The following is a 72,089-nucleotide window of genomic DNA, read 5'->3' as shown; positions in this document are numbered from 1 at the left end:
CAATCTTTTCTTTTAGGTCTATTCCTGCTTACAACATTCCATTTTTCCCCACTCCCACTCCCACCCCCATCCCATTCACCTTCCATAGGCATGGGCTGTGGTGATTTATCACCAACAATGCTGAATTTCAACTAGTTTTACAAGATTCAATATCTACGCTGATTTTCTTACCACTCAACTTTTTCCTTCTGTACATCAAACAAACACTTCCCTGCTGCGTCTCTGCTCCAGATAATAGCGTGAGAGAACACTACCTATACATGCCATCTCAGCTCCTCACCCAATCCACCGATTACAAAGTCCAACAGTCTGTAACCAAAATCAAACTCAATGAATCTGTACCCAAATCGATTCAAACCAGTGTAACGATAAACAGCAAACAAATTCAAATCTTTGTACAAACTCCCACTTCTTCCAATTCAATCATTTCACACTTCCATTTTTTCTTGTTCTTTAAAGTTTTGGCAAGTAAAGGGTGATAAAGCTGACAATGCTTAACAAAGTGATTGCACTTCCACTCTAAAACAGAAATAAGATTACAAAAAGACACAATGCAAAAGCACGCTAGTTCAGGCAAAGAATAAGGTGAATATGGATTGGCGGCACTACAGTCTGTAATAAACTAACCAAAGACACTAAGCTAACTAAGCTAACCGCAACCCTTCGATTCAGGGTGAAGACCCACTGGACAACTGAAAAAAATGACGCATCGCCTCTGCCATTCCTCGCTTGTTGTGATGGGCATGTCGACACTGGAAGCGGAAATATTTACATCACAATGTCAACGAGGAAGGGCCACTGTGTGCTTCCTGGTAATATTCAAGCTATGTTTTTAGCCCATTAGCATTTCTCAGCAAGCATTGTGTGAATATAACATAAAACTGCTCTCTCCAATAATTTGCACCACTTTGTGCTTAACTACATTTCTTTTGTCATTGTCCTTGTAATCTGGTATGGAAGGGTTGTATGAGTGGAATTCCCAAAACGGCAACAATTATTTTCTCTTCCCGTAGCTCCCTGGTCAACCATTAAGCCACTTTATCAGTTTCACTGCATCATGTCCACCCTTATTTGCATAAAGTTGGAATTTTTAGACTTTCGACCCCTCCTTAAACTTTGTAGTTGTGATCTCCGCTGTCTAAAAATGACAGCGTTCAGTCCTCTCTGTCCTGCTGTTATAGATGTCTCAACTAACCAAAGACACTTGTCTAGCTGCGGCCCCTTGACTCAGGATAAAGGGCTCACCCTGACTCATAGACTCGCTTCTTCTGCTGAGCTGTAACATTTAACCCACAAATATCTAGGGTTTATAGGAAACTGAAAAAAATTCTGTCATCCTCTAAACATATGAAGCGAGCCTTATGACATACTGTTGAGAAGGGGTCTGTTGCAAAGCTGAATTTTTTTATTACTAACATAGTTAATAACTAAAAATTAACTACAGTATTAACTATTGGATTTTAAATGAGGTTTTCTTACTCTCTTACCATCTTTGGAACCAAACCCAGAAGTTCCAGTCTCACTCCAATGGTGTCATGCAGTAGAGTTTTGATTCCTGGCTCCTCCAGTCTGCATGTCAAAGTGTCCTTGGGCAAGAAACTGAACCCCAGATTGCTCCTGATGGCTGTGCGATCAGTGTATGAATGTGTGTGAATGATCAGATTCCCTCTGATGGTTGGGACCTTGCATGGTAGCCCCTGCCATCAGTGTATGAATCTGTGTAAATGGGTGAAGGTGACTCGTATTGTAAAAAGCGCTTTGAGTGGTCGGAAGACTAGAAAGGCGCTATACAAGTACAGTTCATTTACCATTAATTTACTTCAGCTCTCTATAGAGCCACGTCAGAGCTCCAAGTCCCACATCACTCCTAACCAAAGAATCACATGAGCTCATCTGATCAATCAAAACACAGTCCAGTGCAGGCTTAGTTTCTCACCATAAACTACCACAAGGTGGTGCAAACACAACAACCTTAAAAGCTACAAGAGTAATGTCATAACAAATGAGATGTATGAATTTGTTGTTTTTTGCTTTGTAGTGAGGTTTGAACCACAGCAGATGGCGGGTAGCTTTGATTTCCCTCACAGCTACATATATCAAACACTCTATAAAAGCTGAATGGAATTATGAGACAGCATTCCAGTTGAGATTGTGGAGTCGTATGGCGTCGGGCGGGTCTGTGTGAAGTCATACCAATGTATATTTCATGAGAAGCTCTTGTTTTCAGGGTGATATCCGGGGCCCATTTGTGGTTTTCTATCCCTTTCACCATTGCTGAACTGAGAACTCACCACTCTCTCTCTCTCTCTCTCTCTCTCTCTTTCTCTCTCACTCACACACGCACACACACACACACACACACACACACACACACACTCCAGGTCAGAGTCATGAAAGGCATCCACAGCCCGCAGCAGTTTGGGAGAGCTCTCATGTACCCGGCTCTGACAGCAGAATTAGGGCAGACCGTGCACGTGACAGTGGGGAGATGCAGATGTATGTGCACTTGAGTCAATACAGCACTGCAGTAACACAAAACAAAACAAAAACAGGCTTGATCAAAACTCGGCGCTCTCTGTATTTTCTGTCATACAGAGAAAAACAGTTTGAATCCTGTCTTACAAAGAAACTCCATTGAAAAGCAAAGATCTAATAAGACTGAAAATATATTTCTTTTTACTCAGAAATAAAGTTGATCTTCACAATAGTTTGTTTCCTGTGATCCTGCTTATGGCATGCTTATTTGCATTCAATCCCGTTTTGTATCTGTGTGTATTTGTTGATTGCAGAGCTCACAAGAGACAGTCAACATCAGACTAATTAGTTGGATGTTCCATACTGGCATTCTGACTGGCTCCTCATGTTGATTTCATTTGGCTATTGGAAGGACGTGCAAAGGTTAGGAGCATTCATTTAGAGGCTCAGCTCTCTGGCCAACACTGATGAGTTCAGCGTCTGCAGTCAATTTCCACAATCTGACCTCCAGCTTTACAGTTAAAGTGGTAATCCTGTAACACATCACTTCCTATAGCAGCCAGGGGCTATTGTCAACTGTTGGACATCAGCTGGTTCAAGGGTGGCAAAGTGAAATTCTCGAGTGGTATCACAGATGTGTTATTTAGTAAGAAATGATGTCATTATACTGAAGTTTGACTGTTGTTATTCATTTAGGAGATCTGAAAATGACTCAGTACTTTCTAAGATAAATATCTCATGTGTGTGATGTTCAAAGTCACATTTTCCGCGTTGTCTCTCTCAGACTCGGACAGAGTTTGGTCTCAGTCATGTTCTTTTCTGCCCCATTACTATATTTGGTGCTGATGATGTAAAGGAGAGGAGGGTGCTAAATAATGTAGTAGTCATAAGAGTAATCAATATTCACAAGGTCACAAAACCTGCCTCAGCACAGAGCAGTAATATTTCCAGCATCCATGTAATAACCATTTAACAAGGCAGCATCAATTGTTTATTCAACCACTTACAATGACCTCCCTGTCATGTGAACTCAAATAATGACCAGTAATGTCCTCTCTCAGAGGCAAACACAGCAGGTAATCTCCTTGAAAATTATGTTCATATTTACAACAGAAAATATGCAACCCTATAATCGTAATGCTGAGTGAATTATGTTTTCTCTCAACATGATGAGAAAATGTTTTTAATTCATGTATTTGCAAGGTGCAAAAATGTTACTACTGAATGTATGAAGCATTTAGACCTGGTTGAAGTCCTGGTTTTTGACTTGCAGAAAGCATTTTTACATATATTAACCTCAAGTTTTGGAACCTTGAACATGTTCAACATATAAGTAACAGAAAATCACAAAAAGCACAATATGTATTAATACAGAAAAAGTCTGCAATGACTTGAAGCATAACATGTTTATTAACATTTAAACAAAACGACGATCTTTCACTAATCTTAACCAAAGTGCTTTCCTTGCCTAAACCTAACCACACGGGACTCAGGATGCGAATAATTTAATCAGATTTTGAATACAAAACCACAAAATTCAATACATTTCTAATTTCCATATCACAGCTCTACTATCAGAGACTTTTCTCTTACACTGTCTGTGGGGCGATGGACTTCTTTGATAATGAAGAAAGAATAGTTTTAATCAACCCCATCACCAGAGAAGAATGTCAATGTTGATGGCTCTGCAAAAGCCTGAATTACATTCAGTGCAAACATTTTTCACATTCTTGTTTTCTACAATACGTGTGCATGACGTATGGTTAAAGGATTTAGCTGGCGATTTTCTATATTTTCCTTATTGTCAACAAATCTCATGTGCAGAGCCAAACCAACAATTCAATTCAATTTTATTTCTACAGCGTCAAATCACAACAGAAGTTGTCTCAGGGCACTTTTCACATATAGCAGGTCAAGACTGTATTCTTTAATTTACAGAGACCCAACATTCCCTCACGAGCGAGCTCTTGGTGACAGCGGTAAGGATAAACTCCCCTTTAATGGGAAGAAACCTCGAGCAGAACCAGGCTCTAGGTGGGTGGCCAACTGCCTTGAACGGTTGGGTTGAGAGAGAAAGAGGGAGGTAGGGGAAGAGAGGAGAGAGACACAGAGAAGCACAATAACAACAACAATAACAATATTAATAATAGAAAGATGACTAATCATAATAATAGAAGGAGGCGTGGGCGTCAAGCAGGACCACATCAGCATGGGGTCCCTGCAGCCACAGTTCATGGAAGCCTGCCATCCATAACCCTGATTCATATTCATAACATAACATATTCATATTAAAAACCTGTCAGTGAGCCACACCGGTGCATTGGGTTACATGTTCCTTTGTCCATGAAGACAGTGGTTACCATAACTTGTGAATAAGTGGTTGAACAAACAATCACACACAGAAAATCAACAGTTCTTTCTAGAACTTCAGCAGTCTATGTCAGACATGTTATATCTTCAAAAGGAAAACCATTTTCTTTCCTTTCGAATTCTATATTCCACACACTGAGTACTGGCTCTCCCACCTCAAAGCCTTTATCTGATGTACAATAAATCTCACGCCTCACTGATGTGTCATTTTTTCAAATTGGCTTGAAGATCGCTTGAAGACAGACCTGTTGATCTCAGCGTTAACTTGCCCACCAGCAGCACTGTGTGCACAGACGTGTAAATGGATGCTTAACGCTGTGAGAAAAATTCCTTCAGCTCTGATTCAGCTGTGCTCAGTGAGACACGTTGACTCTGTACCCTGGAGAGGAGACCACCCCCCCCCAAAATGTGGGGGTGTGTGTGTGTTCATGTGTGTGAGTAAAACACAGCCTGAGGAGGAGATCAGAACGTATTAACACCTAATGGCGGAAAAAACAACTTCATCATTTCACTTGAGCAGTGAGGGTGTGCAGCTGCCACATTGCAGCTTCGGTTCACTCCATGTAAACTGTAAATAATTCATGTTGCACCCAAACATAATTATGACACCATCAATTTCGTCTTGTAACAACACATTTTCTTTTTTCTAGGCATGGATACCATTAAACTTTCAACACCTCAGACAGCAGTGGCTTCAGGTCATTGGGCTCACACAGACCCAACAAGAGGCTGTGAATGAATTTATGATACATCTGTGGTGCTTTAAAATATAATGATATGAGGTATCTGCCCAAACACCTCTACTGTATACTGTGCACAGTGTATATGAGCAGTGGATGTTACCTAAACAGCCCTGACATGCTCATAAATGTACACACACAATCAATCCCACGTTGTGATCTTTGAGACTGTTTAGCAAGTGTGGAGAGTTAAATCAGAAGGTGATTGATGATCAGTGGTACTAGCTAAGCAGTGTGGTTGCATCTAACTTTGCTTACTGGTCTTGAATTTCCTAATCATTTATTTCCAGTTTTTACAGTGTTCATTTCATACTTCTACTTGATTAATACTAATTAGTTACAAGTGTAACACTTTTATTCTGTGCACAGCAGGTCAGCTATCCAGCTGATATGCAAAAAGAATAAAGTTCCCAATAGTAAATGAATTGCTAGTTGGGATTCAATCATAGATTGTATATAAAGCTGGACATAGCGGGGTGTGACATCATCCACTGGTTTACATTGGAGCCAGTTTGAGTTGCTGCTTATGTTCGGTTCCATCTCTTCAGTTTTGAGCCAGGACCTTCTAAATAAGGAATGCAGGATGTTGCCTTTCATGCTCTGGAAACACACCCTATCTCAGACCCAAGCTAACACTAGCTTACTAGGAACACCAAGCACTGCAAACTTGGGTGAGTGTTAGCTAAATTGTGCTAACAGAGCAGGTATCATACTCAAGTAACATTAAACTTAGTGAAATATTGCAACAATAGACCAACTCAGTGTGAGCAAACTATCAATCACAGCTGTCAATCAACGCCCACACAGCAGAGATCAAAGCTACTATAAATGTTCAAATCTTATTAACGGAGCAATAATTTCCAAAATGATCACCAGCACTTTTATCAGAAGGCCGGAATTTAGCAGTTGAGACCATAATGACTTGTTGAAAAAAAAAAGATTGACTTAGTATTTCTAGAGAGAAGTTGACACTTTTTGAATGGGAGTCAGTTGGAGTATCTAGTGGTCATCGGTGGTATTGCACTTTAAGGTACAAATGCATTGGCTTCAACTTCAAGCCGTGGTAGTTGCTACTTGGTTTCAATAGAGCCATTTCCTCAAGAAAATCCCTGTTTTCCCAATAGCACCAAATTACATAGATCTTTCCAAGAAACTTGTTAGGAAATAGTAAATTATTTTAAATTATAGTAAAATTGCAGACCTGTGACATAAAGCATGACAGTTTTGGGGTTTGTTTTCATTTCAGCTTTATTTTTTGCTGTAATTATGCATTTTTCAAGCATGAATATAAAAATTAGATTTTATTGTAGTGCTGCCACCCCTTATCAAGGGCAGAAGATGTTGCTTGGCACCGAAAAACTTTTAAGGGGATGTCGGAGAAGCAGGTCAGTAGGTAGGTGGCATTTATTAACAGAAATATTAATAGAGAAAGAGGTATAAACAGAGGTTTAACAGTGGCAAACATGAAATGGGAACATCAGTAGAACTTATTATTACTTTAGTTAAACCAAGAAAAAAAAAACCAGGCAAACAAATTAAATCTCATACCAAGCTGCCACCTACTCTCTCCTTCTACTCCTCTGGCATTTTAACTTATAATGGTGCAGTCACACCGAAATTTGCTTCCCATTCATGTCTATGTGGAACAAGGTGAAACAGTTGCTTCAGGTCGCAAATTGAACCACCTCTTTTGCTTTGCACAGAGTTCAATCTGATTAAACTTCATGTTAATAGTTTTGTGCCACTCAGTGTCTCATTCCGTCAGCTGCGTCCTGTTCGCATACTCTTGACCTTATTATTTCTTATGGGTTTTCTATTGATAATATTAATCACGAGGATGCATGTTTTTCTGATCACATGCCTATCATATTCAGTGCCACCTTATCTAGTCCTCTGTGTACTGCCAAAACTCCTGGTTACTATTCCCGGTACATGCATTCTCTCACTGCAAATCAGTTTGCTGAAGCCTATCAAAGAAATGCCACCACAACCTCAATTTCTTCTGCTGCTGAGCTTCTTTTGAGCCCAGATAAATTAATTTCCCTATTCCTTTTCCATTCCTGCTGCTCAGCTATTCTGGACTCTGTAGCCCCCCTCAGACATCGCAAACTTAAGTCCCATCAGTGGTTAGATGATTCAACCCATTCTCTTAGGTACGCCTGCCAGAAAGCTGAGCGGAGATGGAAAAAAAGATCACTTCTCAATTTCATTTGAAATATTCAACCATGTAACTGTCTGGCTATTTTCCAAACAGCAGACAAAAAAGTCAGGGCTAAATATTTCTCTGAGATAATCAGTAAATATTCTCACAGACCTAAAATTCTGTTCAGCACTAAATTCTGTAAATTCTGTCCTCAATACCCGTATCTCTCACATAGTTGAAGCATCCACGGACATCTGTGAGACGTTTTTGAAGTTTTTCACTGTTTGCTGAATGTTTTAAACACTCAGTTGTCTCCAGCCTCTGCTCAAAAAGCATAACCTTGTTAAATGTTTAAATAATATCAGCCCATCTCTAAATTGCCATTTGTTTAAAAAATACTGGAGAAAAATGTCTAACTAAAAATGTAGCCGCAAGGATGTTGACTGGTACTAAAAATTGTGAGCATATCATCGGCCTCTTTTCACTGGCTCCCTGTTCAATTTAGAATTCAATTCAAGACCTTGCTGATTGCTTTCAAGGCTCCATCTTATATCACAGACCTCATTCATTGGAACTCAGCTCCTAGGTCTCTTAGATCTGACAACAAATCTCTCTTGTATGTCCCACAGTCACGACTAAAACTACAAGGTGACTGAGCCTTTGCAGTTGCTGCTCTACAATTGTGGAACCAGTTGCCGTTAGATGTTAGATGTGCTCCCTCCATCTCTGGTTTTAAATCTAGGCTTAAGACACATTTTTATTCACTGGCCTTTTTGGCCCATTAATCTTTCAATCTGTTGTCATATCTATAATTCTGTATTTGTCCCATGTTTATTGTTGTCATTGGTATGTTTCTTTGTGTTTTTTTTATACTTTTTACTTATATTTTAATGTCCTTTTGTGCAGCACTTTAGTCAGCTTAAGCAGTGTTTAAATGTATCTAGAAATAAACTTTACTCAATTACTTACTTAATTATTAGCTAATAGTTTAATTAATATAGTATCTCCCAGTCTGTTCTCTAGTAACTCATCATTATCTTCTATATAGTCCTCCATTAGGAGTTATTAAAGTACTTATTAATGATTCATCAATGATCATGTCATTCCTTATTTGTTCCTCACTCGTTCCATAGTAATTATGCACAATTATGTGTACCATATTGTAAACTGTTACCAAAATTGAATTTTAATATTGGCTGCCCTGGACTTCCATAGAATAGGTCAGAGCTGGTCAGATTTTATAGTATTGTGGCCAGTAGCAGTCCAGATACCTCGCTCTGGAATGAAGAGGAAAACTGTGTGTGAGGTAAAAGGCCAAATGCAGACATGGAGGACAAGTAATTGAAACTTAATAGTTCAAAGTAAGAATTTAACAGGCATACAAATCCAGAGGGGCGAGGCAGGGAAATCAGGACCAAGGAAACAGGTTCAGCATCAGCTAAACAGCAACAGGTAACAGGATGGCTGGAACACAAAGGCACACTGCAGCATTGACAGGCTGGCAGAGAACGGATGGCAGAGGACTGGTATATAAGCTACTGGGGCTGATGAGATAATGAGCAGCAGCAGTTTTTGTTTTAATCTTGACACAGTAAACATTAAAAGACAATATTACATATTATATTAGTGTATTATGTTTCACTTCATTTCTTTGTTTGATTTCTTCTCAATTAGGCATTGTAGATGAACAGACTGAGACTTATTTCTTATCCTACATTAATTTATTTACTTAAAGTCCCCCTCCTACCTAAAGTGTGTATTTCTTCTTGTTCCTCTTCTTGTTGTTTGAGCTTCACTGTGCAGAATGATGTATGTGCAGAGTTTGTTTTCACATTTATCTGCTGAAGGAGGAAAGTTTCTCCGTGCTCACCTTACATATCTGTTTAACACATGTACCTATGAGCAGGAGTTGTGACATCACAACTAGTTCAGAACCAATCGTGGTCAAGTAGGCAATTTACCCAAGCGCCTCCAGTGCACATACACAGAGAATGGACTTTACAGTGAAGTAGGAGATATCACTGAAAGTGGTTAAACCAAAAATATTTTTCAATGTGGGAGAAGGAAGCGATGTCGTTTTAAGAAATTTTTAACTAGGTAATTTTTTGTGGAAAAACTATATCAGACACTAATTATAACTCCAGAGTATTTTTATGTTGTAAAACATGTCTGGAGAGGATATGAAAACAAATAAATGTCAATATTTGTATATGCATGCACCTGTATTTCATAAACATAAATTTTGGTCAATAAAACTGAAGGTAACATCCAGTATTTTAAAATTTAAATAATTAGAATGGATGATTTACTGTCATATATGATCGATAAACATTGAAGAGCCCAACTGTGTAAATGAGACCATCAGTCTAAATACTGCATGTCTGGAGGTAAGTTAAGGTTTTGCCAATAATAACTGCAGCTGATCATTAAGCACTGAGGACATGTCATTCACATATCAATAAACACTGCACCTGCCTGCAGAGCTGACATATGGTGTTTGCAGTGTGTCACAAATATCAATAACTCATAATTATCCTCCATCAGCTGCGTGCAGAGGAGCTGGCGAGTATTTAATCAGTGACTAAGAGACAACAATAACATGGCTTGGCATGTTTGGCTTTTTAGATTTGATGGAAATTACATCAGTCATGATGAGAGCAGATGAAATGTGTACAGCCATGATGCGAGTCAGCTCAGACACTCTAATCCCACCAGTACAAGCCTGGCTAAGGCTAAATGAATCGGACAGTTTTGTAATTCACAGACCTACGGGAGAACACAGCATTAGCATTTAGGGAGAGAGAACCTGGGAAATGAAGGCAGCTGTCTCTTTCCTCCTGACAGCTCTGATGCGTTTGCAACCAACACAAAGCTGTATGTGTTTTATCAGTGAGGAGGCCTGTGTGCAAACAAGTGTAGAGGCAGGGATTCAGCTCAGTGCGACAGCGTGGCTGGTTACTGATTTATCTGCATGAACTGAATTGATTTTGTACAGAGGAGTGTTAGCTTAATTATTCATTATCTTATAAAAGTATGAAAAGTCATTGTCACCCATTTTTCACACATTATAGGCACACATAATTCAATCAAAGCATTTCATGACTCCGATCTGTGCCAGTACATTTACTCAGTAGTGCACCCCAGATTATGGCAACACAGAATAGGTTACATGCAAAACATATGGTGGAATAATTCATGAAATATGATCCACCGTTAGAGTTTAATGCTGCCAGTGTGCAAGGAAGCAATGTGTTCTCTCTGTCATTTTAATTCAGGCAGTAATTCATCCATCTGTCCATTTTCTGTAGCCACTTATCCATTTCAGGGTTGCAGGAGACTGGGGCCTATCCCAACATGCACTGCGCCAGAGACAGGGTGCAGGGTGACACGTTGCCAGTAGTATGGGTGTAAGAATATAGAGGGGCGAGAGAAAAATCAACAGGGGTAGGTTTAAGGTATCATCGTTTGACTACTTTGTCAAAGCTACTGGACATTCTTCATCATGGTTACAATAACAGCACACTTATTATAGCCTGAATTTAAAGATTGAGACTAGAATGAGTATGAAATAACATAACTGACATAGTATTTCTAGACAGAAGTTGAAGCCAGAATCTAGTGGCCGTTGGTAGTATTGCACTTGGCTGGCAATTTTCTATGTTTTTCCTATTGTCAGCAAATCTTTGTTGTCCAAAAACTATTAAAAACACGTCAGTGAGTCACACCACTGCTCTGGGTGATATGTTCCTTCATCCATGAAGATGATGGTTACCATAACTTGTTTAGAAACGGCTCAAAAGAGTAAAAATAGCGATAAGAGAGCAACCTGCCACTGTGCATGTGCAAAACGCATTCAGTTTGCAGAGCTTTGCTAGCTTGTTGTGCTACATATCAATTTGTACATTTATAATGTAATACAAAGTCAAGAGGTTGTGATATGTAGCACAACAAGCTAGCAAAGCTCTGTAAATGGAACCAAGTTCCACACATGTGCAGTGGCGTCTGCCGTGCAAGGCACCCCTTTAGTCTTTGGAACCATTTCTAAACAATCTACAGTGACCTCTGTCTTCAGGTACAAAGGAACATGTCACTCAGTGCAACAGTGTGGTTTATTGACCTGATTTTAGTAGTTTTTGGACAATGGAGCTCTAAGGCACAGAGGAATAAGATAGCAGGCCTTGGATAGACAAACAATACTTGTTAGTAGTAGTAGTAGAGTTCATTGTTTGTTTGGCTCTGAGCATGAAATTTATTGACATTAAGAAAAATATCGAAAATCACCAGCCAAATTCTTTTTTTTTAATTGGTGAGGGGTGCGTAAACACAGGACAGAGGTAGAGACATACAGTGAAAAAAATATAGAACTAGACAATAGCCAACAAAACCAAAAAAAAATAAATAAATAAATAAAAAAGGAATGAAGGAATGAAGTTATTAAATTGAAAATCGAGGTGAAAATAAGTAAATAGATTAAAGAGGAGAGACTGTTTTTAAAAAAGAAAAAAAATCAGGATTGCCGCAGTGTTGGGCACCATCATTGGCCAAATTCATCAGCTAAATTCTTTAAGGTATTTCAGTCTCTACGTGGTAGATGCAGCTTGGGTAAAACCTGACGTTTTGTTGACCCATCCATACAACTTGACATCCTTCTGTAGACTCAAAAGTCCAGCCATAATTACCATGGCTGCTAGAGGGCACTGTCACTTAAACTTGTCACTTGGATTTTGGAGGGAGATACATGGATACTTCAGGTTAAGCATCAGTAAAACAATGGTGTGTTATAGTTCAGTACAATTTAGTAATTTTTGCCCAGAAATTCTGTGTGATACCTGCCAGGGTTCATCAAAACAGTGGTAAATGTTATCTAATGACCATATGTGACATGAATGTACAGTAATTACAATTTATGAGAGGTGCTGCGTGGAGTCCCATGTGCTCATGATCCACCTGATCCCCACCATAGAGAGAAAAAATTGTTGTATTTGGCAGTTTGAATCTGTCCTTTTCCATTTCATTTACATCAGTAAAATGTAACTGAAGTGTTAGCTGAAGTGTGCAGTTTTCCTCAGGATTCATGTGGTCAGTGTGTTTTACAAATAAGAACATGGCGCTAGCTCTCCTGTACAGCGTAGCACTTTGGAACATTTTCAAAGGACAGCAACTGCAGTTGAAATCAGCCTGAGAAGGATCGATTTCAGAGTGAGTGTCCTATGTGAGGCCTCTTCCTTCTTTCTTAGTGCTGGATAGTGATTCTGTGGATCCCAAAGGACCATGAAGCCCTGTTGGATCAGCCACGGAACACAAATCAGCATTAGGAAAACTGCCAGACAGCACTTCTTCAAAGACCCCATCGTTTGGATCTTGGGGGATTACTGCATACAAGTGTGGAGTGCTGTTTGTGTGTGTGTGTGTGTGTGTGTGTGTGTGTGTGTGTGTGTGTGTGTGTGTGTGTGTGTGTGTGTGTGTGTACTTATGTGATTGCACTCCTCTTTGTATCTGCATCACACACTCCAACTATTTTTCACAGTCCATCTGCTTAACACTTCAGCCAGTGTGGAGGAAGCAGCTGATGAGGAGGATGGGAAATGAAGAATTGAGTGTCACAATTTATTTAACTTAGTGTCTCATCGGAGCTTCGGGTTTCTATGTGCAATGATGGTGAGATGGAGAGCCAACAAGAACGTAAAAAAGAGAAAAACTTTGAATAAAATGCAACAAAATGTGTAATTAGGGTTTTTTTAAGCCTTTAGATTATGCAATTTCTTTCATTTCCAGGGTTAAATAAGGTTTATTATTTAACCTGTAACCCTGAGGCATGTTGTCTCCTCAGCAAGGAGACCCAATAATGCTGTGGAATCAATAACCATCATCTAATGAATAGGCTACAACAACACTAGGCTGCATTTATTTAAGGGGGAATGCACAGATCAATGGATCCAAGGTTGTTATCAGCGCTGTGGCTCACTCTGCTGGCCAAGGACTTCCACAATGACCAAAGGCTGCTCAGACAGAGGAAAGCACAGCTCTTTGTCTTTGTTGTTCCAGCTCTGAACAAAAGCTGTTTCCCCCTCAGTGTCCCCTGGAGGACATGCAAATGAGGAGACGTTCGTCTCTGCAACCTCTGTGCTCTCTGGGTTTTCCAAAGCAGTGATGTATTGACGCGAGGTGAATGCAGACTGACAGAGGTCAACATTCACTCACAGTGTGTTACCTTGAGCCCAAACACTGCTGCTGCCAATGCCTCTGGTTTCTATTAAACATCAGTGTATGCCTTATTATTAAGCCAGTGTATGCACTGTAAGAGAATGAGTCATTTCTCTATCTAACTTCTGATCTCAGTCTCTTTTCACCACTGATGGCTGAGTTAATCATCTCTGACAGTGTATTTGAAAAAAAAACAGGAGGGACAGACTGCAAGTTGTCATTTTTTTTGTCTATTTCTAGTTTCTAACTGGGAGTGGTTGATTCTCTCTTTGTGCACAGAGGTTTGAAAACAGCATCTCATAGAACACTGAGGGGGAGGAATTTGGAATTCTCTTAAGTGCACAGTGAGAACAATTAAAGGGACATATCGTGCTTTTTGTGGTTTTCAGTTATGTATATACTGTTATGATGTTGGATATCTATGTTAAACTTGATGTTAACCTCTGTAGAAATGCTCGCTGCAAGTTAAAAGCCGGGGCTTCAACCTGTTCTGAACATTTGCAAGGTTTTTTCTACCTTGCTGATGATCTGAGGTCGGCTCATCGTACATGCCCATAACCAACCATAAACATTCTGTAGCCTTGATTGCTAAGGTTGTTGCTAAGGTTTTTCCATGTGTTGTTTGTCCACTCTCATATTTTGGGTTAGATTCCAGCTCGGAAATGTACAGATGTATTCGAGAAGTTGACATTTTGAGTAAATAATGAGAAAAAGTAGTGAAATCCTACCACTATAGTTTGTTTTATGATTTGCTTATGTAGCCTTCAGAGCAGCTGGAAGTCAGCTGCTCAGCTGGAAGATCACTTGGTTGTACAGTCAGATGCTTCAATCCATTTAGAAAGACCACAGCCACACCTCAGCTTAACAGTAAAATATCTTTCTTACAACGTAAACTGTATGTACTAACACTTATAAGCCAATACAACCAAACATTCTCTCGTTAACATGCTTTAAATCAACTGGGCTGATTTTGTATGAAATCCTAGTAAAACGACTCAATTATATATATTTAGATATAATTTACCCTTGTTGAATTTTAAAAAGGCAAAGGAAAATTGCAGGTGTTCATGGGAAGCTCGGGGTGCAGTCTGCGCCATTCACACTGACTCCATCCTCCATTCAGCCGTCATTGTCCTCCATAAAGCAGACTGTCTTTACCAGGGTGACTAAAATCAGACATTGACCAGACTGTATTTCACAAAGACTCCATGAGATGAGTACAGGAAGAAAACATTTCCTCAATTTATTTTTTCATCGATTTTATTTCAGCACCGTAGCGTGTGGGTAAACATATCTGTGGTATGATGGTGCATCAGCAGAATTAAAGTAGGCACAACTTGGCAGCTTCTTTTCAATAACCAGAACAGCAGGCCAGTCTGGAGCATATCAACCCTGACAAGAGAAAGAGCCAAATGTTGGAGCACCCAACCAACATAGTTCAGCACAGCAGCAACAAAAGTCGATCCTGTCTGTCTTGTCAACATTCAAAGGCTATAAAGAGTAACTGGTCATTGTAATCATTTCTCCTCTCCATACTGGTTGTGAAGTGATCTCTTTTTACTGTGATATCGATGTCTCTGTCTGTGTAAAAAAAAAACTTCAGCTGAAACTAATATGAGGTGTCAGTAGTCTGTGTTAGACAAATCAAGTGGCTATCTTTGTCCTGGCAGTCATGTGTAGGTGTTTTGATGTTTTGTCCTGGCATCAAACCTATGAATCCCTCCACCAAGACCCAGCAAGGAAACACTATCTGCCCAAAAAAAGTTTGGAACTTTGGAAGATACCAACTTAAATTTTCTATGATTACAGCAACAAATAACTCTTTAAATGTACATATGGCATGTGAGTGTTGGATTAAGACAGACTTGAAAAAAATCTAAACTTATCCATTAAATCTAATTCAGCTTCAGAGCAGATGATTATTTTACAGTCATGATTGTTACATACATCTACTGATGCACTTGGACACATCAGTAATAGTACCTGGGGTCATCATGTAATTCGGATCTTTCAATTTAAGACACCATCATCCAGGTGACCTGACCGGGAGTGATCAGTTCCTGGACTGTGTCCAGGAGACATTAGTCCATGGCTTTTCCCTCCTGATCCGCTGCCTCTGAATATCTGCTGATGGCTTTTCTTTTATGTGCACCAGTGATGCCCAGGAGGCTGTAGGCATTGCATAGCGATTTGCTCGCAAAGCCCCTACCCCCCACTTCAATGGGAATGCACCGTGTGCGCCACCCCCGTCTGCGGCACTCTTCCAACAGTTCCACATACATCCTCCTTTTCCTTTCGCTGGCTTCCTCCATCTGCTCCTCCAAGGGCACTGTAAGCTGCAGCATGACCACCTGCTTAGATATTTTGAAGATAAGCTTGATTTCTGGTCTAAGGTCCACCCTCGTTGGCCAGTCAGTTCCAAGGAGGCCTGCCTGGGCTTTCATTTGGGCTGCTCTCACAAAGGTAATTCCTCATCTCGGTGGATCTTAATCTACTTAATCTGGTAGATGTTACTGTAGATGGACTCAGCAATTACTTTTAGCACTTGGTCGTGGCACCAGCGATAGTGACCCTCCCCCAGTGCTTTAGGACAGCAGCCGAGGATTTGCTCAAGTGTTCCTCTTTTTTGGCACAAGGGACATGTTGGTGCTTCAACCTTGCCCCAACAGAAAAAGTAAGAAGCTGTGCAGAACATCATACACACACTGAATGAGAAATCTGATGAAGAGGGGTTCAGCCCGCCACAAGCCGGACCATGAAATCCATTGCCTGTTCCCATCTTGTCCATGTCCTTGTCCCCACCATCTGGCAGACACATAATGGTTGTGTATATTATCACTATCTGAACCACAAAACTCCTGGGGAACTGAACGGACAAAAAAAAAATCAGCAACCATGTATAAAACCACTATTTTGAGGTTAACCTTGCTGATTCTGTTGTTTTCATTGCTCACAGTAGTAAACTGCGAGGAAATTTGGGGGCACTACAGAGTTGGCCAAGGTCTTTGCTCATAAATATTATATCATATAGTAGGAAAATCACAATTGCATTCTTTCTATATTGTATCTGAACGTGGTACTTTCTGAGTTTTGGTGCAATTAAACCAGGTTTACTTTGAGCAAATTGTTCTTAAACATCAGTGTCAGATGAGATTGTAATTAATTGTAGGGTTCACTCAAACCAAACAACACTTGCTGAACTATCTTTTTTCCCTCTGTACTGTAGAGCCATTTTGAAGACAATAACACAGAATATAAAGCCATCTTTAAGGGTTTTGATGTACAGTAAAAGAGATCTACAGACTTCTGAAGGGTTTTTGCAACTGTTCTCAAAAACACTGCAGTTATATTACAGAGCTTGTCAGATTGAGACAGTAAAAATATGGTTATTATACCATAATGCTGCCTCTATAATCATACATTCAGTTTCTTATGTGAGTGTCATTATGCGGGGTAAATCATAGGTTCAGCTGCACCTGAATACAATGAGAAATATTGTCTGGCAGATGACACACACACACACACACACACTTACCTCAGTGTGTGGAGTATATTGTGTGCAGAGAGACAGAGGAACCGGCAGATAAACAGGATGGGAGAGGACTTCACAGGGCAGGGCGCATTCCATCAAATTAAATTGGAAATAGCATTTCCATGCCAAGGTCTTCTTGCTCATTAAGAGCCAAGAATTCATTATCAAATCTCTATGTCCTCTCTGTCCTTGTAAACTGTTCACACCACTACTAAATAAGTAAAGACAGACACAGGACATTATTACCAAAGCAGCGCCTGCCTGTCATATAATCAATAAAATCATGATGTGTGGAGGGCTAAAACATTCCTCTGAGCATCACAAGTGCTGGAGCACCATTTTGGATATTGTTATCATTAATTATGGTTGTCCACATGATCACAAACCCCTAAATGAATGCCTGAGAGAGAAACGGGGAGATGCTTGCAGTGTGAGTGTCTCCAACAGATGTGTGCTATCAGATTAAAGTGCAGAGTCATAATCAAAAGAATGCATTTCTAACAAACATATAGACATAAAACATTTCCCGCTCGGCCCCATGCCGGCCTGGACGCAGCGGGGCTCCAACTCATTCCAATTCCTTTAAATGCACGTTTCACACGGCCCATTTCAAGGAGAAAATAACACATTGCCTTTGATGTTTAACACATCAAGAGTACAATTTTTTCTTCCTGAAAGAGTCCTCTCGACCAAGGCCAAGTTCTTGGAGTGTTCGGGGAGGGGAGGGGGCCACTTCTGAACACTCTGAGCTCACACCATGCATGAGATGTTGTGCAATATCCCACACTCAGTGGGATCTGCAGCCTCTCTAGAGCAAAATCATTTAAGAATGCAGAAAATTAAATGCACATTTCCCCAGAAGGTGACCCGGAAAGTTATAGCAAACAATGTTTAACACCCACAAATTTATGGATATTGTTTGTTGAATTCACATCAAGCTGCCACTTTCTGAGGAGTTAGTAATGTGCTATTGTCACGGGAGAATGACTTTAGAGAGGCATGAATAACACTTCTTATTGGTTAGGCTCTGGTGTCTTTTTAGGGGTGTGCTCTTCTACATATTGTTATCTATAAATCCAGGTATATGTATTTTTAAATAAAAAAATAATTTTAAGTGAAAAGAATTTAAAAAGAAAACAACATACAGGTACAGAGGTTTGTCCATGAAGAGTGCCTGGATGCATGGCTTCATAGAGCCCTCAGCCACTGATCAAATGGTTCAATTTTCAATTTAGGTTTAAGCTGATTGTTAAGTTTAGAGACTTAAAGAAAATTAATTGATAAATGATATTTCATTTCTAACTTTCCTTATGAGAGTTATTGAAATAAAAAAATCAAATGCCTACAGTAAAATACTCACTCAATAAAACTGCCTCTGTCCGTGCCATGAGTCATAAAAGTACATTTTGCTAAATGTAGAGGATAAAACCGCTCCCTCTGTATCAGAACTTTATTTTTCCCATTTCAGTGAACAAGTACATGATAAGACCAATATGTCAGTTTGAAGAAACACAGAATACACTGGATCAAATCTATCTCTACCAAAGCATGTCATTTTTTTATAAGCCAACCTTGACTCCAGCCATCACTTTATTCTGCATCTTAACTACAGTAAAGTTACATGTGTCTGATAAAGTTAGCCTATAATATGATCCAAAGTAAGCATCACATGTTTTCCACTATGTTCTACCACTGTGGAGTGGAATCAAACATGTTCAGTGTGGCTGTTTCAATGTTTTTAATACCACAAGTCCATGAGGATCTGAGCACACACGCTTTCAGCTCATTGTTTATCTGTCCGGCTGCTTTACTGTTTTGGTTCACTCTCAGTGCTCTCATAGCATCGTTTTCGGCTGTAGTAGGCAGCTGTTTTCAGAGAAAAAGCTCCTACAACCCACTGTACACTACCTGCTCAGCACCAAACAGCAAACAGACACAGTTAGTGACTAGCTTTGGCACACACACCTGGAAGAAACACAAGCATTTAACTCTCCAGCATGAATCATACAGTTAATTTAGTAGGTCTTGGTTTGGAAAGTTAGATCAAAGGCATACAATTTTGTTGTTTGCAAAAAGTTTGGCTGTTGTGAATTTCAGTCAAAGTGCAATTTGGTGGCTGTTCTATCAACATATTGAATCAGGATACTTAAATTCCTTCACTTATTAGTTATTAATTGTGAATCAGTACCAGAATCAGTACTGTTAACATTATTTTGAGATATTGGTGGGTGAGTGTTACACTTTTTCTAAGTCAAGAAGAGAGTCAAGAGAGAATCAATGTCATATGCCTTGTAGGAGAAACTATCTCCTATCTCTGTATTCAAATGACATCATGTCTCCCCCTAATGTAGCCATTCAGAACAACTAAACACTTGATTTCTGACGTGGTCAGAGAACATGACATATGAACTAGTTCTGATTGGGCATAAACCAATATCTACGCCCTCCCAGCCTGATAAATGCCTGCATCTCTCAAACCCTCAGATCTCTCCGACTTGACAAAGCTCCTCCAGAGACATAGAGGACACTATACAACTGCCTTCACAGGCTGAGTAGAACTAACCACGACCAGCAAATTGATGTGTAAAATCTGTGAATTGCTCCTTGGAGAAAAATGCAGTCGATTGTCATTTTATTTCCTCTTATTTATTTATTCCTCCTTTTATTTCCTCCTCTACATTGTCATTTCTTTTACATTTCAGCTATACTCTCACTGCAATATTTTTCCTATTCTTTTTTCTTCTGCAGTCGTCCTCTCTCAGTCCCTCCCTCCGCCTTGGTAAACATATTTAGGCTGGTCGGGGAAAAACCTTGAAATGTTCATAAATCCTTGGTAAAGATGTTTTTTTTTTACGCTTGAGGCTCAGCTATTCTTTATCCAAATGGACTCCTTGCACAATGTGTCTGCGTATGTTCAGCTTCCTCCTGCAGAACCTCCATTCTCTGTCATGTTGCAGGCAAATATTTCAGATGATACTCCATCATGCAGATACACTACATCTGAGCTTCATTAACATACACGGAGCATTAGGAAGCCCAAACATAGCTGCTCTTGACAGGATGATATGTGGAACTGAGAACTTATATTCTTTATGTATATGGGAGTAACAGAAAATGTTTTGTGTAGCAAGTGTGTTAACATATTAACATGTCTACCTGTGCAGCGACACACACAAGCACACATACACACACACACACACACACAACAATGAAAAAGACCATCAGAATGTGTATATGCATGGGAATGAGGCATGATGCAATCATTGCTGAGCATTGAGTTTCCCAGCTGTGTATGTGTGTGCAGTGTACACATCCTTATTACCACATGCTGTATCCCCCAGGGGTTCTTCAAACCTTTTGTTTGCGCACCAACTCAAGAATAATGGAGGTAGAATTAGAGTGCAGATCTTTGTTTTCTCATGGCTTTGCTTCTCCCCAAAGGAATACAGGCTCTGTTACACCATCATTATAAATTCTCTGAATGGACAAAGGTCACTGACGGAAAAATCGCTGATGAGGGAGAGGAAAGAAAAAAGATCAAATAAAAAGTAGATTAAAAATGGCACGTGTGCAAAGTAGGCTGTACACATATTGACATGGAATTTATCTTTAGTTAAAAAACATCTTTGTACAGGGTCTCTGGTGGTTTACAAAAGGCTGAGAACACACACAGTACAGATGTTCTATGTTTACAGTCGACACTCGTCCAGACACAAATATAGCACAACTAATAAATACAGTCAAACATTATATACAGCATTTACAGAGTACAGAGGAACTACATGTCATTTACAACACAATACATCTCATCAGGGAATCAGTTGCAGGAAATAAGGTCAGGTCAGGTTTTTAAAATATACTGAAGGTACCACTCAATGACACTGACAACACTATGAACACTTGGGCGTTTGCATGCAATGCTATCAAAAGGAGTTGGAAATGATACAGCAGGGAATGAGGGCTGGGTATCAAACCTGCATTTTGACAACATAGTGAATTGTGTCAACAGCATGACAAACTGAAGATTACCAAAAGTCATTCTTAATCAAGTTTAATTGTTTGATCGGACTGAAATTAACATTTTCTTAATTTATACTATATTTTATTAAGGAAGACACAGAGTAACCAACCAACACTACATCACAAGGGGGAAAATGACTGCTGCTGTGCTGTGCTGCTGTGCTCACTCTATCTCCTGTAGTTCTGGAGTCTTTCCAACCAATCAGCTCACAGGATCTCATAGTATTGATTAGGAATAGTAATGCCATCTTCTCTGTTTTTACAAGTTTTGCCAAATATTGTCCCCGCTATATTAGTTATTGTCAACTCCTCAATGTCTTCAGGATATGTCTCATCCTATCTTAAACATGCCACTATCCAGCCCATATTAAAGAAACCGAACTTAGATCCTGCTCTGCCCAAGAATTACAGGCCCATATCTAAACTCCCATTCTTTTCAAAAAGATATATCAGGCACAGCACTGGACTGGATTTTATTTGATCTCATTGACAGAAGTTTTTCCGTCTCTATTGGGACTTTGTGTTTGATTCCTCTCCACTGTTTTGTGGTGTCCCACAAGGTTCGGTTCTGGGGCCCCTGTTATTCTCTCTATATTTGCTACATTTGGGACAGATGATCAGCAGATTTGATGTTGCTTACTATCTTTATGCAGATGATATCCAACTCCACTTCTCCTTCAAACCTAGTGAGGCTTTCAGGCTATCCAAGCTCCTGGACTGTCTTAACACTATTAAAGACTGGATGGCACTCTTTCCTCCGCTGCCCACTCCAACCTGCGCAATTTAGGGGTAATATTTGATCAATCCTAAAAGATGGCGCTGACCATAAACTGCAACTGTCAATAAACTGACATCCCACCTCACTACATCCATCTGCATATACAGTCTATGCTTCAGACCCCCAAGAACCCCATTACCCTAGTGTGTCAAATGGTTGTTCATGAAAAGCAAAACAATTGTTTAGGAATTTGCACCACTAAAGTACAATATCAACTAGGGCTGGGCGATATAGCTGAAAAATTTGTCATAATAAAATGTTTAATTTCAGTCAACACTGATAATTATTGATCATTTTTAATGACCTATTTTTTGACCAGGAGAAAAAAGGTTGATTAACCACTTTATTTTGAATTTAACCACGTTATATCCTTTTTTAATCAACAATTTCCTCACCGTCTGCACTCATTTTCTCACTCCATGCTGTTTCTGTTGTTGTGCCACATGTCTGGTGCAACCAAACAACAGATCTATGAAATGACTGGCTAAACAGCAAGTCGTTACTTGTAGCATGCTCCATTATCAAGAAAGGCTGTTTATGAGCCAGGGAGGGAGTACACTGGTGGTCTGTTCCTGCAACTGAGCATTACGTATTCTTTATGTGCTTTCACTGTGATTTGCATTTAATGCACTTAAGTGAAACAAACAATTTTCTTATTGCTATTGATGAAGTGTCTATCACTGGTACATATTGCTATCGTTTTTTTGCCCAGGCCTATTATCAACATAGTCTGTTTTCACACCAAGAAGTTTTTCTAGGGGCCCAGAAACTTTTCAGGAACTTAATTTAGTTCCTGGGCCCAAAAATTCTCTGCTCTGGAGATTATACTCTCTAATGACCTGAGACCTATTAGGGTGGAGTTTGCAGTGTTGGATGTCACTGACTAGTCAAACACAAACCTCAGGCTGCTACAGAGAGCACAAGTGAACACAGGGGCGACAGGAAGCGGTTCACCAGATACTCAAAGTGGACTTTTAGTTCCTGGTTTAGTTCCTGTGGCTCCTTAACTTCTGGCACTACTTGGTCAAAAAAGGGTTCATAGTCACTTGGCCCTGTCTTGTAGCTTGTATTGTGCTCACATGGTGCATATTCCTAAATAAAGTAACGTTGAAGTCAATTGTCTCAATCTTACTGGTAGTCTTCCAGCATTGAAGTCCTGTGTTGATGGGAACTTGGAGGTGACCGAATACATACACAAAGCACAAAGGGTGGAATGGGGGCCAAACAACATTAATCTGATCATGTTGGTGATGCCATAGCAGGTGTTTTCTTTCTATAGCAGCTGGTGGAAAACACCTGCTCTGACACCACAGGTTTAGGTGTGGACAGCAATGAAAGCTGATAGAGAGAGCAGTCCAGCAGACAACACATGCTTTTTAAAGTCAAATTAGAACCTATGTGGACATTTTCTTCATATCAGTACCCACATTTAGGTTTTGTATTGATACCCTTATCAAAAAATTCTCAACAATACCCAGCCCTACAGTTAATGAAATTGGTATAGCTACTGTATCTACATGTTATTATGATGCACACCCACATATCACAAACAAGTGCTAAGATTCATCTCTCAGCTGGGAGTCAAAGGGAAGTACCACCTCTTTAACATGACTTGCATAAAACCGTACTGCTGTTTCAGAGTGGTTTTCTTTGTTGTTGGTCTATTACATCTAAGTGGCAGATTAACAGTAACACCTCTGAAAAGTAACTGTAAATCAATAAGACCATGGTAGATGATTGGCAGCCTCATACTACTGGTATTATCATTCACTGTGCTCCAGTTGAATACTACAATATAGATACTTCTAGCTGTAGTATGGCTGGTTTTACTAAAAAAAAGGGTGGAAAATGACCATAAAGCAGTCCAACAGTTATTGTGCCAAATCTGTCCTGGTGGCTCACCATTTAAAAACTAGTGTACATGCCAGTAGAGGCTGCCAATATTGTCAGTCATGGTCTCACTGATATTAAAATTCTACAGCCTGTGTAGCATTAACAGTAACAGCCTGGTCCACTGTAGGGTATTGCAGGGAAAGATTTAAATGGCCGCCAGTTGTGATGAAGAATTTGCCTTGATCATGAAGCTGGTGAAGCTTCATTGTCATCCTAAGTTTGGGAAACTTGGTTCATGCAGGCTGATTGGCTGTCTGGGCTCAGTGCCTCTCAATGATCGGCTGTTCATGGTGATGCTTCCTCAGCCTGGTCCCTGAATTAGAGGAGAGAAGACAATTATTAGTAAAAACTAATATCTGTTTCTGTCCAACAAATTAATTTAGGTCTTCTAAAGTGTTCTACTCTAAAATCAAAGCACTTCTTTTTGAAAGTGTAGAAGAAACTTTAAAGGGGAAGATGACCAGAGCACTGGGCTTATTTTCATCATTTTAGAGCCAGCTTGCACATCTTGTTTCTGCCTGAAGATTAAAGGCTCTGACCACCCACACAGGTGTTTTCAATCATCCCAGCTGATTAGCTCTCAGCTCAGACTGAAGCTGAGCTAGGGTGCGTCTCAGTACTCACACTTGAGCACTTCAGTGCACATTCATGCACTGCAAGGTAGTAGCCAAGTGTGTCCCATGTCTGAAATATGCCAACACACACTACACTTAACTCACACTTGATGCACACTTCTCCTAATACCACTTCGGAGAGGTATTCCTAGTCAAGTGTATCCCATAATTCACCACAGTATATTGTGCAACGCCAGTCCAATTTGTTGGCGGTAGTGCAACAATGGTTGATTTTGGTCTTAGAACCAACAATAATCAATAGACAGGAAACAGCTGAAGTTTATCACATGTTGGAATTCAGCATGAATTATTAATGCCAAAACACCAAACAGTTAAAACAGAATCTGCACAGATGGTTATCAGATATATTTTTCATTAATTGTATTTATTCTCTCAGGTCATGCAGTCATCTGACTGTAACTGTGACTCCAGCAAATCATTTTAGCTTGATTACACCAGGTACAGTAGCCTGGCCAGTAGCCCTAGCCGATAAACTCTTCACACTCTTGCAGTCTTAGCGAGTACTTGGGCACCGTGACAGTTAAAGGAAATACGTCACAAAAGTAGCCACTTGACTACTTACAAATACTGCCAATGCCGGACAAACAGATTTAAGAGGCCATGTGATTGCATATCAGGTCATTGCAAAGACATTAGTGAGTCAGTGCTTACTGTGCTTCAGGCTGCTCTGGTATCCAGGAGTCTGGAAGGTTCTGCTGGTTGCAGGACCTTCACCTTCTGCTGTGATGGCCTGGACCTCTAGCCTGTACAGACTGGCTGGGTGCAGGCCTGACACCACCAGAACATTGCCATCCTGCAAAGAGAGGACAAACACAGTGAGGAGGGGGAAGCACAAGACACTGTTTAAAATGCTCAAGGTGTGTGAAATTGTTGGGAGGCTTCAGACTAAACAGGTTAGAAAAGTGTTTGTCAGCCCAGTGAACTTTGAGATTTGACTACAGGGAAATGTCGAATCTGAATCTGCATTAAACTCACAGAAACATTGCACAGAGAACTTTACCAGAAACAGAAAAAAAGATTTATTTACAGTACTTCTACTTATCCTGAATACATTTTAAAAAAGGAAAGAAACTGAAAAGGACACCAAAATGAAATGACAAAAAACACCCTAAAAAAAACAACAAAAATATTTTAACTTTCATTATATGTGTCTTTTTTCAATGCCATTTTCATTTTAAAATTTCCCATTTTCAAGTTGCCATTAAATGGTATCCATGCATCATTTTAAAATCAATTTCCTTTTCTGTCTGTGTCCTCTTTTTAACTTTTTATTTTGGCCTATTTATCTGTAGCAGTAGAGTAATATATGTTATATAGTATATATATTAAATTTCCCACTTTTAAAATTTTGTTTCCTCTATGAAACTATCTTCCAACAATGCGCCTGCGGTTAGAAAGTAGTGAACTGCATTAAACTACAAATCAATATACCACAATACCACTTTTACACTTCAGGGCTCTACCCAGGATTTCAGATATACTTAGGACTGTGAGTCCAAGTCCTCCTAATACACCCCACCCCCAACCCGCCCCTCCTCCAACAATGACAAGACACCCAAATAAACTCAAAAATATATAAAATATTTTATTTATTCAACTGATAGATTATAGATTTTGTAAATATTTCCTAGCATAAAAGTATAAATTCTGTTTCAAAGATCTCTATAAAAGTCCTGAAATAAAATTCAGATGCCAAAATTATGAATCCTTTTTAATTTAATTTGGATGGTTTAAAAGTTGTCGATTTTTTCAATATATAAAATCTTTAATGGAAGCCTGTTACATGATACTTTATTATACAGGTCTGTAATTTCCTAATAATTTAATTGGACATTTCCTGGAAAGAACTTTGTAATATGGCACTAATTATTGGGGAATTAGGAATTTTTTTGAAAGAAAAATTTAATTTAAACTCAAATAAATAAATAATTATATCATTATTGGAAATTTTATTTTCCACATGTGTTGAATTGTTTGTTTGCCACTCTTGGGGTTAGACTTGTATTTAACTGGGAATTAATTAATTGGAAGTGTACCAATTTTCCTCATAATTTGTACCAAATAAGAAAGTTCTTTACTGAAAACTTATTAGGAATTACATACTACTAGTGATACTGTAAACCCCAGAGCGCTAAATGGTAGCTGTGACCCCATCTCACCTGTAAAGTAATACCACTGGTGGGTTTACCTCAGTAAAGGAAACCTCAGCCAAAATGAATACTGTATATATACGCTACTCAGTATTAGCTGCAGTACAAACCGGGGGTAAGATCTGGGACTGGGAGATGAGGCTGTGGGGCAGCTTGTTGTTGCTGTGGCGAGTGCTGGAGATGACCTCTGCCCAGGTCACCTGGTAGCCGGTCAGCTGCTGGTGAGGTGTGGCTGGGGATAAATCCCAGCTAAAGATGGCTGTCACGTTGCCTCCTCTGACCTCAAAGGACGCTGTCAGGTTGGCTGCCTTCACCAGGACCTTCTGCGGGGTCACTGCTGGAGGAAGCACAGCCAGGGGGGTTAAACAAAGGCAGGTGGTTGGATGGTTAACAAGTCCTATGACATACTCCTGGTGTGCATGGATGCTCATAGCAGGCCTGAGGCATGAGCAAACTGCCAAAAGGAGCATGAAAAAAAGACTAAACATGCTAATAGATTCTCAACCATTTTTGAATATTTTGCACTGTGGTTCAGCACATTTTTTATATTGTAAAGTTCATTTGCAGTACATACATTCAACATATTATATGGCATTTGTGGTTGTTTTCTAGTTTGTCTTGTATTCTGGTTTATTTATGCTGGTTTGAGTTATTTTTTCTAAACCACATTCTTAATGCAACAAGTCTTCTCTATTAAAATAACCCATTTTAATACTTGAGGACATTATTTATACTTCCCTCTAACATTTTTAGAAGTGACCTGTTTTAAGACCATACAAATTCATGATATCTCTAACTTGAAATCATCACTGAGTAGGTTTACATGCACAAAATATTCTGTTTCTTGCCCTTATTCCGAAAAAGACAATATTCCTAATAGGCTGCTTACATGGCTAATGAAAATGAATATTCCATTAATATTCCTGTTTACATGCACTCTCCTCTCCTCTGTCTGCCTTCCTGTTCCAGTATATGTCATTTTGCCTGCACAGGGGTAAACGGACAAGAGGCCATGTGTCGCAAACTGCGGTAAAAACCCCAATTGAGACACATTTTCTGAATGTACTGTATACATGTCCAAAGAACGTTCCTAAAACCAGAATAATATCAGCATATCCCACATGTGTCAATCGTAAAATGCTACATTCGGAATAAGGCCTAATTCAGAATACGCTGTTTACATAACCTGTATACACTTGTTTACATTACCTGTATATAACTGTATATTTGGAATAATAGTGGAATATTAGTGTGAATGTAAACATACTCATTGAGGGACTGACTTGAATGTTTTGTTTTTTGTTTTTTGTTTTTTTTATTTTTTAAAATCTACCAAGTCATGAACTCAACATTAAACCAGTCCAGGGGGAGCTGCAGCAAAATATACAATGAAGAGAAAAACTAAAATTGAATTTGAAACTTTTATTTAAAAAAATAAATAATAATGATAAATATAATGCTAATGTGTAATAATTAATACTAATACTAATGTGCCTCATATTGCTAACACAAGTCTCACCTGTGTCTCCAGGACAGGTGATGGGTTTCAGACTCTTGGCCTGGATGGCAGCACAGGACGGAGTGAAGAAGCTGGTGCTCTCTGCCAGAGGACGACTCTTCTTGCTGACTGGCTGCAGAAGGACTTTATACTTGCAAGAGAAGAGCAAGCCCTGCAGGCTGACAAAGCTCTCCTACAATCAGACAAAGACAAAATTGTTATGTAAAAATGGAGTGCATCTTGTAGAGAATTTGGCATCTTATTTTGTATTGGGGCCATGTAGTCAAAAACATACTAATCAATAGAATAAAAACTACTGAGAAAATTAGGATAAACTTTGTCTTGTGCAAACTTGTAACAAAAACAAAAGCACATCATTCCAATATGGGCGCTGGAAATAAATGAAAGATCCTTTTACTTTTTAGCTCATGTTAATGTGCAGCTTGTTTTGCTTCAGCAGGTTACTGTACCTGTGTTACTGTCTTCTCTGTAGGTCTGGTCTGGTTGTGTCCACAATACTCTGGTCCCCACTGGATTCTGTAGAATTCAACTGAAGGATCTATAAAAGCAAATTTGCTCATTACTGTGCTGCAGAGGCAGGAGTCCAGCACACTGGGAAATATGCTTGAGTTGTCTAAAGGCTTAAATATACTTCATGTATGCAAACGTGGACGGGGGGTGCTCAGAGACATTTGGTTTTTTGGCTCTCAGAATGTTCTAGGATGACATTCTCTAAAAACATCCTAAAAATATTTGGTGACAATCTCTTAAAAATGTTTAGTGATAACATTGTTAGAACATTATGTCCAAACGTTCCATGTTTTAACCTGGAAGTTTGTTTTTTGATTTTCAGATTGTTCTAGGATTACTTTCTCTAAAAACATCCCAAAAATGTTTAATGATAACATTATTAGAATATTGTGCCCTAACATTCTCAAAACATCCTCAGAAGTCATTTTACCTTATAGGAACATTGTTTGAAATGACAAACATTTTTAGAATGCTTTTAGAGAACGTTATCCTAGAACATTCTGAGAACCAAAAAAAACTTCCCGCTGATCACATTTTAAGGAACATTTGGGTATAATATTCTAACAATGTTATCAATAAACATTGTGAGGATGTCTTTAGAGAATATTAACCTAGAACGTTCCAGGAACCAAAAGAAAACTTCCCGCTGAAAATATTAAACATGTAACATTCTCAGAACAAAAAACTTCTAGCTGAGATGCCTTGTTGACACTTGGGAGGTATACGTCTACTCCTCTGCAAGTCTCTGTGAACTACAGTTACCCATAACACCCTTCTTTAAGTAGGTTCACAGAGACATTTATGTGTATCTGTGGAGGAGCATATCCGCAGCTTTACCCAGATGAGAAGTTCCATATCAGTTACACCACACTACACAGAGAAACTTCTTGGACATGTTGGTCCATCAAAAGAGCAAAATCCTCCAACAAATCCAAAGCGGTCTTATTTCCACATTAAGCATTACACTAAAGCTCACTGTGTGTTCAGACAGAACACAAGGCAAATTTTAGCGGCGTGTACAAAGTCAACGGAAAGATTTGTGTGCACTGGATACACAGAGATGGTATCAGTCTAGTCTGCAAAAAGACAGCAAAAGTACATATTTCCCAAAATATTGAATATTTCTTTTCTAATTTGACATTAATGCAGTCGAGGTCAAGCGTGTTGTTCTGTCTGAAGTTTGATGTTTTTCATTTTTTTGAACTCTAGGTAAACCTGTGTCCATTTTTATAGTCATTTCATACGGTCAAACATTTTCCAACCTACAGAAAGGGAATGGAGTCTTGGCTTAGAACATTCTGCCCAGTGCAAACATGTCTCTGCTGAACAGACAAACTAACAACCGCAGTATGTCAGACTGAGTGTCTAACCAGCTCACTACATGTTCATACGTGTAATCTACATCTCACTGTGTCATCCTTAAACAAAGTGTCTTTGTAGTGATGCATAATTACAGATGATCAGACTCTGAAAGCTTCGTATTGTTTATAGAACTGACAGGTAGGTGCTTTACACTGTCATCAGCTTCTGTACATACCTGTGCTGCTCTGCCAGTAAACATGAACCCGAAGCTGTCCGTCCTGGTAGAATGGCGTCCCCACATCAAGTATGTCACCTGAAGGGTTTCGTGGTGCGGTGTTGGTGGCTTGAGAATAGAAAAAAAAAGTTTCTACTTAGGAGGGAACTGCATCAACACATAGTTAAAGGGGAAATATCTTTTCACCATGCAGGATTGCCTTCTTTTGGCATATTTCCGGACAACGCTGGGACAAACTTGAGCGTAAAACCATCAAGGGGAGGATGGATTACAAGGAACTGTCTCTATGTCTAGACAGGCTCCATTCAGTTGGCAATATGTGCTCTAATTGTGAGCATTGTTTTCAACTGGTTCTCTTGTTTGAATTTGCACCGCCTCTCGTCCCCCAATCAAATCAATGCACATTGCTCTAAGCAACCTGAGTCTGCCATTCCTGCGACCAGCTGACCACACCAAGGCGGGTGGCCATGTCATCGGACAAGAACGCCTTTCAGTGCTGGAAATTCAACAAGGTTACTAGTAATCTGTAACCTTTTACATTTCAAAAGTAACCTTCCCAACACTGCTGATATTATAGACTTTTACTTAAGTAGGATTTTTTCAATGCAAGATGTGCAAAGTAAATGTCATGGAAATCTGTACATTGGATTTAATACAGATTTATTGAGTACAAATGGCCATTTTGCCCAAATAGATGTACTAGAGGGAAGGTAACAGGGTACGATTTGCTCTTTGGAGACCATGAATATCAACAGGGACCATGTATATCAACAGAAACTTTCATTCAGTCTGCCCTGCAGTTCTGAAGATACTTAGCTCTGAACCAAAATGTTGGAAAACAAGATGAAAGGTTTTTGCAAATCTTGTGCCCCATATACAGATTTATACTGAATATTAATATTCTAACATACTGTATGTGAATGTAAATGTTGCATACATCTATATGATGTTAAACTTTTCACTTTCACTTGCTTAACAGCTTTTTTTTGATCTCAGTGAGAACTTTGCAAGTAGAGAAGTGGGCACCAACAAAACACATTTTATAACAATGCTTTCACAAAGATTCACTCATGTAATTGTTAAGAACATGCATTTCTTTTTTCCTTTTTCAGAATGTCAGCCTGTCATTATTTTTGAAAGGAACACCTTGACATTTTGAATCAAAGTTGGAGATTTCACTTCATCACACTGATAAGTTTGTGAGTATGGAATGTTGAGGTTGTGTCTGAGTGGAGTGAAGCTCCGAGATACAGAGGATCAAAGATTTAACATCCCAACAGGAGAAAAGTATTTGAGATATTTAAGCCCCACAGGTAAAATATCACTATAAAAGTATGAAATAAAATTCAAAGGTCTTAAAAATGCATTTCTGAAATCAAAAGGAACATTTAACCACATCAACATGCCATCTTAAAGAAACAGAAATCTTTTATCCACATTAGGACAAGGTTATCAAGCTGAAATTCTAAATGCCAGAGTCTCCTTTTAGAAAAATGGGTAATAGCTGTTAACATACCGCGCTGTGTGGTAAAGTGGAGGACTGCTCGTGGTCCTTTCAGCTGAGTTTGTCCCCAGTATGAAACAGCCTGGACTTCCACACTGTAGTTTCTGTTAGACCGCATGCTGTCCAGCTCCACCTGACTCTGCACACACACACACACACACACACACACACACACACACACACACACACACACACACAGATGACCAGATACGTAAATACACAGAGGAAAGCTGAAACGAGCAGATGTGTATGTTCACCCTCAAAATTATTGTTCTCATCAATATTTGTTTGCCTCTTTGCATTTTTATTTCTCTTGTGGCCATGTGCCCTCGTTCTTTGTCACATCTCAGAGGTTGAACATGCTGCTGTGTGTCAACAGCTGCGTCAAGAAGAATGACATTATCATGACATTTACCCAAATTAAATGACTGACAAATTAGATTTTTCAACATTTTGGTAAAATTGTTTAATGTTAGTTACAGTCAAGGAGAACAATAAGATTGTGAGTTATTGTCGCTCTGTTACTATTTGTGTTTAAATGATGGTGTAACTGCTCTGTTGGCCCAGGCCCACTTATTTTTTACATCTTAAACATACAAATTTTAAGACAAATGACAAAACCTTTCTATTATTTTCTCTAACTAACACAGACCTATGACAAACCTATTACTGCTTATCTTATTTGCTGAAAATTCTTGACAAAAAGCAGCCTTCTCTAATCTTATAGGACCTTTATTACTTCACATTTGGGATTTTTACAGTTGTTTTTAACATATCTCAACAAAGATTCTCATGTATAGTGACACAACTTTGGGATTACACTTGTTAATTTTTTTTTAAAAGTTTCATCACTTTAAGGTGGAATGACACCAAAAGCACTACGCTGCAGTGCAGTGCTATGTTGCACAATATCCATCACATCCTGAGCGCTCTTTTTGGCTGGGGGCCACACACCCACTGCCCAAAGGTTGATGCCCAGAAACATCCCGAACACAGGACAGAGTCTCTGCAGATACAGACACCCTCACACACTTCTAGTGGCTGATCAGTGATGATTGAGAGGAATTACTTTTGTATGAGTCTACACATTGTTTTTCTGCCTTTAAGGAGCCCTTCCAGACATGTATTAAGACATATAAAAAATACTCTGCTTGGAATAATAATGTGTGTCTGACATAGTTTTTCCACAAAAAATTATAATTACCACATTAAAATCCTCAAAATACTACTCCTTCTCCCTCATTAAAAATTCATAATCTATGAATATGCAAATGTATTTCATTTCAGAAGTTTTCCTGCTGGACACAAAATGTCTCCTACTTCACTGTAAAGTCCATTCTCAGTGTATATCCTTACGGTTTCCACATCACACTTGTGTAAATTGAATATTTGAACGAGGATTGGCTCCAAACTAGTTGTAATGACACAAATCTTGCTCATAGACCCACATCTAAAAATCTGATTTTGAATGATCACAGAGAAACTTTCCACTTTCAGCAGATGAATGTGAAAACAAACTCTGCACTGCAAACATTCAACTGTAGGAACAAGAAGTAAAAACATGTTTTTCAGTGGAGGGTGACTTTAAATGTCACATTTGTATTTCCTTCGCTTTGAGTGGACTATGTTCTTCATGGTTTCTTCAGCCTCTATTTCAACCTCAGTAGCTGAAAACGTCACATCTTGTTTTGCACTCAGTTGCTTTTCAAACATGAAAAGCTTAGGCTCTTAAACAGCCCAGCCTTAGGTCTTAATAGCAGCAGTGAGTTCAAATATATAAGTTCAACTGCAGCCATACCATTAACATCATCTGAAAATTAAAAGATACAACAAAGCAAGGTTTTGCAGCCCTGACAGTATTTGCGGCAGCCTTATTAAATCTGAGCCCGGGTGTTTGATTCGGTCCATTATTAGAAGCACCAGTGTATAAGATTTAGGGGGATGTATTGGCAGAAATATTGTCAGAAATGGAATATAATTTTCATAAGTATGTTTAAATTAGTGTATAATCACCTGAAAATAAGAATCATTGTGTTTTCATTACCTTAGAATGAGCCCTTTATATCTACATAGAAAGGGTCCCCTTCCACGAAGTCCGCCATGTTGCACTGCCATGTTTCTACAGTAGCCCAGAATAGACAAATCAAACACTGGCTCTAGAGAGGACCTTTAGCGTTTCTCGAGAGTTTCACAGCCACCATAGTTTCTCTTACACGCTTGGAAGGGGAGGGTGAGGGGAGGGGTATTTATTTGGTTGCGATCTGCAACCTCACCACTAGATGCCACTAAATCCTACACACTGGTCCTTTAATTCATTTGCTTGGTCAGACATCTGAAGGATTCACTTGTTACAGAATATAATTTAAGCAAGTCATGTGTAGCCCAGTCTGTATCTGCCACATTCATACTGTTAGAAGATGTAAGCTAACAGGACTGTAGTATCTGTCAGTCCTCACCTCTCTGACTGTCTTCTTCCTCTTGGTCAGGGATGAAGCCGAGGGCTGTCCGACTGCCGTCCAGCTCCAGCTGACCTTGTAGTGGTGGACGGGAACATCCAGGTCGGCAAGGATGCTCCACTGGAGCTGGGCTGACACCGCCCTGCCAGGGCCGAAGGTCATGTTGGTCACTCTCAGCTCATTGGGAGCGGGGGGACTAGAGGGGTCTGAGGGTGGAGGGATGTTGTAAATATTCACCATGTGGAGTAACAAAGCACTGAGACAATGTAATATTACAAACTGATGCTGCATTCAAGTCATGTTGGAAAACTTGCAAGAAACCACCATTTTAATGAAAAAACAGTCCAGGCAATAATAAAGTTATATCTACCATCATCCCTATATGACAGTTATTCCATTAAACCCTGTGAGTCTAGACACACACTTTTTCTTTCTTTGCTCAATTGATGAAGTTTCCTAAAACTGGGTTTTACAAATAAATACAGCTCCTTGCTTTTCTGAGATTAAATAAAAAAATCCCTTCAAGGTAGAAATTTTGCATAATTGTCTGCAAATGAATGCAGTCACTCATGCATACAGCAACACACAGTGTGACACTTGACTGAACATCTTTTGCTCTGAGCTCTCTGCTGATCCACTTGTATGTGTTGATGCTTGTATACTGTATTTCATTCAGCCTCTAGCCTGTGATTGGTTGTCCAGTTCATGTTTCAATCACCATCAAGCTGCATTTTTTATTTCTTATTGTGTTCATTTGTTTAAGTGTTTGATGATTCTACACAGTGATGAAGAGAACTCAGTGCACTGCAAATACATTTAATACAAGCAAATTAAGAAACACATATGACCGCACATGTGGCATAAAGAAAGTGAAAATACAGAAAACACATACAAATACAGTATAGAAACACTGCAGGATTGCATGAGTGTAAAATTGGAGGTATGTGCTGTACACCTAGTGCCGGCCTTTTGATTACTAGTGTTGATCAAATATGATAAATATGCATTTCTGTATGCAGCATACAGAAATGTTTGTAAATGTATGTAAATCTTCATTTGCCTGTTTTGTCTGTTGCATTTGTGTTGGCCCCTCTGAGCCACTGTAACTTTGGCATCTTGTTAAATTTCAACTAATTTCTAGTTTCTAAACTTCCATGCTGCAGCGCTGGGAGTGATTTTTTTTTTTTTAAATCTGTCAAAATAAGAGGGGGAAATTAGAATTTCACACTTTCTGTCAGTACAGAATATGTTGATTAACCTGACCCCAGAGAACTAGAATTAAGGATCATTTAAATGCTGTGTCAATTGGTCGGTGGGCCCTGGAATATCTATTATGCTGACATTTTCATTTAAAAAATTTGACGAAAGCTTTCTTTTCTTGTTGAGTAGTAAAATGCACCTTATTCATACTGTGGATGTTTTAAACACTCAGGGTAGAAAACAATGGCAATACATCCACCATGACTGTAACACATAAGACCTAAGACAAACCTATTACTGAATCAGTTATCACATTTTCCTAAAGGATCTTTACCACTGTACATTTTGAATTTTTAAGGGTTTATGTTCCTCATTATTGTAGTAACAAAAGACCAGGCATCTGACCTCTGCTGGAGTGGATGTGTCGGCTGGGTGTGGTGAAACCTCTGGTCCCGTGGGTGTTGACAGCTGCCACTCTGAACTGGTACCAGCGGCCTGGTCGGACGTCAGACAGTCTGGCTCCCTGCTCCGTGGTCTATCGTCAATCATGTGGAGTGTTGGATTAAAAAAAAACAGGGAGGAAGACACAACATGACCTGTCTGATTTCTGAAAACTATGTTGATGTGTGAGAAGAATGTGTGACCACAGTAACTTTTACAGGCTACTTTTCTAAAGATCTTTGTCCAAACTGAAATGCCTGACTGGTTGGCAAGAACAAAACTTTGTTTTCATTCAGCCGTATTTGAGATTTAATCTTTGTTTCTTACATATTTCTCTGTTTGTGTTATCAGACAACTGAACAAGTTTAAAATAGTGTTTGATCACGTCTCATAAATACTGTCTGTTAACCAGGTGAACAGTAATTCCTGTGCTGCTGCACTGAAGCATGACAGTAATAAAATCACTATTTTATGGTACTGTGTAATCACCTATTTGGATTTGAACCAATAGAAAGTTGTCTTCCTAACGTTACTGCCACAAAAGCCCCCGTCCAGGCTTATGTCACTGTTTTCAGATGTATCCAGACTGGAGAGTGTTTTTGAAAAAGCTAACTTTTGGGGCATGAATTGTCAGTTCAGTGTGGACAGACAGCCAAACCTATATAAAACAGCAGCTTCAGACATGGGACATTTAAGAATAATGGGTTGAACTTGCATTTGGCAGCAGTGTCAGTCATATATCTTCATCATACTGAGATATTTAATAGAAGAAAGACATTGTTAATTTGAACACTAAATCCCTCAGTTTACCTGAAAAAATAACCAAAGTTAGTGATTCATACACTCACCAAGCACTTTATTAAGAACACATGTACAGTCTGATGTGACCCAATACAAAAGCTCTGCCATAAATTCTACTTTTACAGAGTTTATGCATTTTCAGTTTATGTTGACATTGTCAGAAAGGTGATAATTATATTTTATGTCTATTACTGAGGTCGTAGTGGGTGGTGGTGGTGGTGGTGGTGTACTGGAGTGCATTATATTGAAAAGTGTACCTAATATGTTGTCTACTCCATTGACATACATGAGTTGAGCAACTTTTCAATGTCAGCAAAAACAGAAAATGTATAAGCTTCGTAAAAGCATTCCAAAGTCCTTGCTGTGTGTAGTCACATTGGACAACAATGTGATTAGTAACATCTGCTTTCCTACTATGACAAGTTGAAATGTCTGCTGCCAAAAATGCCTATTATCAATCAAAATGTTCATTTTAAGCAGTTGTTTTATAAACTCAATGATATTAAATCTTCTAATAGCAAGCTGTCGACTGTTTTTAAGTCTTTTAAACTATATTCTCATATATTCAGGAACTGTTTTAGTGCTAAAAATCTCACAGACCAAAGACCTATAGTAATAAATCTGGACTGACACGGTCATTACTTTTAGTTTGGTTAGAATTAGAGACTATAGGTTAAGTTAGTAACAACAGCACACTGAGAATTGTTTCATAAATACATCCTCAGATCTTTTCATACTTTTCCTGACAAAACAACATACACCCATTTTGCCCACAGCAGTAATATTCAGTGCATTAAACTAACTTGTGCAGCCACCTGCCAGGAGGTGGCGGTGTCCTCGCTGGGCTGGATGCCAAAGTTCCACCTCCTCTGCAGGATGTAGACCACAGGCTCGGCTGAGATGTTGAAGCGGGAGGACCAGCGTACCTCCAGCTGACCAGAGGAGAGTTCTTCAAAGCCTAACTCCTTCCTTGGCTTCAGAGGAGCACCTGGGAGAGAAACATTATCCTGTAATATATATATGTGTGTGTATATGTGTCCACCAGCTGCAGCAGCCAATAAAAGTGCAATTAAAACTGAGCTGAAAGGATGATTTGTGAGCCTTTATACATTTTTTAATCTGTATATACTATAAATAGAACTCTTGTGATTAGAATCATAGTGTTTTCTCTTACCCCCTAGCTACCATTATACTATAATTCTCAACACATATTGAGGACAGCCAGCACTTGGTCAGCTCAGTCAGTGTCCCCTCAGGCTGCCAGGATTTACAGCTTTACTCAGTGACACGGTGTGAAAGGCAAAATGAGTTTTCCCATATCATTCCTCTCTCATCGTGTGTGTAACCACCAGTGAGGCCTGAACCTGCTGCTGCAGGTTTACGGGATGTGTTTTTCCTCAGCCCTACTTTGATCCCTCCTCTGACAATGGAGGCCTAAGTAGGGCAAACTCCACCTCACTCAGACTCACAGCAGCACAGCCACACTGTTAGCAAGAGATGTTCTACCTGGAATTACTTCATTTATCTAAGGTACGGCGCAGGGGAGGCCGGGATGACATGTTTTTTTTAGGTTGACAGGAAGTTTATGACAGTTTAAAGTCATGTCACAGCATATAATACTTAATAATGACGATGATGAGTTTAATAACATAATTTACATAATAATAATAACATTTGTAGCACATTCAGTTCATTGCATAGTTCATCAATCTAAAGATTCTTTTACATATATACATGATCATTATTATTTTTCAGTGTTCATAATACAAGGTCTCAGTGCACACACTGCATGTAAAGTAATAACAGTTGCAGTTTAGATGTGCAGATGTGCGCTATCTTCGGGCGAAGAGAGTAATAGGTGTTGAAAGTGTAATAACTGCACCATCTCTATGCAGTGAGTGTTACTGCTGCAGTTATATAACAGTTGTTGCCTGGAGGCGGCACAAGTGCTAAAACTGCTGCAGCTCTTGCTGTTTTTTGCCTGTAAGTGACACTGATATGTCTTCATCTGCAGATCTAAAACGCTGCCACAGGTGGTGCATGTGTAGCAACCGGCTCCTCCAGCGGACATTCTGCAAACTAGTAAAAATGAGTTTTTAAATGATATAGCTGGCAATTTTCTCTATTTTTTCATAATATATTTTTCTCATGTGCAGAGCCAAACCAACAGTGAAGTGATCTACTAACAAGTATTGTGTGTATCCAAAGTGTGACTCATGAATGATTTTTTAATAGTTTTTGGACAAGAACAGAGGTCTACAGCAAAGAGGAATACAATTATATATTTTGTTCAAATGTCTAAAATTAACCTGAGAAGGACCTCGTATGATCATGTGAAGTATGACTCTTGTCTGCCAAGAACAAAGACAGAAGTGGTTCTGGCACCACTAAATCACAGAGGACGTAGGGATGGATGGTTGGCTCGACAGAGTGTGGCACTTTAACGGATGAGACTGTTGTTTGCATCCTGTTTCCTACCAAAAGACAACATTTGTTTTTAAATCCTGATTTAAAGCTGGAATGTGGGACTTTTGTCTCCCCCTTGTCACCCCTTTCAGTGACAGTAATTACAGAAACACTGTTGATGCGCTTACGTCATAGGCTCCACCATAACCTACTCTGTTGCTACTGTTGCAGCTGTAAAATGGTTGACAAATTGTTTTGAGCATCACACAACCCCCACAAAATGAACATTTGGAAAGTCTAGAAGAGACAAAATTATTTTATCCCCCTTCAAGCTAGCAGAGAGCTAAATGGAAGTTAGCCGGCTCGGCTAGCAGAAGTCTCTAGTGCATATGCTCTGTCCATAGAGTATGCACAGTAACATTCATCCAGCCAGTGCAGGAATGTCAAACCCAACACCAGATTTAAAACTCTGAGTACTGTGAAATACAGAGAGATTTATCTGGAGGTGATAGGCTTAATCAGTATTGTGTGAACTCCTTTGGCAATTTATTTGTAAAAGTTCTGCTGCAGGTTTAACCACAGAGGTTTGACTTCCTTTAGGTTTAGCAACTTGGTAACAATCTATGTGAGGACAACATTATTTCTCTATGGCAAGGCTCATTTTATGTGCTGTTGTTAACAGTGAACAAGGTCCTCTTTTAGTGATAGAGACTTAAACAAAAATTGAGGAAACAATGCAATTGTGCGTCTTTTATATGTGCAAAGCAGAAAACACACCATTTTGCAGCATTGCTGGAAATGTTATTTTCATAATCATTATCACACCTGAGCTACAGCACTGCAGCCAGAGAACTCACAGATCAAGTCACATTACTCCTGATAGAATAAAATAACTAGAATAGAATTTTAAATGAGCTCTTTCCCAGTTATGGAAGTACTCAGATCCTTTACCTCAGTAAAAGCACCAACACAGCAAAGTAAAAATACTACATTACAAGTAAAACTTACCTACTTAAATAAAAGTACATACGTATTATGAGCTTGATGTAGTTAAAGTATTGCAGTAAAAGTAGTGGTTTGGTCCCTCTGACTGATATATTATTATATATGACATCATTAGATTATTAATAGTGAAGCATCAGTGTTAGAGCAGCATGTTACTGTTGTAGCTGCTGGAGGTGGAGCTAGTTTACACTACTTTATATACAGTTAGCTAGTTTAGTCCAGTGGTTCCCAACCTAGGGGTCTTTGATTTTTGCTGAAATATTGAATGATGTGAACATTTATTGAAATGAAAGCATGTGAGAAGTTTAGAGGGAAAAATCACTATTTGGTGGAGCTGTTAACAACTCATAAACATGTGAAATGTGACCCCGACTACACACTGCTTTATGTAAGATGTCAAAAGCCAAAAAGGTTGGAAACCACTGGTTTCATCTTTAACAATGTGTTGTATTTTAAAAGCTTGTTATATTATCCATTGTGTCAAATCTCCATCTGAAAAGTAACTAAAGCTGTCAAATAAATGTAGTGGAGTAGAAAGTACAATATTTCCCTCTGAAATGTGGTGGAGTGGAAGTAGAAAGTAGCATCAAATGGAAATACTCAAAATTATACTTAAGTACAGTACTTGAGTAAATGTACTTAGTTATTTTCCACCACTGTTCTCTCCTGACTGGGTAACATGCTGGATAAATATATTTCTGTTAGGCTTCTTCTTCATAGCTCTATTTACCCTTGTAGAGGTCTTTAGGAGACTGGCAGGTGTGGCCGCAGCCGTTGGAGCAGCATTTCTTCTGAGCGGAGCATTCTCGGTCATGATCACAGCTCTCCACGCAGGCGGCTGCAAAGCCGCTGGCTCTCTCTGGAGGTGGACAGCTGCCCTGCTTCACCGCCAACACTGACTGAAGGAACTCACAGCTGGTCACACACTCCCAGTGCTTCTTGGGAAACACCCGCTGGATAGGTCAGGGGGAGACTGGTTAGCGTGACTGACAGAGTAACCCTTGAAAATAAACAGTGGCTCAAGGACCTTTCATTGTTTCTAATGTTAATATTGACCGTCATGGGTTCCAAGATTACGTATTCATTTATTTTAATGGGAAGGGTTCTACAAAAGGCTCTGATCACATATGCAATGTGACTGTGTGTCGCAGTGTACCTCACACAGCTCTCTGCAATTACTTTTCCTCTTCATCACCCAGGAATCTTTGCAGGGCTCCAGGCACTGTGGAAGTAAAAGAAACAAGTGTGAGATTTTGAGGTGCATATCACTGTGCATTGATTAGGAGTAAAAAGGTTTCATTTAGTAAGTGTTGGATAATCTTATCCCGTGAAACAGCCCCATTTCATGCTAATATGATTATTCAGACTGTGAGGTTTATCATTAAAGCTTGAAGCACTGACCAAAAACATTGCCAGTAAATATTATCCAATTAGTCAGTTTGTTTCCGCCAAAATACATTTTCAAAGCAAATTAGATATTTTGAAGATAAGGTTGGATGAAGTAATTAAACATCTGACATTTAGGGAAAATTTGCCATTTTTGATCTATTATTTGATCAAAAAGTGATGAGACAAAGGCAAAGTATCCAGAGTCCGTAAGAGAGTGTAAATGTAGATACATGTAAGCACATGCTTTATTTTCCTCACAGTTGTACTACCATTAGAGTGAATATGACATGAACTGCTCCATTTACATTGCAGCGGAGATATAAAATAAGAGGAAAGCTAATGAATGTTGTCCTGCGTTCTCAGGCTGCTTCTGGAGCATGTCACTAATTAACTGCATCGCCCTCTATACCATAAAGCAGAATCCTGCACCAGTAAGCAGAGGGGGCCCAGGGGAGTGAGGGTACACTGATTGTAATTTCATGCCGTGGTGAGAAAACAGTGGGGAAGAGAGCGATATACAGCAACATCACAAGGACAAGAAAAGTTGTCTGAAAGTTAGAAGAAGCACTATGAGCTGTTTGCTGAGATCTACAGAGAATATGACATATTCATGGTCTCATAGAGCTCGGCAACTGTTGTCATGATATCTTCTTAAGGGATGAATCAGTTTCTCAGCAGGAGTCAGTTATGGTCACTGCTAATGTACCCTCAGAGTGTGCATACCGTGGTAAACTTATTTCCTTTAATGCATTGCAGCTAGGGCCTCTCACAAGTTCTATTAATCTCTGATTTAACTACAGATTGCTGAGTGCATCTGTGATAAAAAATATTCTGAAGACAAGATTCGCTTACTGAGCTTTTCCCTAAGCTGACTGCCTTCCTCAGCAATCATTTTCACAAATATCAATGTGGAGAAAAGTTTCTTTTGACAGGGTACTCTGAACCTATGAATCCAGAATCACTTTCTCTTTACATCTTTCATAATAAAATGTTGTAGCTGCTTTTCTACAAATGTTTTTTTTTAGCGGCTTTTCATGTTAAGGACATTTCAGGGGTGAAGACTCCCTGTGCAGTCATGTCCAAAGCTGCTCTAATTAGGTCTCAGTGCAGTGTCTGATTCGTGAAACACTCGTGACCTCACATCACAACAAAGACAACTACAACAAAGTCGATGTTTGACTGGAAGAAATTGAGATAGAACACACAGCCAGACAATACGCTTTGAAGATTTTTTGGATTTTGGCCCCCACATTGAAAGCACATTTGAGGGGGATCTTTTAAGAGCCAGTATGAAGAAGAGGAATGATTACAGCCAATAAAACCTCTTTCACTGTTCATACGGACACCTGACTGCTGTTTTAAGACAAACTGTGAACTTTTAAGTCCCAGCAGTGGAAAAGGAACTTTAGAGCCATTTAGGACAGGATGTTACTCATGTCGAGATTAATATGCTTTAATTTTTGAGACTTTAAAGGATACAGAGTAAAAATAACTTGTTTTGTCCAGAGCTAAGGGAGTGTCTGCTTTATAAAAGATCTGGCAAGGACGGTGATTTCTCATCTTCCCTGGGCATGTTGTCTCCTAGTGAATGAGGTGAACAGGCTTATTTTTAACAGCTGTTAAAGATTTTGAAGGGATGTGTGTGTGTACGTTGTGTGTGAGGGGGTCGTAATAGTTGTAGGAAACTATGAATAAATCGGTGGGGAAAGAGGCCCACCTTTAAATACAGCTGATGTTGCTCAGTTTACACACAAACTGCGGGAGATCTAACTGAGTTTGCCTCAGGCTCTTCATTTCTGCAACCCTGCAAGTATAAAAGTTCTGCTCCATATTCCTCAAGTACCCCTCATTCGCCCAACCACAACCCTGACATGTGCACATTCAACTCAGTCTAACATTACAATATTCATATGGTGAATCCCACATTTATGTTAAATAGCCATAAAAATATATGACACGGCTCCATTAACTCTGTAAGCCTGCACCATTACTCAACAGCCATGATACAATAAAAATTATTGTTTATAGAACGCTATATTTTCTTTAACCGCACACTGATATTATCTTTTAATTACTCTAATCTGACACTGATATGATGGATACAACCCAAAGCAAATTTCCCAAAGCATAACTAGTGTGTTTTTTTTCCTTCTGACCCTCCTGACAGCTGTTGTTTTGAATTCATTTCACGACATGAAAAGACTTTGAACTTGTATGACTTACGTCATAATGTGTGTCACTCAACAGCAATAATGAAAGTTGACCTGACAACAATAAAAGCAGATGTGTTCACTGTGAGTCTGAAAGTTATATTGAAAATAAAGAAAATGGAAACCAATGGGGGGGGGGGGGTGAGGCTTCATCAGTCTGAGTTAGTCATATCAAGTGGATATCTGACACATTTACAGTCTTTTTAGCTTTAAATTCCCTCTTTGTGTTTCCTCAGACAGTGTTTCCCTGTTGAGCCGCGGTGGAAGTATAGTAACAAAAAGACTGAAAGATATCTACTTGATTTGATCTTGATCTACTTGAAGCTTCATATTAGCTTCAAATAAACTTTTAAATACATCTTTGTACAGAAGGAGGACTGTGGATTTTGTCCCCCATCACTTACACTGTCAGTGCATTATGAAAGGGATCTTCTAATGGTCAGTATGAACAGGAGGAATGATTACAGCAAGAAAAACATGTTTCAATATTAATTTGGGCTCCTGATTCCTTTAAGCAAAACTTCTGCTAAACAACTGTCACTGTAGCCAAAATGTATAATTATAGGATCATGGTAGAAGTCAAACCATAATGTAGCTCAATAAAAGAAGAGTTACCAAGCCAGTGACTTGACAAAGTAATGTCACTTACATGACAATCTCTATCTAAACTTCGCTAAGATTAGCCATCATAAGCTACTGGTACTGAGTTTATTGAATTGAGCGAGTTATTGCTTATGTATTCAGCTTGTTTGCAAGAGTGAGAAAATTTTACTATTATTATTATTACTTTCAAAAGCCTTCCTTGAACTTATTTGAATTTACTGTGATGACACATTTTGATGAAATGGTGCGTGGTTATGTTCTGCTATTATCCTCATCCTGTGATGTTAGCAGATCTTTTTCTATGTCGCCTGAGAACCAGTAATGTGCACCACTACGGGGTGTGAGTGAAGAGGGGAGAGAAAAAGTGGTCTACACTGTACACGTGGCGTACAGCTCTCTCTTCCTCTGCGATGAAGACTCCTCCAAGCATGTCTGATAGCCCTGTGCCAGCCCTGCCATCTCCCATCTCTCCTCCTCGGTCTCCACGGGAAGACTCGTCCGCTAATCTAGACTGACGTTCCCACTCTCGTGCCATTCCCATTGTACCTCAGTGTCAGTTAGTTTTCCGCCCCATTTCAAGCTTAAACCAAGCATTCCAACCCACTATACCGCAAATAAAGCTGACTGGGGGGAACTTTGTGATGCGGTTGAGAGAGATTTGAGAAAGCACCTAAGTCCCCACTGGTAGTGAAGACAACAGAGATATTTTTGTCTCTACTGCAGAATTCAGCACCAAATTGGAATTAGTTTGGGATTCAATCCGTTCTTCTGGGTCACAGAACATGACTTGTGTTTATTTGACTGTGTGTGTGTGTGTGTGTGTTTTGGCGGGGAGTGGTGCGCTCCTCCATGACCAACCAGAGATAATGGGGCGAACAACTTCTCTGCTGACCGTGCAAAATGCTGTTCTTTTGGTGCTCCACGCTGTTTGATTCGCTGCCCAGACGAACCCCTCAGAGGGGAAATAGGCCCTGTGTTTGTCTCTGGCTTCCTGTTTCAACAACTTGCATTGTCTTTGAAAGTGTTCCAGACCTTTAAACATCCACAGACAAGACCTCAGCCTTTTCCGAGGAACAGACTGCAAGCAAATTATTTCACAAGTACTTTTATACATTTGAAAATGTGAGTTTTGAGGCGAGGACGACTGAAAGAAAAGGATGTCTGGCTCTCAGTCAAACATCACAACAAGGCTGTAGGGAATATTAAAGTCCACTAATGACTGCCAAGCGCTACTGAAAGAAGGTTGTTACACCATGCTCAATGCCAATTGTCTAGGTTGTGAGCTAAGACACCAGTGTCAGTGCATGATGTCCCTCCATTGCTCCAATGCTACAGTAGTGCAATCTTAAGCTCTTTTAAAAAGGCTGAATTGAACTGGACTGTGTGGGAGTGTGTTGCTAATCAACTCTGGCACTTGCAAATGGCTGTCTGCCTGGAGGAGATAGTGACAGAAGGATTAACAAGCACTCATTACCACCGGGGCCCGTGAGGACGACAGGGGGCCAAATGATCACGAGCCAAAGTGATGGGCTGTCTCACAGCAACAAGCTTCAACAAGCTTCTCATCAGGCCTCTCTGAGCTGAAGAGCTGGACGGGGATGTATCGATACAGGGATTGATACAGTAGCAGCCTAAAATAAGACATCAGGAATATTTCCAAAACTAAACCCTGATTTTAACAACAAAGTAACCCAAATTAAAACTTTGAGTTTTGCTTCCTTTTTACCACCTGGAAGATGTTTCACCTGGTTTTATCTCTACAGAAGTCTTATCTCTTGTCTTAATCTGATTTATTACCTAATCTGATTGCAAATTAAATAAATACATGCTGCAATTTTTTCTTTCACAAGGTCCAAGTTCCAGTGTGAACTGCAAATCAGTCTTACCCATGTGACACTTATCATGCTATTTATAATATTTTCTTGTGTTTGAGCATTGACTACATGATTGAACATGCCAACCTACTTATTAGTCTGGAATTATGGTTCTCAAAAGGTACACATGCAGAGAGGGGTGTTGTGGGTAAGCGTAGGCTCACAGAGGACAAGTTGTCACCATCATTTTTAATCAGTGCCTTTGTCTAGTATTCACACCTTTTGTGCCCATGTCACAGATAAACTGTGCTTCACAAAGCCACCATGCTGTCCTGATGAATATGTGAGTTTTAGGTCAATTAAATCAAGGGCTTTTGAATGTATTCAGTTTTTGTTACCTTAGGGACAACTTCATGACTTTCCAACTCACATGGAGCAGATTATTATTCAAATGTAGAATATGTACAGCATTAATGTTTGCATCTAAGCTTTGACCTCTTCACTCCCCACAAGGAAACACAAACACTGAGCTTTGCATAGCAGGTGAGTGGGGAGTGATGATACTAACTTCCCCCCTAGGAGAGGGTAGACTCATGGATGCCGGGGTGGAGGTGGGGCTTTTGAAACGCTGTGTGTCAGAGCATTTTGTTGACACTGATATAAGTGCTTGCTCAAGGGGGAATTGTTGGGTCTCTGTAAATTAAAGAGTACAGTCTAGACCTGCTTTATGTGAAAAGTGCCCTGAGGTGACTTTTGTTGTGATTTGGCGCTATATAAATAAAATTGAATTGAATTGAATTGAAATATAATAATGTATATAATGTTTGATCTTATGTAAAATTAAGTGCCTCTGCTTCTGTATTTAACCAAAAAACATGTGCACTTAACAGTTTTTTTGCATCTTACCACTGGGGGGAGCAAAACTTAGAAATGATCAAATCCTATAGCTGGTCTTCATATGCAGATATTTGTTATTGACCGTATGTGTTTCAACAACAAGGAAGTGCTCTCAAGTCATTCTCACTTTTAACTTCCTGTCTATACCTGAAGTGGGGATGTATGATGTGTACACTGACATCTGCTGCTTATGAATATCTTGCGCCTACATTTTAGCAAATATCTGAATAGTTTTATTAGAATTGACAGAGCTGAAGGAACAAGTGAGACTTTTCTTCTACGGCAAACATCCAGCGCTACTTACACAGTAGCACAAATTAGATCATTTCTTCCACACAGCACCAGCTGCTCATGTTACTGTTAATCATGTGACTTGTCAGAATGTGTTTGTGTTTTATTATGTGTCAATAAAATATTATATCTGAACAGAAGTAGTCTGAGTATGGCTGTTCAAAACGTGCTTATACAATATTTCTTCATCCTAAACACAGGGTCACAAAGTGGAGACTCATTAGGTCAGATACGCTATTACATACAGCCCAGGTTCCCATGACATATGCTTATTATTGTGTAACAAGCACATGATGCCAAATTATATTATCCATAAAATATGTTACATGAAATGTATTACATGGGTGAAAAGATGTGTTTTAATTATGTTGATATATCAGATTCCAGACCAACAAAGTCAAAACCATCTGGTTCAGTGATCATTTATGAAGAATGTGACTTTAATAACCTGTATGATTGTACAGATAAGTTCACATAAACATCAGTGCTTTTGAATATCTTCACCATAGAAACAACTACACCAACACAAAGTAAGCTAGTTGAGCTTTTTAATCAGATATCTGTGGATGCTGTGGTTTCAGGTCACATGACCTCCTCAAATATGTGAACATATGTAATATAGCAGTAGCAAAGACAAATTAAAGGGGAGATATCATGCCTTTCCAAACCAGAAATGATCAGCTATAATGTCATCTAATGAACCCAAAACACAAAACAATGTGTCTGAACAAAGCCAACCATAGCCCTGACATAGCTGAGCTGCAGCTTCCGTAAATGAAAAGTGGCCTTTGATCAAGATGCTGCAGACAAGATGAAAAAGCTGCAAGTTCCGTGGCAATACTTCAGAGAGCACCTGTCATCACAGAGCAACTCTGACAGTTTTTTTTACCGCGTCTACATTTAAAGCTCTGCTGCTGTACGTTGATGAAAACTTAAGTGCACAGAGGATGAGGCTGCTCTGGAGTAAATTGTTCTCGGTGATGAATCCTTTAGAGGAAAGCATCGATTTCTCATCACGCTGTAAGAGCCTCTCATTTCATAATTAACCACCATTAAACACGAGTGTCATTTGAAGGGCTCTCTAAACTAAAAGTCACTAAAGGGTAACACTGCTCTATACACACAAAATGAGTGGAGATAAAAATCAAAATGTCATTCTGAGCATGCTGGACTACTTCTCACATTGGTGTTTTCATTTCAGAAAGTTAGCAGTGGAATCAAAGATAAGGGTCCAGTGATAAGGCTAGGGGGAAGCTGGCTATTTTCATGTTATTAGTGGACAGGCTTCTTAAAGTCTACCTGTACACAAGAGTAGGGGTAACCTTGGGCACAATATAAGAATTTTTTCAAACAAATTATAGTCATTATTTAGCAAGCTAAACTCAGCAGTATGGTAGTAATAGTTCCTGGTTTGGGATTACAGATATAGTAGTATGTCTCATAGTTTTTGGCATATTATATTGTTGTAAAGCACAACAATGAAAGAAGAAATCATCCATAACTGACAGTTAGATTGCCAGGCTAATGCAATGCATTGGTTACACTCTGTCTCTTGTGCATTGTGTATCTATTTGGAACAAATGATGGATGTAGATATTACGACAGTCAGAGAGAGAAAGAAAGACATTCATTTATAATTTTAATTGTATTTGAAAACTACTAATTATAACAAAATACTTTGCCAAACCCATCAGGTATGTGTCAAGTAGCAGAACACAACGCCAAGTGGAAAGAGTGAAAGAGAGAGTGTAGACAGTATTTGCATTGGCCTAGCGAACTGACTGTCAGTGATTGATGAGATAAAGCAAACATATAGCTTCAGGGTGGGTTTAGAGTAAAGTTGGGCGGCACCAGTTCAGCCACTTTAGGTCTCAAAGACGCAGGCATAGGCTGGATTTGGGTCTCAACTTTAGGCCCATGCAGAACTCAGATCTACACAAATAATGTTGCCAGATAAGATGGACAAAAAATAGCTCAATCAAAGCCAAGAATCCACCAAATTGTCGATTTTAGATAATGTTACATTCAAGGATAAGGCTGGCAATTTTCTATATTTTTCATGACATGTTCCTCTCATATAGTTTGTTAAAGGGGACCTATTATGCTCATTTCCAGCTCTATATTTTCATTTTTGACCTCCACTAGAGTAGCTTTGCATGATTTACAGTTCAAAAAACTCCATATTTATCTTATAATGGCCTTTTATGCAGCCCCTCAGTTCAGCCTCTGTCTCTAACAGGCAGGCTTTGCTCCTGTCTCTTTAAGGCCCCCCTCCTGATGAGCCCACTCTGTTCTGATTGGCCAGCTTTCTGGCAGCCTGCTGAGGGGTAGTCATATCAAGGTCGTGTTAAGTTGCCGCTGATACAAATCCAGCATTTCCTACTTTACTGCTTCATATTAAAAGCTCTTAAATGACTAAATAACAGGAGACTTTTATCCTGAAGAATTTACAGGAAATGAAACGTGTGCCTTTTAAATTAGCAGAGCTTCTTTAGCAGCACTTGAAACCTGACAACACAACAACATATGGAGAGTTTGTTGAGCACATCAGTTAGAAATAAGAACAGTACAAGCAGAAACAGCCACAGTGATGATGATGTTTGACGAAGAGCTGCAGACAACCAGCCCACTTCCAACTTATTTTACTTTGCCCTGCTGTGTAATAGAGTCATGGTTGATGTGTCTACCCCCAAAACAATGGAAAAAAGCCATAATGTTAGCGGAGCAGAGCAGTGAACTGGCACGCTGTGTGAAGAGCAGATGACCATATAAAGAAATCCATCACAAGCTGACGTCGGCTCGAGCTGAAAGTAGAAAAAAACGTTGGAAACCGAGCGTTCAGAGCAGTCTGAAGCCAGTGTTTTTAACTTTAACATATCTTTACCTCATTATTTGACACTTTGGCCATGTTTAATATGAATGTAAGCACAATAGGTCACCTTTAAAGTCTGTACAAGGGATGAAACTGAAAATACTGTCATTATCATCAAAATTATAAAATGCTTGCCTTTATCTTTGTCTTCATTATCTGCTGCATAATTGCATATGTATATATGCATGTTTGCTAGTGTGAGAAGCTTTTTAAATTTCAAATATGAGTGTGCAATGAGTTAATTGGTGGCTGTTATTTAGTCCATTGAAGCAAGTTTCTGCAGTGATTTCTCCTTCATCTGCCTCAGTGCATGAGTTATATAATAAATATATGCACAAAAAACAACATACAGACAGGAGCTGCACTAAATGAAAAAAACACTTTGATTTCATGAAGAGAAACAGATTAGGTAAATCCAGGTAAAAGCCTTGATTTCATATGAAGTTTTATTACATCTGTACTGTAGATGGTAGAATATCAGAAGATGCTTAAGAGAAGAATTCAGGCTGCAGCACCATATCATAAAGATATTACTATTATTCTATATATTCACTGTGCGGAATACACAGATCAACAGAACATTACTGTACTGATAAAACACCACACACTATAGGACGAAGCAGCTCTCGTGAACTAATTCATACCGACATGAAAACATTTCCTCCCTGTGATCATTCATTAAACGGCCTGGATATCTCACTTTAGAAGCTCTTAATAATGCAGCTGGGGAGACGTCTAATGCGCTAACATGTCATCACAATTACCCATCACTAGGATCGCATGGTAACCAAAGTGAGAGGCTGCTAAGGCGTGTTAATATCTCTATTGCTCAAAACGAAGACGATATTCCTAGTGGGGGGTCTTAAATATCTAAACACACCGAGGCTAAGTAGTCGCACACTAAAACTAAAATTAAAAATCACATGAGCATAATATCATGAAAGTTAGCAGGCGGAGTTTTATGATATGAATAACATATCATGGAGGGAGCTTTCCAAGTGTGTATTCCATCCATTACTGTCTGCCTCTTTCATGAACATTGATATATTATTGGGAAACCGCTGTGATGTATAGGATGTCAGAGAATAAAGCGCAAGTTTGATGATGAATGGTGCAGCTCAGAAATGGGTAATAACCACTACAGTACACCAGCATCCATCAATACATACAGGCTTACACATGCACACACATACAGTGCACATACTGGTTTGCATGTGGGATGATTTATTGCAGCAGAAGGCACAAACAACATATAAAGATGCTCATGTGCCTGCGAACATATCAAGCAGCCGGGCGCACACATACACACACACACACACACACACACACATACACTGTTCACACACTTGGAGGTAGAGTGATTTATTATACCAGCAGTCCCATATGACTTCCTATCTTTAGACAGATCAGCTAAATGGATGCTTTAATGCAGATCATTACATGATATCAACATAAAAACTGTGCTGCAGGCATGTGAATGTGTATATAAAGTGCAGTGTTGAGTATGTCAGTGGTTTCCTAATTGGGTGCTGCAGCAAAGAAGGACGAAAGGTGAAGCAAGATTTCTTTGTATTTTTACTGTACATTTTTAATAGAAACAAAATTTTAAAAATCATGCGCAATTAAATTTACGATTTTTTTTTTCAAAACAATAAAAATGGAAGAAATATGCCATAAAAATAAAAGTCACCATATTAAAAACTCTGTTAAATATGCAATTATGTTGCAGCCAAGACTGATGATGACAGCAAATGGTTGCTAGTTGTCATGGTAACACTAAATTCTTTCTGGCTCTTGAGTTTTCCTGGTTCACAGTGATGCCACAACCCTATCAAGGAAAGTTAGCAAGTTAAAAAAAATGGAATGTCTGTGATGGGACACAAACTTCATGCTCCACTGCTTATCCACCCACCACCTGCATCCTAACTTTCTCCCCACCTCTCTACTACACACTACCTCCTGCACCAGCACTAAATGCTGACAGTGGATGGAAATCGTGAGCTGCAGAATAGACTTTTTTCCACAGCACACATTTGGACTTGTTATAACAGGAAAAGCACAGGTGGAACTGATAACATTAACAATGGCTCAGGTTCATTCAAGTGTCCAAGGAAGCCATAATGAAATTAATGAGATTATGAGATTCAGACATCATTACTGATATTAATTGCACCTGTGCTTTTCCTGCTTTGACACGTCAAAATGTCTGCTGTGAAAAAGGACTATCATCCAATATGAACAGAATCCCCGGGCTGGGTGCCAAGTAAGATCAAGAGAGAGATATCATGAGATAAAACAGCTCCCTTAGGAGCAAGGATATATCTTGAGAACAGTAGTTACATTGTACAGTATCATAGTGGTCAGTTGTCAGTCACTAGCTGTGTTTCTATCAGCATGTTTTATGTGCATTTTGAAGTATCGCATTAGAAAAGGTTGATGGAAAAAAAAACCTTAATTTTGCAAGTTTCTGCACTCGCTTGAGGTGGTTTTTGCCCTTTTTTAAAGAGAGTTAATGCACTAAATGGGAGGTGGAAACACTTTTGCAAATAAGTTCTCACATAGCAAATATTTTACTCACAACTGATCAGCAGTTTCTGTTGTCTTCATCTCCGGATAGCATGAAATATGGCCAATACTAGCTGATATGAAAGAACAATTATCACTTGCCCAATTGAAACAAATTCCTGAAGACCTTTCCATTTTTCTCTCATAGATGGCAAAAGCGACTGGTTTTGTTTCCAGTTCACAACCTCTACTTCTTCTACTGTGTTTATTACAGCAATGCGTAACATAGCCAAATCCTGACAAAACTACGCTTTGTGTAGCCTAGTTTATTTGCTGTGTATTAAACTGAAACTATGATCTTTCTCCAACCCTAAATGAGTGGTTTTTGTGCCTAAACCAAACCAGACGTTAACCACAGCATTGTCACATCATAAAACATTATTTTTTAATGTGTAAAGGTTTTGGAAAGCACAGACAAATGATGTTGTCTTGCCAGTTACTGCTGATAGGTGCACCAGAACAGAAAACACTTTATTCTGGAGTGCATGGACCATCGATTTATTTTGTGATTTAATTTGGAGGACTTATTGCAATCATATCGTCAGCAGGTAGCGAAATTTAACCACTCCTGGTAGCGAGACCTGAACAAAGTCGTGGATGTCGTAACAATAGTAAACCACTAGAAATAATCATTACCGTTAGCTAGCAAAGTACTTCAAGTGACTAAGAAAGGTTAGTAAAAGAAATATCTGTGTTTATCCTTAGAAACCTCTAATGTAAACTAACTTGAGCAGAATGAAAGAAAAATAACCATTTAGCTTCATAACTTTTATTTGTTGTTTAGTTTAAGGCGAGCCAATGTAACTTTTGCTGAACAGCGGCCTCTGTGGCCAGTAGTTACAATTACAGGATAATGTTAAATGTTAAAACATAGTGACTCAGTAATAGTTACATAGCAATTTCCATTTAACATTTGCATACATTACCTACCATAAGATGCTGGTCATACTAAGACTATAGCAGCAAAAACCCTGGTGAACTGAACTAAGCAAGTTGTTTATTTCTTATAAATTCAACTTTTCAATTGAGGAATGGCTCCTACTCACCCACACAGGCAGTTTCATCACTTATTCTGGCTGATTACACTTCTGCTCAGGTTGAAACTGGGTGGAGCTATGCTGGTAATTACATGATGTCACCATTGTCACATGTACTAACAAGAATGTTAAAGGTGTCATTTGTTTCACCTGAACAGTTGTATCAAATCTAACAGGACAATAAAGGAGATGTCAGCCTGTACACAACCCACAGAGTCCTGAGATCAGCCAAAATGATTCAAATCATCTGTGTGGGTGTACAGGGCCTTAAAGTTAAATATTTATTTGAAAATCTGCACCACAACAGTCTTATTGTCTGAGTGATTTTATTTAGGATTTCATATCATTTAATACATTATTTCATATCTGTCATATATTTTGCATAAATCACTATTGTCTGTTTTGTTCATTTGCTAAACTCTTATAAGTGTCGATAGTGTCATTTTTTTTTATGTAAAAGGTGCACATGTAAGTGTATGTATGTATGTATGTGTGTGTGTGTGTGTGTGTGTGTGTGTGTGTATGGGGAGTTGCCATGTTTTGGGAACCACTGGTGTATGTGTTACATACCTTTGCGCACTGTTTATGATTATGACACCAGCCCAAGGATCCATTATTCTGAAGAGGAGAATAAAAAAGAGGGAGACAAAGAGAGAAGCACAAATGAATAAGCTGATCTAATTGAATTAAGTGCAGAGGAATACATTTTAATGCCCTAATTATAGGTTACAGTGCTGCCACAGCTCAGAGGCAGGCAACATAATTACAGTTTGTCAAGAGAGCATAACAGAGCTTCAGAGTTCACACTTTGCGCAGCGCAACTGTTATTTTTCAGTATAAAGACAAATGACTGTTTTTCTTCTCTCGGTTTGTGGGACTTCACGTCCTTCATGGCTCCCCACTGTGAGCCTCAGGCCACATGCTGAAAAATAATGAGTGCAGATCCAGGATCACTAGTCAAGTCACATGAGATGGTAATACAGTAGATTTATTTTTCCAGTGTGACTTCAGAGGCAAACTGGTGTCTGATCAGTATTCCTCTTATAGCTTAGATTTGTTAAAGGTGCCACACTCCACAATGGATTCTTCCTAGTGTATTCAGTTCATGGATTTATACTGAACAAAATAAATCCATAAATTATATTATGTATTTCAAACACCGCCATACATCTCCTCTATCCACTTTAAATAACTCAATTTATGCACAAGTTTTAATGTGGGGCAGGATTTTCTTTCTTCACCCACATTCCTCTGTTTGCCCAAGTTAAAGGATCAGGCTGGCTTCATTCTATATTCTTCTTATTCTGTCTCTCAATATTTTCTGACTCTTCTACACTGTCTGTGGCACACAGCCTCAAGTCTGTTTGTTCCTACTGAAGATATAAATCTTTAAAAAACGCTCACAAATATAAAGTTTCATAAAGTCTCAGTGATTTCCTACAGCAGCTGGTCACTGTAGTTTTTAACAAACATTACTCAACCAGGAGGAAATATTGTATTCGTTGAGGACTATTTTCAGTGGCGGATTAATCCACATTTGATGCTCTAGTGAGTATTTGTGCCAGCAGGACAGTGTGTGTGGGATTGAAAAATAAACTACAGTGTGTGTGTTCATGGTTATGAAGGAACATGTCACCCAGTGCAACAGTGTGACTCACTGACATGTTTTTAATTGTTTTTGGACAACAATGGAGCTCAACGACACGGAGGAATAAGCCTAAACTGCAAAACCCAAGATTACATTTAGTGAGTTTTTTTTTAACAGTTTTTTCTTTCCACAATATCTGAACATAGAAAGGTAGAAAGGCAGGTCTGGTCCTCCTTCACCAAAGTCGGGTTGCACTACACACCCATCCACCATTGTGCTACAGATGAATCCAATATGAATGTGATTCCTATCATACTGGGCTGAATAAACTACATATGTATATCAATTAATTGTTGGTTTTGGCCTAAATTGGAATTGTCAACTATTAGAAAAATATATGATATCCCCAGCCTTATCCTCCAAGTAAAAATAGATGAGTTTATATAGTCCTTAAACAGAGGGTCATTACACCAATTAAAGGTGCAATGAATTAATGTTTTAAAGTTTGTTAATTGTACGTAATATTGAATATAGGACATAACGTCTTCCTCCATTATGTGGTGTTAATTATCATTATGTGCTATCAATGATATGATGTAAATTATCAAATTATCATCATATCATTCTGTTTGTGTGCATTGCATGTCAGTCTTCAAAGTGTGTTGCATTACATTTGCATTTAAAAACCAATGAAAACCATGGACAGACCATAATAATAACATTAATCATCAAGGTTGAATGAGTTGTGGGATTGCACACAGTTGTGAGTGTTGCTGTTATATGTGGCCTTTCAAACACTGACATTTGTTCTATCGATAAATAAATAGAGCGTGATTGATGGCAAGCTGAGTGAAACTGTCTCCTCTGGGGATGAGGATTAGTGAAGTGAAGGTTGTGCTTCTTCTTTTTAAACTTCCTCAAGACTAACTGAGCTCCACTTCAGCGGATCATTACACTTTGCTTCAGTGGAGCTGCTCAGACAATGTAGTGGTTGAACAAGCAGCAGCTCCCAGCAGGAATAATAACATGTAGGGACGGTCCGATTGACTCATCGCCATGGGCCAATATAAATGACTTGATTGGGGGTTGTAAATATCACCAAACATATCAAATGAACCTAAATAAGGATGAGGTAAACAAGTAAATATCACACAGTCACTGCCCAATCCATCATGGCAAACCCCCTCCACCCCCCCATACACACACAAATGCCTTAGGCAAGGCTGTATTACCAGCAAGGCCTTCAATTCTCCCACTGCACTGTGCACCAATTAGTTTGTGGTAATGTGATTCATTCATGTTTGTTAATGGTTTGCGTGGAACAGTAATACACTGAAACTCAGTAAAACATAGGAGCGGAAATGACTCAAACATTTTGTATTAATACCTTATTATTAGTAGTATATTTCACGTAAATCCATGTATTTTTAAGCAAAACACACAAACACACCACAAACCAGAAGCAGGTAGTTTTCCAGCTGAATTATTGGATACTTAAACCCAACAGAGTGAAGCACAGTACATTTCTGTCCCAGGACTCCTTTTTGTTCCTGTCTCGTCCCACAGACTGCAGATGGTGCTGCTGACTAGGGTGGAGCCATGGGGACTTACAGTTATAACAATGGCAGTTAACTGATAGGCAGTGTGGCACCAACAGTCAGGTGCCACATCGCCTTTCTTTTTAGTGCCAAAGTCCCTCTTTTTGTCACTATACTTCCACCACAGATCAACAAGGAAACACTGTCCGAGGAAACACAAAGAGGGAATTTGATGCTAAAAATGTGGCAGATATCCACTTGATATGACTGACTCAGACTGCTGAGGCTTCAGATCAACTTTTAAATGCATCTTTGAATGAAGGACGACTATGGATTTGTCCCTTATCACTTACATTGTAAGTACTTTATGAAGGGATCCTCTAATGGTCAGTATGAACAAGTGTTCATTTGGGCACCTGACTATTTTTTAAGACAGATTCAAAGACAAGTATTCTAAAAAATAAGGTTAACTTACTATTTTTTTCTGAGCTTTCAACCATATCCCACAAGCTTCTTAAGCAAAGAGAAACTTGCTCAGGTGTCATCATGTGACTTATATACAAAAGTTGAGTCATGTGGTAACAGCTGGTTCTTTATGATGTTCTTACGCCTTGACCACCACGCAACCAAACTCATGTACTTCGGTCACATTATGATGTCCAAGTAAGTTCCATGCTCTAATATAGTCAAAAGCTCCAGGAAAAGCTAATAAATTAACCTTGAGTTTGGAATATTTTATCAAAAGTATTATTATTAATGTAGCGATTGTTGATTTTTTGTAATATACTGTTGTAAGGTCAGATGGATTGGTGGTGTCTGTGTCAGCCTCAAGTTTGTCACCTGAAGTTTTACCAGGTGCATGAAGGAAAATTTTAAAATATCCGTTTCATCAACTGATATCTGTATTAAGTTGCTTTGTGATAATTCAGAGAAGCTGCAGGTGAAGGAGATCTGACCGACAGCTGCTGCCTACAACAGAATTATATTGTTATTAATGTGGTTTCTGCGTATGACTGAATATTGCAAGTCTGCTATGTTGTTATGGGTAACGTTTGAATTGAATGAGTCTCATATCAGTCAATCCAATTCACTGATATAATTCATATTATTGATTAATCTGACAATTATTTGGCATCTTCAGAAGATATTCAGTTTACTCGTTTAATCATATATAAAAAAAGCTTCAAATCATCACGTGAGAAGCTTCAACCTGCAAATGTTTGACGTTTTTCCTTAACAAAGGCAAAGACTAAAATGATTCGTTTATCAAAATAGTTGCCTACTCATTTTCTGTCAATCGACTAATCAGTGCAGCTCTACCTTAAAAACATTAAATACAGCACACTCTTAAAATAAATTTAAAAAAGCAACAAACACTTTATTAAAAAAAACTTGCTCATATAATTTCTGATTTCTGTTTTTTGGGAGTTTTTTACTTTTATCTATTCAGCAAAGTTCCACTGAAAGACAGTCTCGCTTTTGCAGGAAAGCCCTGACCACAAATTTGGAGTTTCTTGACATAATTCAACAACAACGACACTACACAATAAATATCTAAAGTCCTTGTCATGTTCATGGGGCCCTGGCCAGCTCTGGGCCCCCAGAACCCAGCTCCCCTCCAGTGGGGCCTCTGTCTATACAATTACTGATCTGCACTGAAATAGTCCCAGTTTTTTTTCTAAAGGGACTAAAGCAATAAAATATAGCAGTAACAGAAGCATATTGTTCCTGTGGACAGATGATCTATGACAGGAGAGAGGGGGGGGGAGGACTGACCGGACATCTACTCTGACCCTGTCCCATCATTCATGATCTCAGTCCTGCCCTGTTCCTCTACCCCACCCCAAGTGGTCAATGTGAGTGTTCCTCACACTTCAGCAGCCGATGATTTGATATCAGTGCTGCACAAAACTATCACTGACTCACATCTGCTGAATGCTGTGCACTGTTAAACCAAGAATGATGCATCAACTGGTGTATGTCTGAGGTGTAGTTTTGAGGATTTGGAGCTAAGATACTTTCAAAAGATCAACTTCTACGTCTATGTCTACTTCTTGGTTTAGTGGTGATAAAAACCAAGCAATTGCAATGCAAAAGAATACCAAAGCAGCACCGCAGAGGCATTCACGATTTACTCTGATTTCTCATTTGTGATTTCTTATTTTTTGTGGACTGGAACATCATTCTGTGCAGTTATCATTGCTCTAAGTGGGTTGACATCATTCTGGAGCCTGCAGCAGACTTGCTGCATTAACTCTGTGTGTGTGTGTGTGTGTGTGTGTGTGTGTGTGTGCGCACGTGTCTGTGTGTGGGGGGAGATACTTACTGACAGAGGATAGATCTATTTGAATAATATAATCAGGATAACAAGCCTTATGGTCTGGCTCCTGTCACTCAGTAAGCAGAAGTCTTCCACAGACTTTTAGTAAGGTAGTAAGAGTTATCTACTCTATATGAAGTATGTGTGTGTCTTATATTATCGATGAACTATATCATCGATGAGTTAGTCAGTGAGTGACACTGGGCAGATTTGAATAAAAATGGAATGTAATGTTTAAAAAATAGATGAATTATCATCATGTGTGGAGCTGTAGCATCCCATCTGTTTTAAGATACATAAAAATATTCTGTTTTTAATATTTATTTGTGTCTGATATGTTTTTTTTTTTACAAAAAAACGTCAAATTCTCAATGACATCTGCTCTTTTAGCCTCAATGTAAAATCCAGAATCTATAAGTATGCAAATATTTCAAAAGTTGAACTGCTGGACATAAGATGTCTCCTACTTTCCTGAAAAGCCCATTCTCAGTGTTTGTGCAGTACATCAACTTCAGTTCTACTCAGTTCATTTTAATGACCACATAGCTATGAACAGTTTTTTTTTATCAGTGCAGTCGCATGGTTCCATCATCAGTGCATGCACACAGTTCAAACACTGATCACAAATACACACAGCAGAACAGTTCCTCAGTGCAATTAACTCAGGAGCAAAATATGACTGAGGTGATGAAGAGTTCACACACCTGAAATTTGCAGAAGTTTTGTGACGTGACCATCATGTTTGCTTCTATTGTTATGCATATTGCTTTCTAACTATACATTATAGTTGCCTGATAATGCAGTGAATTATGTATTTTACACAACATGCAAACATGCTGTTCATTGTGATACTTTTCAAAAGTTTATTTTCATACTTTTCATTAAAGAGTTGGCTATACACAAACTGCAATGAGTTAAATGAATAAACACTGGTAAGGGTTTATCAGCACTGATATATATGTATGATATTGGTCTAAATAAACTTCGTAAATTGTAGTCAGACACTTATAATATGGCCTAAAATAAACTTATTAATTTGGTCCTTCAATGTGCGCCACCAGTAGGCTACATCACATTAGAGGAAATTTTGATGAAAGCTCTGATTATGTGATTTTTATGGCTTTGAGATAAGTTCAAAGTAGCCTGCACATATGTAATGTAAAACACTAAATCACTATGACTGACCAACTTGATCGCTGAGTTACTTTATGAACTGTGCTTTACCTGCAGTGATGTGGAGAGCGCAGCTACGCTGTGCAGACTGAGGCACCGAGACGCGCACCTCGCCCTGGAAACACTCTCCGACCAGGACTCATCATCATCACTATCATCGCGCTGCTTCCTGGCGTAAACACCGGAGCTTAAGAGGAAAATAATCCACAGAGACAAGCTCTTCATAACACCGCTGCTTGTGGTCAGCATCTTCCGCCCTTTCTGTCCAGGAGTGGGGCTGTGGAACAAGGGCATGCAGTGGGGAGTAATCTGATGGAAGTCCAGCTGAGTCTACAATTATATAGCCAAGGGAGGAGCTATAAGATCTAGGCGTACACAGTTTAAATCAGGATGCTGAGAGGCTTCAGCTTTAATCCCAGTTGGCGGAGCTGTCAGTTCACTTCAACCACAGACTGTGTCAGAGCACCTGATGCCATTTACTGCTAAAACTTCTCCATGTATTGTGCAGAAAAGTCAGAAAGAGAGTCAGACATATGACTTTCTGGGGATAAACGTGTGTTAAAGCTGTTTTTTCTATTTACTTTTTTAAATTAGACTATATCTATTATTCTTTTCTATTTCTTCTATGTTATTCTCATTTTTTATTTCATTTGCTGTATCATGGATGAGTAAATCAAATGTGTGTTACACCACCAAAGACATGACATACTTAATTACATGACTGGCCTTATTCCTTGATGTTATTTGTCCCTAACAGCTCATTTATGAACCAAACATTTCAAGATTTGTTCTGTTTCTTCTGTCCTCTTTTCTGTGACTGCACATTGAAGAATCAGAATCTAGCCAGTATGTTTATGCATACAAGGAATTTGACTCGTTTTGACGGGTTATAGTGGCTCCCAATGGACTTGCGCACAGTTCCAGCCAAAACAAGAACAAAGCTGAACAAAGACAAGCAAATATGAACAGAAAACAAGAAAATAGATACTTTTTGCATGATGACATCAAACATCGTAGGGATCATTATCTTTTCATACTGTATGAGACATTCTGTATTAAGCACAGAGAGCCGGCGTGCACAATACCAGGACACTGAAACTGAAGCAGATAAATGAACTTCAGTCACATGATAACGTTTAGTTGTATATTGGGTGGACTCGACAAACAGACAGAGAGCACAGATAAGTCATTTTCAGTCTGTCCCTCTCATAGATGGAACCGTTAAATTCATTATGAGACATTCAGAGACAGCGTTCCATCCGGAGTCACCACAGTCCTGTAAAGTGCAGCAGGTGAACATGTAGCGTAACTGTTCACTTCACAGTTTATGGGACTATTGTGACTCATGGTAGCTAATGTAGCAGCTACCATCTATGTTACTTTTCGACTAAAATTTTTGTTTCTGACGCAGAAACAAGAATTGTTATCTGTTTTGGATACAAGCAGAGATCCTAATATGTTGAATGGTTTGTGGTGAGTGTGACTCTGGCTGGATGCTCTGACAGTTCAGCCACATAAGAGACCAGTAGGAAGCTTCTGGTGCTCCCTGTTGTTTTATCAGTATGTTGTATGTTCTGCTCTTAAGTGGAGATGGGATTCTCATCATCAATATACCTGTTGACCTGAAACTATCCTCTACTTCACTCACAAGATGTTCTGCTTTGTGCAGGAGCGTCCTCACCACCACTAAAGACCATTCTTAACCCAAGACAGGACTTACAATACCCCCCTCATATACCATCACCTGTTATTACATGACACTAGAGCTGATTGAGCTATTTTGATTATTGATTAATTGTTTTGAGTAATTTTTTAAGAAAAAAAAAGTTCTGATTCAAGCTTCTCAAATGTGAAAATTTCTGGTTTCTTTAGTCCTCTATGACAGTAAACTGAATATCTTGTGGTTGTGGACAAAACAAGACATTTGAGGACGTCAAACACTGATCAACAAGTTTCACCATTTTCTGACATTTTATGGACCAAACAACTAATCAATTAATTGAGAAAAAATAATCAACAGATCAATCAATAATGAAAATAATGGTTAGTTACTGCTCTACATAACACATAACATTTAATTGCTCTAAAATGGATATGATGATAGGTTTTTGTTGTGTAATGTAATGTGTAAATATCATGAGCATTTCCAACACCTAGTAGAAAAAAAATAAATTGTGAGCATCATATAAATGTGTCATAATCATCGCTGCCACAAAATTAGCAACATTTACTGTATGTTGCAATAGTTTAATGGTGTCTTGCTAATGGTTATACTGTATTTTGCAGTAAGGCTAGATGTTGCAGAACCATGGAAACCTTCTCACACCTCTCTCTGTTCTGTTAATGCAGAGGAAACATTTACGTTGGTCAATCTGTTATTTTAAACACACAGGTGGAACTTTTTCCAGAAGAGTGTTTTCTCCTCAGCGCAGCCAATTTCGGGGGGGGGGATGCAGGCGATGTATTTTGCAGGGAATCCCAGCTGTAATGTTCACTGGTAGCTTCTAAAAAACAACAGTTTTATGGACTCCTCTATTAAAGTAACCGCAAACATATCTCTCATAAGCAGGCAGGGCACCACTGGTTTCCTTGCCCAGGGAAAGGAGAAAACATGACGTGTCGGAAACTCTGAAGAAATCCTCCTCAGGTTGTCGGTTCTCTCATGCCTGGCAAAAGGGGCCCCGCTTGCGCTGCTGGAGTATCCTGCGGTGTTAATGAGATGCCTATTTTTCCCAGCCAAACTGCATTTACAAACACACACTCATACTGTGGTGCTCCCTCTTGGGTTTTATGGTACTATGTCTTTAGCCCAATGAGCCTTTACAGCTAAGAGTTTTTACCTCTCTGATTCAGAGACAGTGTCAGGTTCATTACACCTCTACTCTGACAATCTCACTCTCACATATAGTGAGCAGACTCTCATGTGTTTGACCGAAATGATTGAATCCCTCCCAGTATACCCACTGGAGAAATTTACATGGGGCGTGTTTATGTTTCGTTTTGCATCTGCATGGGGTGCTCCTAAAATAGCGTGTTAATGAAGTGAGTTTCCCCCAGATCTGTGTGCAGCTGATGCTCTGGTGGTCCATACACACACCAGGAAGGAGAAAATCCCTGTGAGCTCCCTGCTGAGTGCCCGACTTACTGTTTCACAAATAAAAACAACACACTATGACGGTGTAATTGACTCATTGTGTGTGCAGTCGTGTTTGCCAGTTTGCTGAGGCTAATATTGGCTGTTTTTTTCAAAATGTCAAATACAGTATCAATGAAGCTACTTCCTCTCCACAGTTACTAAATATACAGACAGGTGACTAATTAAGGGAGCAACCTGAATAAATGAGTGTCGAAACATAATAAATGCTCACTGAATGGTTCGAGGAGTATGAAAATGATATCATACAGCCTTCACAGTTACCAGATCTCAAAGCAATTGAACAGCTACGGGAGCAACTTGTCAGACATCACTCTCCACCACCATCTAAAACACACACATCTAACAAACCTCCTGCTCACCATCACTGCTTTTAATACAGTGAATGAAAGAATGTAAACACAGCTAATTTGGGAAATATAATTAAAGCACAATACATACACTGTCTAGTGTTGTGCTGGACTGATCCACCACTGAAATGCCAGGACTTTGTGTTAAGTGCCAATTTTATGTTGGTTTTTCTTTTCATTTATCAAGAAATGGTATATTATGCACAGTATATATATAGCCTGGAAAAAGCCACCCGTGGGTGCCAAAATTAAGTGAATACCACCAAGGTGATGATTGGCACAAAATCAATTATATTGCGCTTACTTTAGTAATTACCATGATGCAGACTGCTGTTGTCTATCAGACGTAGACACAACCCGCAACAAAATGTGACATTGCTCTGCTACAAATTATAACAGACCTCACCGTACCAGCACACAGTCTAGAGGGGGCACTACATCGCTCATATGTATATAATACAACCAATAGCAATACCTAAGCAAAAAATACACAAATTAATACCATAACTTGGTATTCATCATGCAGTATTTACATACACATTGGCCACATTCACAACATAACACTAAGCTGTGTGTGTAATCTCTCAGTACAACCAAGAGCAATAGCTACACAAGCAATTTAACTACCAATACATTACTTACTCACATCCATTCACAAAACATTGCCTTGCCTACACAGTAGCGTACTGCAAAAGAAAGAAAGAAAAAGAATTGGCTCAGAGCCACTCACTATTGGCTACAGGCTGTTTCCAAAGAAGGAACGTGTTTCTTCTCACAGCAGTGTACCTGATGAACTCATCAGCTATGGCATCCAGGCTTCTGCTCCTTGCAATGTTTTTGTGACAGAACAATACCACAAGGTGGTTAAGTCTTCCTTGAGTCATCGTGGAGCCCATATATATATATATATATTTGTGTGTGTGTGTGTGTATGTGTGTGTGTGTGTGTGTGTGTGTGTGTGTATGCATATGTATACATATATACGCATATAGTCCACAGCATAATTCACAAAGCACTTTGTTTCTTGCTGTATCATCAACAATCCACAGGACTGGTAGGTTCTTCCCTGACCTATGCTGTCCATGTCGCTGGTGCCACTGCTGGTGCTGCTGCTTGAGGGATCATTTTTACTGTCTTTACACTCGGCATCTCTTGGTTTTTTTTATTACAAATTTGTCCATTTCCACCCGATCATCCCCTGTTTTTCACATTTGCTGTGTAGGTAGCTACATGATGGAATGTTGGTTTAGCCGACTCTCACGTTACATTGGCAGTTGGCTACGTGACTACGCCCCTTAATGTACACACACACACACACACAGCTGTAACAATTTAAATTGGATAATGTGATTCGTAGTTAAAACACTCACCAATAGTAATAATAGAATAAATACAAGCAGTTTTTTTTTTTAAAGATGCAGTTTTTGATTTATTTATTCATTTATCTTTTGATTAGCCTTCCCCGTGGGTGCTCAACCCTTTTGATGGGTGCTTGATCACCGGAGCACCCATGTGATCTGCGTGTATGATATCATCTGATGCATACAAGGATGAAACAAATAAGCGCATATTATAAAATAAAAACTAATTTCATGTTAAAAGATGGACCAAGTACAACACAACAGAAAATTCAGAGGTCACTATGTTACTAAAACAACTAGGCTTATACAAATCATCCAAAGTAGAATTTGAAAATATTGTATTGGTCCAAATGTAAGACTTTTGTTAATGAAAAATTACTTTTGAAAAAGGGGGGGGACTAGACCAGATGTTCTATTTGAATGGAGAGTGCTGGTGTATTATCAGCTCCTACAGAGAGCGTTGCATTGCGAGTTGTTTGTAACCTTAAAAGGGACGTATTGTGTTTTTTGTGGTATTGTTTTATTCATATCCTGTTATGATGTCAGATGTTAAATATAGTCAAAGTTCCGAAACTTGAGTTGAACATATGTAGAAATGCTGCCTGCAAGTCAAAAGCCAGGCCTTCAACATCCCCTGAACACTTTGTTTGCAAGGTTTTTTTTCTTCCTTGCTGCGAGCTGATGTCATGCTCATTAACAGCCATCTGTTCTGAGGCCTTTGTTTCTAAGGTTGTTGCTAAGGTTCTCCCATGTGTTGTTTGCACTGTCCACTTTCATATTTCGGATCGGATTCCATCTTGAACATGTATGGATGTTTTTGAGAAGTTGACACTTTGAGTAAAGAGTGAGAGGAGTGAAATCCTTCTACTAATTTGTTTCATGGTTTGTTGACCGACAGCCAGCAGAAGTCAGCCGACACGCTACTTCCAGAAGCTAACCATTCAGAACAAAGTGGCTCCACAAGAGGGTGGACTTAAAGAGAACAGAAACTAAAAAGGAGTTTTTTGAACTGTTAATCATGCAAAGATATTCCAGTAGAGCCCCAGATTAAAAATGTAGACCCAGAAATGTGCAGAATATGTCCCCTTTGATATTGCAAGTGTCTAGCAGCTAGTGGCCTGTGGCTAGCGAGTGTCTCAACGTCTGTTTATAGCGTGTCTGTTGTCAGTCAGCACTAGAAGTGTTTGGTTAGCTCAGTTTAACCTGCAGGATTTTCTGAAGGCTTGTGAAAAGTTTTCATAGAGAAAATCAGTTCATCACAAGTGAAACGAGTTTCAAGTGTGTCCCAGCGTCTTTAATGCAGCAATGGACCACAGATGATAAGGAACAGAGAGAGACAGTCTGAAAAATGCTGGAGAAAATAATTTTGACACTTTCAAGAGCCTGACTGGAGAGTGTCTGTGATTGATGAGCTACATAAATGTGAGATTTACATTCTACTTCAATAGAAGTATTTCACTTTTACGAGAGAAAACAAGACTCTCTTCTCCTTGGATTAATACTGTCTCAGAGAAACTTACAGGACAAGTATGAAAGTGTGTTGTATCTTCAAAAAGTGTTTCCACAGCATGTGTTGGAAAATGGGGATAATTATGAAGACAGTTATTTGTTAGTACAGGTTAAAAACAGTGAAAACTGGCCAATATTGCCTAAAGATCTTATTGTCGTAAAAGACTAATCAAAGCTCATGATAATCACAGTGGTCAAAGAGCACCAATCACAAAAATCTAAAAAGATTTCTAAAAAATACACAAAGTATATTTGTGTACTACAAAGGCTTTCAGAGGCCAAAACCAATAAGATAATGATGAAAAGATCATCTTATCTGTGACATTATAAGGAAGACAATTATTTATCTGGCCTGACACACAGTCTCAGAGAGAAGTCTTCATTGACACCTTTTGGCTGAAGTGTTTGTAGTTTACAGATCCAGACTGCTTCCACTAGATCAGCCCCCAAGGTGGAATGAAGACCTTTTTAATTCCAAAAGCCCAAATGTCATGTCTGCCATTGTTAGAGTGCACAGCAACAGGATAGCCATGGTCATTTTGGAGGAAAGCCCTTCTTTATCAGCTGTCTGATTATCAGCTTTTATTGTGGTGCGAGAGGATTTTACTCAATAGTCTGTAAAAGCTGCAGTTCAGCCTTTAGGAACTCTTACTGATAGATTATTCTCACTGATGGTCTAAGTACTGTTTTTGCAGTGGAGGAAGAAGTACTTATCAAGAAAAAGTAGCAATATAGTAGCAAATCCTGCATTTAGAATTCTACTTAAGTAAAAGTACATAAGTATTATTATGAGCTATATGACATCATTAGATTATTAATAGCGAAGCATCAGTGTTAGAGCAGCATGTTACTGTTGTAGCTGCTGGAGGTGGAGCTAGTTTACACTACTTTATATACAGTTAGCTAGTTTAGTCCAGTGGTTCCCAACCTAGGAGTCAGGCCCCTCCAAAGGGTCACCAGATAAACCTGAGGGGTCATGAGATGATTAATGGGAGATGAAAGAAGAAACGAGACTAGATCAAAACCCAATTTTCTGTAGTTGTCCCAGTAATAGTTGCTGTTAAAGTGTACTGAAGTATCATATCACATGACATGGTTAAGCTTACCTTTGAGTCAAACAAAGAAAGGTTATAAATGCAGTTGCAAGAATTAAACTTTCCACTCATATCTTAAGATGTTTGATTTTGAAAGAGAACATATTTTAATTGTAATTATAAGTATTAAAATGACCTAGCTGTTAACTCTCCCTGCTGTTTCATCTGTCTCACTCTGCCGATGTCTTTTGTTTTTCACTCTCTATTGTTTTGTCACTCTGAGAGTTTTTTCAGAGTGATGGTTATTTGGGGTGCTTTAACTGTGCGCTCTCCTTCATGCCTCTATGCACCTTTTTTCTGCCTCTTTCCCAGTCGATGATCATGAAGGCTGTGGTGGAAATTGTAAATGAAAGTTCTGACAGCTGCAGTTACAGTCAAATCAAGCGCACCTGCAGAGCACACTAAACTGACATAACAGCCGAGTCACATGTTTTACCTACAAGACTCGTGTTTTAATGCTGTTGTTTATCGTTTGTGATATGAAAACGTCAGAGAAATAAAAAGTTTGTGTCCTGGTATTAGTTCAGTTATAAAATTCAAACGCACCGTGGAGCATCTCTCCTGCCGGCTGCTGACAGCGTTGTCAACCGGAGAATCAATCACACTGGATGATAGAGGAGGAGACGCAGAGATGCTGGTATACGTCAGCTGATTTAACTGCATTTAACACAGGAGCTGAGAGCATCAGAGCTCAGAGCAGAAAACACAGTCGTTCTGTGTCATACTGCTGTCCTCCACTTCCATCATCTCACGCCGATTCATTTTGAAAGACCAACAGCCAATGGGAGAACTCTAACACTTGGCCAACCAACCAATGGTGTAACTTCATCACTCATGGACAATCACAGTTATAGGGCTGTTCCATGGCCACTCCAGCCAAAAACTTCTGTTCTGATACACAAATCTGTTTTCAGTTTTTGTTTTCTTTTTCTCTAATTTTTGATTTTTCATGAAATATTGGATCATTTGAACATTTATTGAAATGAAACCATGTCAGACATTTAGAGAGGAAATGTCTCTTTAGTGGACATAGACACTCATAGACATCTGAACAATGACAAGGAGCCACAACTACACACTGATTTTATACAAGACACAACAACTACACACTATTTTTCGTAAGGGGACACAAGACAAAAAGGTTGGGAGCTACTGGATTCATCTTTAATAATGCAGTGTAATTTACAAGCTTATCATATATTATTTCAAGTAACTAAAGCTGTTAAATAAATATAGTGGAGAAGAATGTGCAATATTTCCCTCTGAAATGTAGTGAAGTGGAAGTATAAAGTAGCATACAAATATCTCTTACAAATAGTCTTGGCAATGGTTCCTGTCACTAACATTAACATTGTACTCATCAAGTGAATGACTGGAAACTGGGAATATGGTGACATATTTAAAGCAGGAGAAAATGATAAACGATAAATAGATTATCTGGAACATTTCAGGTGTGCTCACATTCGGTTTTACCTCTAAATAAAGTGGTTTATAATCTGGATACACTTGGCTTGTTTCCAACTTGTCTGAACATCAGACTTCATTGTAGCGATGTCACTGTCTCCCAATCTCAGCAATTAACTTGAGTGACTGAGTACAGTGTTATCCTAACTGACAGAAATGATGGACACAGCTATTAAAATAAGATCCAGGTTGTTATACATTTTCTTTCAATGACACATATCAGGCAGGAGTTGTTTCAATCCAAAGAAATATCTGTATTGGTATCAGCCAGCCCACATGAATCACTGTTTAGTGTGGATTTCCCATCATCTGTTTTCCATTGCATCTGTTTGCGCTTGTGTGTGTGCATGTCTTCCTCTCTGCATGTGTGCTGGTGGAATCCCAGTTACTGGTGTGGGGTCCTTCAGGCTCCACATGGACAGCTGAATGGTATTTCCACACTGCTCCCAGGCACTTGTTACTGAAGGGAAGCCCCAGTTAACGGGGTACACCTCATAAAAGAAGGAGGTTGGTCATCTCCCTGTGGTTTCCATTACAACAACTGTAATGGAAGTTTGTATACTGTCCAATCACAGGATTACCTGTTAAGCTGCTTCCACATGAAGACATGGCTTAAGGTTATTATTTAACACGGTATTACAGATAAATTGTCCAAGGTTCTATCCTTAAATTAAGTTGTTTTGCTCAAACAGCTGTTAATGTCCCCCTTAAATTTCAGTTGTTGTGGAAATAGTTGTATTCACTGTAAAAATACTCCATTACATGTAAAAGTCCTCAGTGCCCCAGTACGTATTCTATGATTACATTTAATTATGTGTATTGATAAGCATTTTACTGCTGCAGTTTAGCTTGAGTTGTCAGTGGAGCAAATTGTGAGTATTTATATACTGTTGAGTTAATCATGAACTGATCATACAGTAGCTTTTATACATAAAAATTTAATTTCTTAAGTAGCTATAGCTGACAAATAAATGTAGTGGAGTAAAAAGTGCTTTATTTTCCTCTGAACTGTGGTGGAGTAGAAGTATAAAATAGCATGAATCATAGAAATGAAAAAGCCCATAAAATAGTACCTCAAATTTAAATACTTGAGTAAACATACTTACATTACAATACTGTTAAATTGAATACAGTGTGTTTCATCCTTCCATCCCTTTTTTGTATCTTTCCTTTATAAGATAGTTTACAGTGCACTGACAGGAACATTGTTGGGCAAGAGACAGTACAACAGTGTGTGCAGTACTGTGGTCTTTGTTGTGTTTCCTAAGATTCTCTATAGTTTCTATAAATGGCTTTTTATGACACTTCAACTATGGTGACTATCATGTTTTATGCTACTGACTACCTTCTTCTTCTTCTTCTGTTTATTCCAAACACACTGTGTTACACATTGAACATAAAACACATCATCGTACAGCAGGGATGCAAAAGGGGATGCAAGCACTATTTGAACATCTTCTGCAGGAGATCCATAAGAAAATGTCCCACTATAAAAACCTATAGTGCACAATACTTTTGCTTCCAATATGGCATTCTTGAAAAGAGCTTATAAATTATTGTTTACCTTAGTATGGTTAATTTATCATCTATTAAAATTTAAAAATATATATTGATGTTATCAATCACATATTAATGGCCTGTAATAATATGACAGAAAATAACCTTATAATTGATCATTTTTAGGAAATTTGGTATGCTATGTTGTCCATCCATACCTCCAGCTTTTTGGCTCTGGTCACAGTGGCAGCCAACCAAGCAGCATAGCCCAGATGTGCATCCCCCTCAGTCACATCCTCCAGCTACTCCTGGTGAATCCTGAGGCACTCCCAGGCCAGATGCGATTTGTACTCCCTCCAGCTCTGCCCTGAGGTCTTCTCCCCATTAAACATGCCCTGAATAGCTGCAAAAAGAGTTGTCCAGTGGCCGGTTTCACAAAGATATTTTAGTGGTCTGTAGTGTTAAGCCAGTCTTAATCTTAGGTTAGTTTAATGCAAGTTAGACAGTTTCACAAAAAAGTGACTTATTTTAAGCCTAAAAAGTTAGCCATCCTTCCCCAATACTAACTCAGAACTAAGACCCATGTTTCCATGGTGACCATCAGTGACACCTGTTGACCAGTGGCACAGACGGAAAAGAGAAAAACATGGCTCATAATTTGTGGTTTTCTAACATGTCTGATGCAAGTATCACAGTGTTTATAGTGGATGCTAACACCCGTCCCTAGAAGGGATTTTGTGAAAATAAGAGATTAAAAAAGATACAATGAAATACACATTTAGTAGTAACATATCTGCAGAAAGCTAGACATGAGTACAGGTTTGTTGCTGAATTAACCAGGATTTGGTAGCTCTCTTAAAAGTGATGTAGTAAGCAGAAAATTTCTAGTAATCAAGTAGCGAGTTCCAGGACTCACTACTTGAAAAAAGATGTTTTGCAGAATGAAACTTTACAGTTGCCACTTGAAGCTGCTCTGGTGGATCTGCTGCAGCTCTGTAGTCTCTTAAGGAGCAAGTCCATTTAAACATTTAAACACAAGCGTTA

General features: G+C 39.0%; 1 protein-coding gene across 2 annotated transcripts; it reads right to left on the bottom strand.

The window, feature by feature from the left end:
- Positions 1-22,760: 22,760 nt before the first annotated feature.
- On the bottom strand, positions 22,761-61,125 carry anos1a (anosmin 1a). 2 transcript variants are annotated; one of them, XM_044345419.1, is made up of 14 exons: positions 60,668-61,125; positions 54,568-54,615; positions 41,476-41,541; positions 41,050-41,272; positions 37,712-37,896; positions 36,072-36,201; positions 34,467-34,672; positions 32,023-32,149; positions 30,507-30,614; positions 28,909-28,997; positions 28,460-28,631; positions 27,051-27,274; positions 25,442-25,583; positions 22,761-24,468 (listed from the first exon to the last, which is right to left on the bottom strand). In XM_044345419.1, exons 1-14 carry the CDS (start codon positions 60,908-60,910, stop codon positions 24,416-24,418), a joined length of 2,016 nt encoding a protein of 671 aa, XP_044201354.1. In that variant the 5' UTR covers positions 60,911-61,125; the 3' UTR covers positions 22,761-24,415. The 2 variants fall into 2 exon arrangements, with proteins under 2 accessions (XP_044201354.1, XP_044201353.1); XM_044345418.1 differs by having other exon boundaries at positions 27,051-27,277; positions 60,668-61,123.
- Between the last annotated feature and the right edge of the window lie 10,964 nt (positions 61,126-72,089).

The sequence above is a fragment of the Thunnus albacares genome, chromosome 24, assembly GCF_914725855.1.
Source record: "Thunnus albacares chromosome 24, fThuAlb1.1, whole genome shotgun sequence".
In the NCBI taxonomy this organism is placed as follows: Eukaryota; Metazoa; Chordata; class Actinopteri; order Scombriformes; family Scombridae; genus Thunnus; species Thunnus albacares.
The sequence above is the reverse complement of the archived record's forward strand: the minus strand, read 5'-3'. Positions and strand labels throughout refer to the sequence as shown.

Bases quoted from the DNA above. Each gene is read 5' to 3' on its own strand.
- anos1a (XM_044345418.1), bottom strand. From the start codon at position 60,910: ATGCCCTTGTTCCACAGCCCCACTCCTGGACAGAAAGGGCGGAAGATG. The intron at 36,202-37,711 runs GTTAGTTTAATG...GATTGACGATAG, and splicing joins CCTGGCAGGTGGCTGCACAA to ACCACGGAGCAGGGAGCCAG. The intron at 30,615-32,022 runs GTATGTTAACAG...TCTATTCTCAAG, and splicing joins CCACTTTACCACACAGCGCG to CCACCAACACCGCACCACGA.